This window comes from Notamacropus eugenii, chromosome 3, assembly GCF_028372415.1.
Source record: "Notamacropus eugenii isolate mMacEug1 chromosome 3, mMacEug1.pri_v2, whole genome shotgun sequence".
Classification (NCBI taxonomy): Eukaryota; Metazoa; Chordata; class Mammalia; order Diprotodontia; family Macropodidae; genus Notamacropus; species Notamacropus eugenii.
Window position 1 is genome coordinate 347,058,633 of NC_092874.1, and position 61,127 is coordinate 347,119,759.

Sequence of the window (61,127 nt, forward strand, 5' to 3'; positions counted from 1 at the left end):
TAGTTCTAAGACATAAACTGCTTACAAATAGCAGGAACCTGCATATCTCAATAGAGGTGTATATGTATATGTGTGTACGTACACATATGTGTATACTCTATGCATATATGCACCTATATATACATATATTAAAAATGCATATCTTATGTGTGTGTATTTTTATTTAATCACCAGTATCAAAATCTAATCATTCCCCAAGGGAAGATACAAGCTCATAAAAATAATTCCCTTTTTACGGATAGCAGTTAATAACCCACTTCTTAGAAAACTCCAAAGTCCTTTTTAACTAACATTAGCCCAGCCTAGGATGGGAATACCTTTATAGAAAAAAACTAATTTCAAAATATTTGCTACTTCATTTCCTAGCATAAAGAATTAGTGTACTTATTCACTCATCAATCAACACTATACTAAATTAGTCACAGTCTTACATATTTTAAATAAACTTTTGAAACAGCGGCTCTGTCACCAAGGCCTGATAGTTCAATTACATTATCCCCACAAAATTCCATGTTTAAGTAAAATACTGAATTTCTCTCGGCAATCTCTTTGGCTTGTTTTCTTCAGTATTACAATCCATAGTCTATAATAATATTTTATACCATCTTTGGTTTATCTTGACAGTCATCTGTAAAGCAGGATGCCCAGATGAACAAACATGCAATTCTAAAGCCAAATTTAAGTTTCAAGTAAGGCAAACACTATTTTTCAACCCACCAATGATTCAGTATCTCCGTGAAAATTTTTATATGGGGTCTATAGCATCAGCCTAGGATGAAGCAGTAATTATTTATCATTCTGGATCCCAGAAACATGAATTAATGAGAGCGAAACAGACATTGGAATATCTGGAAACAAGTACATCGATCTATTCAGGCAGCAGTAGACTTTTGAGTTATGCTCAATCAATGAAAACCTCTTCTCTTTAAAAGGCTAGAAGTCATCAGTTCTTGAATCATAGTGTGAAGGGAGAAGCAAAGAGGAGAAAAAACAGAAGAATCTCATAGTACTGTACGAACACGTATTTTTCCTTTGCGGTTCTGTAGATATTCTGAATCAAACAGCTGCTACAGTTTGTTTTTTCTTCACAAGCAGGGGAAAAATGCATATCAGGAGTTTGGGTATATTAATCACTTAATACTTCCCATGGTTTGAATCACTGGGCTGCGTATGACCCAAGATGTTTTCAAAAATTAAATATAGGAGGAGCTAGTCTACATTTTAAAATGTCTATTATATTATATATATATATATATATATATATATATGTGAGTATATGTATATATACAAATATACACACATTCATAAGCATCATGTTACTGCCCCTTTTTTTTCTACATTTCAATTTAAACCAACATCCCTTACTCATAGCTTCTTTGTACAATAGTAAATCACCTAGAATGAGCCCTTACCTGACCACATCTGTAGAACTGGAACAATCCCCTATTTGGATCATTCAAGTCATCATGGCTTTTCACAGCTGTTCAGATAACCACCAGGCGCACCTCTGTTCTAGCTATGGTGTAAGTTATGTAATAATTGCATTGTTAATATTCACAATTAGAATGCTCCATAAGAAGCTGTTGCTTTATTTCAAAAAATAAAACACAGAGTACATGTCTTCAATTTGCCTTTCTCTGTAGGTAATTCTCAAGTAAAATTAGCAATGTTCTGCCCTGGCATGGGCTATTACTGTAAAGTCTATTGCTACACTCACACATTTGAAACAGATATTTTGTTACAGTTTTTGCCAGAGCCCAAGTTCATCTACAAATATCCTCAAATATTTCTGAGGAGGTCTCAAGTACCTCCTGTACTTAACAAAAGAATGACGGCTGGCTATTGACATGCAAATACATTTGAATTCTAATAAATTAAATCATTTGTATCAACTGGGAATTGGTGGAAGCCCTTATATTTCTTCATTTCAATACTTAACTGGCATATAAATTAATAGTGAAGGAGACCTTTTGAAAAATAACTTTAAAAATCACTGCTTCCTCTAATTTATCTAAGTCTAAATCAATCTCAAAGCAACTGATGATAGAATTTTTAAAACATGAATTTAACAATAAGATCAGAAAATTATTTTGAATATACATAAGTCTCTACAACAAATTATTTTGTACACAAATAGTATATATTAAAAAAAACTATAAATTTTTTAGAAATATCCTAACAACATGAAGTTTGTGCTTCTGACAATTCCAAACAAACCAACAAGTATGTTTGCACATTGAGATATTAGTCAGCTCTTAATAAGGTGGGATCCAGTTTTCTGTGTTTTTAAGCAGTACGGTAGTTCTGGCTCTGATACAGCCATATCGAAATGCCTTCTATAGCCATTAGGAATAAAAAGAAACCATCAAACTCCTGAACCACAAAGTTCTAACCTAGCCTGGGATTTTTACAACATAATACACGGAAAGAGGAATGCATGGATGAGGAAAGTTCATGGTATTTTGGTGCACATCCAGTTAGGCCTTCAGGGCTTTTCTGAGGTCATCAAAAAAGGTGACCAGGGTGCTAGCCATGGCTGTATCTACTGCAGACTGAGGAAGCCTCCCTCGAACATCTGTCTGAATATAACCTGTCAAAAGACTTTGATCAAGACTATCTTTAAGTGGAACACAAAACCAACCACAGGGATGATTATATCCACGGACAAAATCTGGTCTCACTTCTTCGTAGTCGACACTTACACCTACAAAACAATTTAAAAATAACATTATTAAGAACAATAATCTGCATCTATTCACTACATTCATCAAAGGATATAAAAATTTCCTAAGATGCGTTCTTATCTTTCATATTGGGAAAATTAATCACCAATAGTGGTATATCAATCAATGAACATTTATCAAGCACCTAATATATTCCAGGCACTGTGCTAAGTACTGGGTTACAAAACAAAGCAAAGGACAGCACCGGTTCTCACAGAGCTTAATGGTGAGACAACATGCAAACAAATATGTGTGTGTGTGTGTGTGTATGTATGTACGCATGTATATGTATATATGTATGTATGTATGTATGTCTATGTGTGTATATGCATACACAGAGAGAGAGAGAGCGAGAGAGCGCAAGAGCAAGCTATGTACAGAATAAATAGGAAATAACTAACAAAGCGATGGTATTAGAATTAAGAGGGGCTGGAGAAGGCTTAAAAAGATGGGATTTTAGTTGGGACATAAAGGAAGTCAGGGAGGTCAGTAGTCTTAATATAAGTGGCAAAACGCAAAAGAAATTATCTGTTAATCCTAGGGAGCTATGATCTTTGGGCCAGTCCCTGACTGCCCACAGAAGCCAGATGCACAGGAGTTACTTCTGGTTACTCCTAAAATCCAAAACCTATGATGGCTAAGATACTCAAGATGATGCTTATCTGCAAACACCAACTTTTGTAAACATAGCAGCTAATACTTTATCTGCAGAAGAAACTCTCTAGAAAGCAAAGAATTTCACTTGGGACAGTTTCCCAAGATCAAAAGAGTTAAGTATTGTTTGGAAGCACAAAAAAGAACCAGATAGCTACATATACTACATATACTATCACAAATTTTCCTATTACAACCCAAAATCCAGTAGTTTTCTCAAACTCAAGGAACCTTTCTTTCTTTAAGAGAGTTATGAAATTCAGATATGCAAAAAAGCCACTTTGCGACAATGACTGCAGTTCAACAGACACTCACATTATCTTATTTGCTAAAGTTCAAAATCAATTATGTCAATAACTAAAACAGATAAAAATACAGAGAACACAGAAAAGAATATTCATTTAACAGAGAACTAATTACTAATCGAAAGCAAATATAAAAGCAATAGAGGTCTAAGATTATTACCACATGACAAAAGTCCATCTTCATATTGTGTTGTATAGGAAAAATCGACAAACTCTCTCGGTGCAATGAGGTTCCACAGCTGCCCGGCAGTGGTGTAACGCACCACACAGTAATTCTATAAGACAAAGAAAAGAAAGGAATTAAAATGACTGGCTATCAGAGGAAGAATCTGCACAGGTTCACAAATCAATCTTTTAGAAAAACCTTACACAAGCAACACTTTCCAAGCACAATTAACCAAGAGCTTATCCAAGTGATCCTAACTGACCTGTTCTGTGGCTCTGCTCTCATTACAGCATCAACTTATCTTGCCCCTAGCTACATGCCTTCCACAGAAGTGAGCTAGAAGCTAATACTGGAGGCTATCTGGGCCAAAGTCACCAGCTCAAATACTCTGCATGAAAATAGCAGTACAAAAAGGAGTTACATCTTTGTAAAACTTGATCATCCAGTTCTCTACCGGTTAAGGTGCTTTTTGCCTTTGGAACATCTGCATCCATGCATGGAGCCTGTAGATGAAGGCTATGTTTTTGGAATGTTCATGTTACAAGTGGAGGAGAATCTTAGCTTGAAGGGACCTTGATGGCCATTCTCTTTTTTTTTTTGATGAAAACTTATGGCCAGAGAAGCGAATTGACTTTCCTAAGGTCACAGAGGTGGAATTCAGGTTCAGGGACTCCAAAGTTCCAGTCTCTTCCCACCATAACACTATTTACAACAGAAGAGGTAATAGCGTCGTGTGTCCCACACCCCCTAGGTCACAAGGGTTTTGCTACCAGGGCAAGCAGACTCAAAATTCTGACTGGGTTTATTTTATTCACTTGAGTGACTTTGAGAGAATGCACAGGATTCTAAAATGAGACTTTACTAATGTCACTTATAACTCTTGGAGCACCATACATATAAACACATTCAATGCCTTCTTAGAGAAATGATTTACCTCTTCAGACTGCTCAACAATATCCATGGAAGTCATTAAGCTGTCCCAATCTAGGCGATAAGGCCCCGGACGTATGTAATCTATAATATTGTTAGTAACATCCTCCATAACACCTTGAGCTTTGTAGCTAGAGAAATAGATGGTAAATATTATTAGAGAAACATTTCTGTTATCATATATAAAGCAGAATTGATTCTGAACAAATAAAGGAAATTTGAAGGGTACAGACCATGAAAACATCACTTCCTAACTTTATTCTATGCATTTCCTTCATTTCCTCATTTTAGTAGCATACAGTTGTCCGAACTATATTACCTCAACATAAATGCCATGAAATCTCATTAAATCACAAAGTGCATAAAAGCTTACATACTGCTATCATTCTGGAGCTACGATACATATATATTGTTAGTGCACATGCATCCGCTAATATCTCACTGGTACTGAACATACTATTTCCCTTTGAATTTTAAAAAACTCTGGGCCAAGGATATCTCTAATAGCCTCTGTTTGGAGGTCTGTAGACAGCTGAAAAGGGATGTAAAACAAAATCCCTACAAATTAAGTAATTTTAAATCAACAAATTATTTATTAAACCCTACTGTAGACAAAAGTGCATGGTGGTGGGAGATGGGGTTCAAGGAAATATAAGATAATCCTTTCCTAAGAAAATTAAATCAAGTTTGAGAAATAAGAGATGTCACAAGGGATGTTAACAAAAGTTAAGTAACATTAAGTACAAAAACAGAAGGGATATAAAGCAATACATAATTAGTCACAAAGGGAAGTAGCAGTAACAATGATTATCTTAATGAAGCACTATAGTGTAGGAATATAAACTGTATAGGAGTCAAAAGATCTGGTTTCAATTTAACTTAGTTCAACATCAACAAACATCTCTCTCTCTCATATATACATATGTATACCTATATATGTAAATATATTTATACACATATGTGTATTCATACATACATACATTACTGAGATACACAAAGAGACACTGTGAATATGACAAAAAAAAGTTTTTGCCCTTAAATAGCTTATTCTACTTGGATGCAAATATGTAAACATAAAATACTTTGAGGAAAATGAAAGCATTAATGACAGAAGGGATCAATCAGGGAAGGTTTAACAGAGAGAAACCTGAATCCTAAATTAATCCTAACTTACATCCTGAAGTAATCCTAAAAAGAAGGTACATATTCTTCTAAAAGGCAGGAAAAAAGAGAGAGCACTCAGATAATGGGGACAGTTTGTAAAAATGCACCAAGATAGTCTGAGATAGACAATTAAATTCAGGGAGTAATTAGTTGGGCGGAATGAAGTATGTGAAAACGAAGAAGAAAAAGGAGAGACCATCCTGAAAAGGCAGGCAGACGCAAACAGGGGTGTGTGGGGGGGGAGAACCTTGAATCACTAGCAACGAGGAACAACAGGTTTTTAAGCACAGGAGTAACAACGTAAGATTCTGTCACAACCTATGACTCTTTCCTGGCTCTTTCATGAACCAGTTATGACTTTAAATAATTCACTTATTCTTTCTGGGACTAATTATCTGTTGGATGAGGAGATTTAACTAAATATTTCTAAGGTTGCTTCAAGTAAATTCACCAAAAATTTACCTCAGAATCACAGAAATTCAACATTGAAGGAAACCTCAGAGGTCAATCTGTTCTACAATATATGGGGCAATCTGTCATCAGTCCATTGCCTGAGGGAGAACTCGTTATCCCTGCAAAGCAGTGCATTTCATTTTTAGATAAATAATTGTTGTCAAGTTTTTCCTTGTAAGATCCCTACATTTGGAGAGTGGTGGAGGGTAAGACTGAGAGAGTAGAGGAGATTGCCAGTGGAAAAAATGAAAAAATAGAAAAGCTTAGGATAGAATCTTGGCAGACATCTATGTTTGAGAAGAAAAAGATGATGATAAGCCAGCAAAGACATCATAAGGAAAATTCATTAAGCAATCATCATGTAGTATATCAACAAAGTCTGGGAATTAAGGGTATCCTCGAAAGGGCAAGGTCATCAGGGTCCAATATGGCAAAGATCATGAAGTATGCCCCTCTCCAGAGGCAATTTCACTTTCTGAAATAAATGGTCCTAATGTGATCCTTTATGGATGAGCATTAGTAAAATATAAACATAATGTCATTTTTCACACGGAAAAGGAACAGAGAAAGCTATAAGGAAGGAAATCGAGAAGTCCAACCGCCTCTCTTTCTCCAAATATGTCATTCATTGTTTCAGGAGTTTTCTCAAAAGATGAAGAATAACTTTCCCACTTCATCCCATTACAAAAGCATTTTCCTCTCCACAATTCATCCAATTCTAGCATCCCTGACCTTGTCCATTTCACATATCGGTTGATCCTGGTGAGGTTTGGACATCATATTCCAGAGTGTAAGGGTGCATTCTAAGTGTTTTGAGATAGTAGAAGGAACCTCAAGTGTGCAAATTCTATTATAGAAGCTTGATTCAGTAGTATGAACTATTTTAATTTTTAAAAATAGCTCTAAACCAAAAAGCATTTCTTGTTCAATAAAGTCTGTGACCATAGGTGTAATGTGAAGCTTTAAAGAGAATTAAGAACTTTAGAAGATAAACTTACAGATATCCATTGAATTCATCTGACGGTTTTCGCCAAACTGTTACATTTTTCTGAAAAAATCAAAACAGGACATCGTAATACTTTAAATATCATCTGAGCTACTGAAATCAGTCATTTAATATTTTCTATCTCTTTATAGACACATCTGCTTTAAAATGTAAGGAAATTCCCAACTGGAAATGTAAAAAATGTCTTCACTGTGCTTTACCAAATGAGTCTGAAGTTAGACTTTTTTCTCTCCCTGATTAAAGTTCTTCAAATATCACCTAAATTACAGCATCCTAATCAAGGAATATCATACCATTAAGAGATACTAGGGAGGGGCGGAGCCAAGATGGCGGACTAGAAAGACACACTTACACAGGGTCCTCCCCACAGCCCATAAAATACCTGTAGAGAGGGACTCTCAACAAATTTTGGAGCAGCAGAAGTGGAGAACAACAGAGTGGAGGAGATTTCCTGCCGAGGGTGACCTGAAAGGCCCATGGAAACGTTGGTTGCGCTGGACGCTGAGCCGAGTGCGGAGCCCAACCCAGCCTTGGCTGAGCAGGGAGGCGGTGCCACAAGACTCTGGGAGGAGGACACCTCGGGGGCGGAATTTCCAGTTGCAGTGGCGGTCCTCAGATCCCTCAGCCCACAGGCACCAAAGGTCAGAGACGGGGTTTAATCAGCAGGCCAGGAAAGGAGAAGGGCTTTCCCATAGTTCCGGCAGCAGCCACAGAGGGTGCACAGCGGCCAGTAAGGGAAGCTCCATTGTTGGAGCTTAAAAACCCCTGGGGGCATTGAAAAGCTGAATCTTACCTCAGCCCTGGGTGGAGGCCCTGGGAGAGCTGGTCTTTGTCTCACACTGAATGGCGGCCCTGCCCATCCAGCTTATCTGAAAATCAGACCCAGTGCTGACTTTATCAGAACTGGAGGCCAAGTGGCTGTGGAGAGGTATCTGCTAAGATTCTGGGCACAAAAGCCTTCTCTGCATCCAGACCAGTACATGCTTGATTGTGCCACCTTGGAGGAACTGAGATCTCACAGATTCCCACAGTATAACCTACTCGTGACAAAGGACCCAAAAGTCAAGTAACTGATTGGGAAAATGCCCAAAAAAGGGAAAAAAAGTAAGACTATAGAAGGCTACTTTCTTGGTGAATACATATCTCCTCCCACCCTTTCTGATGAGGAAGAACAATGCTTACCATCAGGGAAAGACACAGAAGTCAAGGCTTCTGTATCCCAAACACCCAAAATATTCAGTGGGGTCAGGCCATGGAAGAGCTCAAAAAAGGATTTCAAAAATCAAGTTAGAGAGGTGGAGGAAAAACTGGGAAGAGAAATGAGAGAAATGCAGGTAAAGCATGAAAAGTAGGTCCACACCCTGCTAAAGGAGACCCAAAAAAATGCTGAAGAAAATTAATACCTTGAAAAATAGGCTAACTCAACTGGCAAAAGAGGTTCAAAAAGCCAAAGAGGAGAAGAATGCTTTAAAAAGCAGAATTAGCCAAATGGAAAAGGAGGTTCAAAAGCTCACTAAAGAAAATAGTTCTTTCAAAATTAGAATGGAACAGATGAAGACTAATGATTTTATGAGAAACCAAGAAATCACAAAACAAAACCAAAAGAATGACAAAATGGAAGATAATGTGAAATATCTCATTGGAAAAACAAATGACCTGGAAAATAGATCCAGGAGAGACAATTTAAAAATTATGGGACTAGCTGAAAGCCATGATCAAAAAAAGAGCCTAGACATCATCTTTCATGAAATTATCAAGGAAAACTGCCCTGAGATTCTAGAACCAGAGGGCAAAATAAGTATTCAAGGAATCCACAGATCACCACCTGAAAGAGATCCAAAAAGAGAAACTCCTAGGAACATTGTGGCCAAATTCCAGAGTTCCCTGGTCAAGGACAAAATATTGCAAGTAGGTAGAAAGAAACAATTCAAGTATTGTGGGAATACAATCAGGACAACACAAGATCTAGCAGCTTCTACATTAAGGGATTGAAGGGCGTGGAATAGGATATTCCAGAAGTCAAAGGAACTAGGACTAAAACCAAGAATCACCTACCCAGCAAAACTGAGTATAATACTTCAGGGGAAAAATTGGTCTTTCAATGAAATAGAGGACTTTCAAGCATTCTTGATGAAAAGACCAGAGCTGAAAAGAAAATTTGACTTTCAAACACAAGAATGAAGAGAAGCATGAAAAGGCAAACAGCAAAGAGAAGTCATAAGGGACTTACTAAAGTTGAACTGTTTACATTCCTACATGGAAAGACAATATTTGTAACTCTTGAAACTTTTCAGTATCTGGGTAGTGGGTGGGGTTACACACACACACACACACACACACACACACACACACAGCACAGAGTGAGCTGAATAAGATGGGATCATATCTTAAAAAATGAAATTAAGCAGTGAGAGAGAAATATATTGGGAGGAGAAAGGGAGAATTGGAATGGGGCAAATTATCTCTCATAAAAGAGGCAAGCAAAAGACTTTTCAGTGGAGAGAAAAAGAGGGGAGGTGAGAGAAAAACATGAAGCTTACTCTCATCATATTCGACTAAAGGAAGGAATAAAACGCACAATCATTTTGGTATGAAAACCTATCTTACAACACAGGAAAGTGGGGAAGAAGGGGATAGGAGGGGTGGGGGGAATGATGAAGGGGAGGGCAGTGGGAGGAGGGAGCAATTTGAGGTCAACACTCTTGGGGAGGGACAGGATCCAAAGAGAGAACAGAAGCAATGGAGGGCAGGATAGGATGGAGGGAAATATAGTTAGTCTTACACAACATGACTATTATGGAAGTCATTTGCAAAACTACAGAGATATGGCCTATATTGAATTGCTTGCTTCCCAAAAGGAATGGGTGGGGAGGGAGGGGTGAAGAGAAGTTGGAAGTCAAAGTTTTAAGAACAACTGTCGAGTATTTTTCTTACAACTAGAAAATAAGAAATACAGGTAAAGGGGTATAGAAAGTTATCAGGCCCTACAGGACAAAAGAGAAGATGGGGACAAGGGAAGGGAGGGATGTTAGAAGAGAGGGCAGATTGGTGATAGAGGCAATTAGAATGCTTGGTGTTTTGGGTAGGAGAGAAATGGGAAAAAAATTTGGAACCCAAAATTTTGTGAAAATGAATGTTAAAAGTTAAATAAATAAATTTAAAAAAAAAAAGAGATACTAGGCAACATGAAGCGTAGTGGCACCACTATTCTGCTTAATGTTATGATTTATACAAATTAGTGCAAAAATCACTAATGACATGTTCACCTGATACATCTAATTTTCATTATACATTTTTCATTGTATCATATTCATGCATTTAAACTACATTATTCTTATACTATGTATCATTTCAGATAAGTTTCCTTTAAAAAAAATTTTATTGATAGAATCTTATTTTTACACAACCTATGCCACTGATCCATCACTGTTTCTTAGCCACTACCAGGTTGTTTTCATGATTGACACTTTGTAATATAGTTTGAAATCTTGTAATACTTGGCTACCTTCCTTCACCTTTTATTCATTGATTCCCATTGATTCTTGAAGACCTTTAGCTCTTCCAGATTAACTTTATTATTTTTTTCTTAGATCTGTAAAATGATTCTTTGGTAGTTTGATTGGTATGGCACTAAGTAAATTAATTTAGGTAGAATTATCATTCTTATTATATTGGCTCAGATTAGCCATGAACAATTAATATTTCTCCCATTGTTTATATCTGTATTTTTTTCATGTGAAAAGTGTTTTGTAACTGTTCATATGGATATGTCTTGGGTGGTAGGCTCCTAAGTATTTTATAGTGTCAACATTTATTTTAAATGAAATTTTTCTTTCAGTCTTTTTCTGCTGGGTCTTATTGGTAATATTTAGAAAGCCTGATAATTTATGTGGGTTTGTTTTTATATCCTGCAATTTTGCTGAATTGTTTCAACTAGCTTTTTAGTTGATTCTCTAGAGTCTCCTAGTGTAATGTTAATGGAATGGGAAGATCTTTCCTGCCCATCAACAAGTCTTTAGAGCCAGGCCCATTTGACTGCCATGCTGGAGACTGAGTCACACAGAGCCTGAGTCATATGTAGTCTGAGTCACATGGCATGGTGGGACGAGCATGCCAAATGGGTGGAGCAGGAAGAATAGGGGAAGAAGTGGACAGAGAAGCTGGTGTGAGTGAGAAAGGGAGGAATTTTGCTTAGGGGAGCTTGTTTGTGGGGAGGTCTAATGGAGGGAAGACTTGGGGATGGATTTCTATATATATATATGTATATTCATATGTATATGTGCTCCATGGATTGATGATGTGTATAAACTTCTTTGTTACCATGATGGATCTGGTTTTCTGATATCTGAATAAATATTTTTGGTTTTGCCTTTGAGGAAGAGATTTATTTATATTTTGCGAATTTACCCTGGAAATACACATGCATATTCATAGTGGCTGCTATGGGTATTGCATCGGTGGTACATCTAGGTACACCATCATATCATCTGAAAAGAGTGCTTGCTTTGTTTCCTCACGGCCTATTCTTACTCCTCTGATTTTTTCTTATCTGTCATAGCTAGCATTTCTACTACAATACTGTTACCACCATAAAGGTGGTGGTAATGGATAATCTTGCTTCACCCTGGATCTTTATTGGAAAGGTTTCCAGCTTATTTCCATTGCAGAAAGAAGATTGTTCTGAGTTTTAGATAGATAACTATTTATCACTTTAAGAAAAGCTACATTTATTTCCATGCTTTCCAGTGTTCCTAATAGGAACGGATGTTGAATTTTGCCAAAAAGCTTTTTCTGCCATCAATGATATAGTCACATAATTTTTGGTGCTTTGGTTACTGACATGGTCAATTATGTTTATAATTGTTCTAATACTTAACTAGCCCTGCATTCAAGGTATAAATCAAACTTGGTCATTGTGTATGAGATGCATGACTTATCACTGTGGTTTCCTTGCTACTATTTTATTTAAAATTTTTGCATCAATATTTATTATCAAACAGTATATGGTTTTCTTTCTCTGTTTTTGCTCTCCATTTTAGGTATTTGTGCATTAAAAGGAATTTGGTAGGACTCTTTTACCTATTTTTTCAAAGAGTTTAAATAGAATTAGAATTGTTCTTTAAACATTTAGTAGAACTCATTTGTAAATCCATAAGGTCCTGACAATTTTCTCTCAAGGACCTCATTTATGACTTGTTCAGATTCTTTTACTAAGATAGGGTTATTTATCTATTTCATCTTCTGTTAACCTCAGCAACTTATATTTTTGTAAATATTCATCTATTTCCCTTAGATTGTCATTTTTATTGGCATATAATTGAGCAAAATAATAATTGCTTTAACTTCTTTTCCTTGATGATACATTCACCCTACCGATAATTTGGTTTCTTCTTTTTTTATAGTTCATCTATGTACTGGGTTCCCTACCACCACCATAAAACCAGCTCTAATTTTATTTATTCCATTTTTTAAAAATCTTTCAAATTTCTTAATGTCTCTTAAATGTTAGGGTTTCTATTTTGGTGCTTAATTGAGGATTTTTAATTTATTCTTTATCTAGTGTTTTTTTCATTGCATGCCCAATTCTTTGATCTGATCTTTCTCTCTTTTACTGACATAAAGTGTTAAGCGATATAAATATTCTCCTAAGTGCTGCTTTGCCTGCATCCTATAAATTTTGGTGTGTTGTCTCATTATTGTGATTCTCTTTAATGCAATTATTTGTTTCTATGATTTGTTCTTTGACCCACTCATTTTTCTGACCACTTCCTCCTTTAATCCACCTTCCATCTTATCACTTTCTCTCCCTGCTTTCTTTAATCTCCTTCCACTTCTACTTCCCTATTCTGAAAGAGATTTCTGTACCACACTGTGTGTGTGTATAAACATGTACATATATGGATATTATATATATTATATATATTTTTTTCCTTCTTTAAACCCTTTCACATGAGAATAAAGTTCAAGTATTGCCTCCCTCCCATTTTCTTCTCCATTCTTAAAACTCTCCCTTGCATGCTTCTTTATGTGAGATAATTTCTCCCTTTCTTTCTCTCTCTTCCCTTTCTTAAATACATCCCTCTTTCTCACCCCTTCTTTGATCATCTCAACATCTTGATTCATAACCAAATGCACTTTCTTGGTAGGCTCCATCTAATTGCCCTAATAATGATAAAGTTCTTACGAGTTATATGTATCATCTTCATATATAGGAATGTAAACAGTTTAACCTTTGACTAAATTTAATCATATGATTTCTCTTTCAGGTTTATTTTTTAATGTTTCTCTTGAGTCTCGTATTTAAACATCAAATTTTCTATTTATCTCTGGCTTTTTCATCAGGAATGCTTGAAAATCTATTTCATTAAATGTTCATTTCTTCCCTTGAAGGACAAGGGTAGGTTATACTTGGTTGTAATTCTAGCTCCTTTGCCTTTCAGAAAATCAAATTCCAAGCCCTCCACTCCTTTATCATGGTAGCTGCTAAATCTTTGGAGACCTGACTGTGACTCCAAGGTATTTGAAAGGTTCTTTTATGGCTTTTGGTATTTTCTCCTTGGAGAAAATATTTTCAGAAAGTATTTTGACCTGGAAGCTTGGGGATTTTACTATAATATTCCCGGGAATTTTGATTTGGAAATCTCTTTCATGAGAAGACCAGTGAATTTTTAAATTTCTATCTTGCCCTCTGGTTCTAAATATCAAGGCAATTTTCTTTTGTAACTTCTTGAAATAGGCTTATCATATACATATATGTATATATATATGTGTGTGTGTGTATATATACATATACACACACACATACACATACATATACACACATATATACATACACACACACACACACACACACACACACACACACACACACACATAGTGTTCATCCCTCATTTTCAAAGAGGACCATGACATCAGAGAAATAATGATATGATTTGCCCTTGACTTTGTTTTGAGTGAGGGTTGTGCAAGGTCACCAGCCCCACTTTCTTCTTCTGAGCCATCTGCAGCCAGTGACCAGACATTTATCAGGATGACTGGAGACAGCTCAGGATGCAGTGGGAGACCTTGCCCTCTTTTAGGCTAAGGCTTTTTCAGGTACTCACTTAAAGTGAGGTAATGCCCATTCAGTGAATAGACCTCTTTAAAAGTAGTCATGGAAATGGTACCTTTAATAGAAAAAAAAAATAAGTAGATAAAGCACTCTGGGAGGCGCAGGAGCCTAAGGGTTGTTGGTTCAAAGAGAAACTGTTACTACTGACATTCACGCTAAACCAGGAGGGTCCAAAAACAGCCATTGAGTGGAGGTTGGGCAAGGACTCATTGCTGTTCAGTCCATGGGCTTCAGAATGCATTGGGTCTAAGGTTTTAGGGGAGACAAGGAGAAGGGAGGAAGAGGAAAGGAAAGGAATACATACGTACATATATAATATATATATATATTCTTACACATACATATATATACCTCATAACTTTCATGTAGTCCAACAAATCTTAAATTATCTCTCCTTAATCTATTTTTAAGGTCAATTGTTTTTCTAATGAAATTTTTCACATTTTCTTCATTCTTTTGACTTTAATTATTTCTTGATGTCTAACAGAGTCAAGAGTTTCCACTTGACCAATTCTAATTTTTAAGGAATTATTTTCTTCATTGAATTTTTGTACTTCTTTTTCCATTTAGTTAATTCTGCTTTATAAGAAATTATTCTCATCTGTGAAGTTTTGTTCCTCTTTTACCAGCTGGGTGACTGTGCTTTTTAAGGAGTTCTTTTCTTCTGTGAGGTTCTGTACTTCTTTTACTAAACTATTTTCATAATGTTTGTGCATTACTTTCATTTCTTTTTAAAATTATTTTCGTTCTTAAAAAAAAAAATCTTTTTTTTAACTCTTCTAGGAATTCTTGTTCAGTTTATGTCCAATCTGTATATTACTTTAAAGCTTTGCTTGTAGATATTTTCAGATCATTGTGTTCAGAGTTTCTGTCCTAAAATTCCTTGTCACCATAGTAGCTTTTTATGGTCAGGTTCTTTTTTTGTCTGCTAATCTTTCCAGCCTATTTTTTGATTTTGAACTTTATGCTAGATTTGGACCTGTGGTAGGTGAGGTGGGGATGACTGTCCCAAGTTTTAGGCTGTTTTCCAGAGGAGGAAAGGGAGGTAGAAATCTTTACGTTTTCAATGCTTTCAAGGTGGTGTGATCAGGAGAGAGGTGTGATCACTACTCTCCTCCCCCATCTCTGCTCTGGTCCTTACCCAGATATGGGCCCTATTTCCTTACAATTGCAAATGCCAGCACTCTTCTCCATCCTCAAACTGCAACCAGGGCCCCTGCTCTCTCGTAACTCTCTCCACCCTTGAACTGTGACTCAAAATTGGATAATGGAGCATGGGCAGCCAAATAGTGCACCATCTTCACCCAGTGCTAACAGAGGGTTCTCCCATAATCTATGACAAGCTGTCCAATTCCCTTACTGTCTCTGGGAGGTGGGAGATCTTAAAAACTGCTGCTACTGCACCCATTTCCAAGGCTCCAGTGTTATTGATCAACTCCATTATGGGCCAACACCTACCCCAGTTTCATAGATCTTTCGTTCTGATCTCCTAGGTTGTCTTGGACTAGAAAACTGTTTCACCCTGACCTTTTGTTGGCTATGTCATTCCAGAATTTGATACATTATTTTAAAATTGTTTGGAGTGGAATGTTGGCAGAATTTGGCTGAAATGCTCTCTCTACTTCACCATCTTGGCTCCATCCATACAGTCCTCAAAATTCAGTTTCTTTATCTCAAGATGATAACCATTATGATACAGTCGTTATGTTAAGAATTTGATAAGATTATTTCTCAGTTCAAAACTTAGTTAATAAATGAGAATATTAACCAATATAGGATTAATAGTAACAGCCCTCCCTCTCATACTGATATTAAACTACTAGGAATACATTTTTCTTAGCTTAGTTTTACATCCACTCAAATCACTGTCTCTGGTGCATAATTTCTACCCTGGTAATGTCCCTCACAGTAAAATAAAAAGCCCATGTATAATTAGTTTCTAAGTTCCTTCCAAAAAAAAAAAAAAAAGGAAAAGATTGAATGCAGTGCATTGGACACAGTAATTGTTCAATACACATTTGCTGAATAAATAAATGTCAACCACAAAAAACAAAAGTACTCAAAGTCTCAGTTATGGTTTACTGCTCCTTCCCTTAGACCTCATCCTACCACATATACCTACACAATCTATTCTGTGAATCAGATAGGAGAAATTAAATAAGTTTGATAGCACTTCTTGGAGAAACTATTCATTATAATGGCTGATACTCTAAAGTTCCCTAAAAGACAATATTTGTAGGAGTAAAAGGTTATAACTTTACACTGCAAATTAAATCATGAGATAATTGTTATCCTTCAGCATAGTAAAAGGGTTCTAAAATGTTAATGTACTGAACATTATTTTGTGAAAATCTAGGCCTGATGAACAACAATCTAACTTATGTGAACCACAATATATGAATGGTCACACTTTACAATATAGTATGTACCAAAAGTTTTGGTACAGTTTTAAACTGTGGTAGTTTAAAATTAAGCTTCTAGGACACTAAGACTTCTGGGACATCATAAATTTCCACTGAAGAAAGAATTTAAAAATTATTACAGATAGCAAGTATAAAAAACTTACTGTTTTCTTAGCAATTCTCCACTTATCATCTTCAATTCTGTGGTACTGGCACAGTGTGTTTTTAATTTTAGTTGCTAGGAAAGTAGCATCAGTCAAGGCTTCCATTTCTTGTTCCTGTTTTAAAAACCAATTTAATAACAGTCACAAAATTCAGGTATTTACCAACACATCAAAGTAACTACTGAAACATATCTAGCAGAGATTAAAAGTAATTACAGAAATAAAGGTTAAATTACAACCTTGTTTTTCATTTCAAATAAGAATCTATGGAAAAGAATTGTAGGTCACTTAAAGAAAATGCACTTATACTTCCAACACACACACACACACACACACACACACACACACACACACACAGAGCTCCTATTTAAAGACTAATGCCTTGGTAAACATTTTTCAAGCAAAGTTCTATTGCCCATATTATTGAATATAGCTAGAAAGGCCACTCATCTTGGGGAGGTGATATACAGTTGGACAATTATTTAGCCCCAGAATTGAATAGGAAAGAGAGCATGCTAGATCATATCTGAAAAAACAAACAATGATCTAAATACTCTCATTGCCTTAAAAATATTTCTCTTTGAATGGAGAAATTTTTGACTAAACAAGAGACAGAAAACATTATGAAGTGCAAAATGGATAATTTTGATTACATTAAATTGAAAACTTTTTGCACAAACAAATCCAATGCAACCAAGATTAGGAGGGAAGCAGAAAACTGGGAAAGAACTTTTGCAACTAGTGTCTGTGATAAAGGCCTCACTTCTAAAATATAGAGAACTGAGTCAAATGTACAAGAATACAAGTCATTCCCCAATGGATAAATGGTCAAAGGATATGAAAACAGGCAGTTTTCAGAGGAAGAAATTAAAGTTATCTATAGTCACGTGAAAAAAATGCTCCAAATCACTATTGATTAGAGAGACGCAAATCAAAACAACTCTGAGGTACTACATCACACCTATCAGATTGGTTAATATGACAGAACAGGAAAATGATAAATGTTGGAGAAGATGTGGGAGAGTTGGAACACTAATTCATTGTGGATGGAGCTATGAGCTGATCAAACCATTCTGGGGAGCAATTTGGAACTATGTCCAAAGGGCTACAAAAATGTGCATACCCTTTGACCCAGCAATATCACTTCTAGGACTGTATCCCAAAGAGATCATCAAAATGGGAAAGGGTCCCACATGTACAAAAACATTTACAGCAGCACTCTTTGTAGTGGCCAAAAACAGGAAATCAAGGGGATACCCATCAACTGAGGAATGGCTGAATAAATTAAGGTATGTATAATGGAATGTAATGGAATACTATGTGCTATAAGGAATGATGAACAGGAAGACTTCAGGGAGGCCTGGAAAGACTTATATGAACTGATGTTGAGCGAAAGGAGCAGAAGCAGGAGAACTCTGTGCACAGCAACGACCACAGTGTGCGAGAGTTTTTTCTGGTAGACTTAGAACTTCACTGCAATGCAAGGACTTAAAAAAAATTCCAAATGATCTTCTAAGGCAAAATGCCTTCCACATCCAAAGAAAGAACTACAGAATTCAATCAGAATGTAACAGATCATTTTCCTTTAAGTTATGTTTTGCTTTGTTTCATGATTTCTCCCATTCATTTTAATTCTTCTATGCAATATGACTAAGGTGAAATGTATTCAATAGGAATGTATATGTAGAACCTATATAAAATTGTATGCCATCTTGGGGAGGGAGGGGGAAGGTAGGGGGAAAGAAAAAGGAGGGAGGAGAAAAAATCTAAGATACATGGAAGTGATTGTGGAACAATGAAAACTAATAAAATAACTTAATTTTTAAAAAAATTTCTCTTTAATGGTAATATTCTCCACATACTTAAGCTATAGCTGTGGAACATGGGCATGATGACCTCAAAAGAATCACAGCAGCAGGTGACCTAGTAAATTTTTGGCTGAGATGACTATCTGAATATAGGCAGGTAGATAAGTCTTCCTCCTCCAGCCTCCAACTCCATCAACTCCAGGAAACCAGGAAATCACATGAGACCAAATAAAAATCAAGAAAACTAATCAAGAAAGTAAATTTAATTATTCCACTGAAAAATTACATTAAAAGTCATCCAGAAACCTACAAGAAATAGAGAAGGGAGCCACTTGCAAAGCCAGTTACCAGCACAAGCAAATAAGCCACCCATTTCCTAATAGGATGAGATGAGTCAGAGGCGCATAGTCTACAATTCTTTGTGTCAAAGAGACACAAGAGAGACAGCAAGAGTGAAAAGTGAAAAGCCATCTCAGAAAGCCAAAAGAAGGTTGGAAACTCAATGGAGAATTTGGAAGGCACCAACATCCACTCTAGCCATGACAACCCAGGGGCTCCAAGCTCCACAGAGGGCTCTGAAGACTTAGCTCTCCAGATCTCAAAATTCCAGAGTGATTACCCTCAAGAAACAAGGTAAACACAGGAATCTAGATGCCATGTGTCACATCAATCAAGGCACTAAGGCCAGAGAGGTGAGAAAACTTTAAAAAGATAATGATCAGTATGAAAAATATTGTAGATTTAGAGACACTCCAAAATCAAGCCTAAGAGACAGTAACGCCATTACAAATACAAGCAGATGAAAAAAATATATATATATTTTTAACATGGACTAGATGAATACCTAGATGAAGCAAGAGAAAAAATAAGAGAAAAATTCTAGAGTAATAAAATGAAAGGAGATTAGCAGTAACCATATCCAAGTAGCAGAATCCCTGAAAATTAGAATAAAACAAAGAGAAATCACAGACTACATGAGACACCAAGAAATACTGGGAACAATATAAAAAAGACTGAAAAAATAATGGAAGATGTAAGCTACCTGATATAAAGAAAATTCACCTAGAAAATAGGTAAAGGAGACATAATTTAATAATCAGTCACTGAAAACTGATTTTTTCATTGAGAAATTGTTATTTTCAGTTTTCAATATTCATTTCCACAAAATTTTGAAATTCAAATTTTCTCTCCATCTCCCTCCTCTCCCCACACCAGGACAGTGTGTATTCTGACTCCCTTTTCCTCCAATTTGTCTTCCCTTTTATCATCCCCCCATCCCCTTCCCTTCTATTTTCCTGTAGGGCAAGATGATTTCTATACCCCACTGCCTATATATCTTATTTCCTAGCTGCATGTAAAAACAATTTTTAACATTCTTTTTTAAAGCTTTGAGTTCCACATTCTTTCCATTCCCCATTCCCCACCCACCCTCATTGAGAAGGCAAGCAATTCAATGTAAGTAATACATGTGTAGTCATGCAAAGCACTTCCATAACAGTCATGTCTGTTGTGAGAGACTAACTATATTTCCCTCTATCCTGTTCACCCCTTCGTTTATTCTGTTTTCTCCTTTGACCTGTCCCTTTACCAAAGTGTTTGCTTCTGACTACCCCTTCCCTCCATCTGGTGTCCCTTATCTCCGTTATCTGGTTCTCCCCCTTTATCCCCTTCCCCCTTCCTTTCCAGTAGGGAAAGATAAACTTTCATACCCAATTGAATGTTTATTTTTTCCCTCCTGAAGTCAAATCTGATGAAAGGAAGGCTCACATATTCCCTCTCACCTTCCCCTTCTTCCCCTCCATTGTAAAAGCTCTTTCCTGATTCTTTTATGTAAGATGATTTACTATGTTCCACCTCTCCCTTTCCCTTTCTCCTAGTATATTCTTCTCTTCTAATTTTCTTTTTTAGATATCATCCCTTCATATTCAGTTCACCCTGCTCTCTCTCTCTTTCTCTCCGTATACACACACACACACATGCACACACATATATACAAACATACACACATTCCAACTATCCTAATACTGAGAAAGGTCTCATAAGTTACAAATATATTTCCACGTAGGAAACATGAACTGTTCAACTTTAATAAGTCCCTTATGATTTCTCTTTCCTGTTTACCTTTTCATGCTTCTCTTGATTCTTGTATTTGAAAGTCAGCTTTTCTATTCACCTCTGGCCTTTTCAACAAGAATGCTTGAAAGTCCTCTATTTCACTGAACTTCCATACTTCCCCCTGAAGTATTGTACTCAGTTTTGCTGGGTAGGTGATTCTTGGTTTTAATCCTAGTTCCTTTGACTTCTGGAATATCATATTCCAAGCCCTTTGATCCCTTAGTGTAGAAGCTGCTAAATCCTGTGTTATCCTGATTGTATTTCCACAACATTTGAATTGTTTCTTTCTGGCTGCTTGCAGTATTTTCTCCTTGACCTGAGAACTCTGGAATTTGGCTACAATGTTCCTAGTAGTTTTCCTTTTGGAATCTCTTTCAGGAGGTGATCAGTGGATTCTTTCCATTTCTATTTTACCCTCTGGTTCTAGAATATCAGGGAAGTTTTCCTTGATAATTTCTTGAAAGATGATATCTCAGGTTCTTTTTCTGAACATGGCTTTCAGGTAGTCCAATAATTTTAAAATTCTCTCTCCTGGATCCATTTTCCAGGTCAGTTGTTTCCCCAATGAGATATTTTATATTGTCTTTTATTTCTTTCATTCTTTTGGTCTTGTTTTATAATTTCTTGACTTCTCATAAAGTCATTAGCTTCCATTTGCTCCATTCTAATTTTGAGGGAATTATTTTCTTCAGTGAACTTTTGGACCTCTTTTTCCTTTTAGCTCATTCTGTTTTTTAAGGCATTTTTCTCATTGGCCTTTTAGGACCTCTTTTGACATTTCAGTTAGTCTAATTTTAAAGGTGTTATTTTCTTCGACATTTCTTTTGGTTTCTCCTTTAGCAGGTGTTGACTTGTTTTTCATGATTTTCTTGCATCATTCTCATTTCTCTTCCTAATTTTTCCTCTACTTCTTTTACTTGATTTTCAAAATCCTTTTTGAGTTCTTCCATGACCTGAGACCAATTCATATTTTTCTTGGAGGCTTTCGATGCAGGAGCTTTGACTTTGTGTCTTCTGATTGTTCGTTTTGATCTTCCTTGTCACCAGTGATGTAAGAATATACCTCTTCACTGAGAAAGAATCTAGACTCTGTTTCTTCCTCCTCCCCAACACCTCCCCTACCCCAGTTTGCCCATTTTCCTAACCAATTACTTGACTTTTGAGCTCATTGTTAAGTGGAGGATTCCAGAAGCAGCCTCCATTTCAGCAGTGGCTGCTGCCTTTCTGGGGCTGGGTCCAGAGGCCAGGGCCATACCACACTCCCTTCTCAGCCAGGTGAGAGACCCTTCCCAATGACCTTCGAAGCTGTCTCTGGCTTCTGTAGGTTGAGAAGTCTGGAAACCAGAACAACTACCAGCAATTCAGTCCCTTGAGACCTGCTCCAGCTCTATCCATGCCAGCACTCCCAGCCTGCTGCAATAGACTCTTCTCATTGACCCTTCCAGACTGTCTTTGACTGGAAATTTGCTTCAGTGCATCATTCTGTGGCTTCTGCTGCTACAGAATTTGTTCAGTCATTTTTTACAGGTTTTTTGAGGGGTTTGGGAGAAGAGCTGTAGCAGGTCCCTGCTTCTACTCTGCCATCTTGACTCCACCCCCAAAAACTATGATTTAAAAAAAAAACTTGGACATTATATTTCAAGAAATCACAAATAAAAACTACCCAGATCTATTAAATCAGACAGCAAACTGATGATAGAAAGAAAATACCAATCAACTGCAAGAGTTCCAGGAATGTCCTAACACCTAGACCTTGCCTGTAAAATTAAAAATACACCAGGTCTCTAGTAAGGAATTCAAGTATCAAAGAACTATACTGAGGATCACACAAAACCTGAAGTATTCTAATATAAACAAGAGATCTTGCAATGCAATATTCCAAAAGGGAAAAGAAATAGATTTAGAACCAAGAATAATCTACTGTATAAAGCTGAGTATACCCCTAAAAGAGGAAAAATGGAACTTTAATGGAAAAGATTTTCAAGCAGTCCTGATTAAAAGACTAGAATTGAGTAAGAATTTTAAAATGTAAATACCAGGGTTGGAAAAAAAAAAAAACTAGAAAGGTAAAATACATTCCAGCAATTGGAAGGGGCTGTACCATGATACAATGCAAACATTTTTTAATTGATTTTTTTTTTTAAATTAGCAAGGATTTATTTTGTCTGCCTCCTTCCCCACGAAAATAAAAATGAATACATAAACACTGCAAATCAGCAGTCATCAGGCAAAACAAATTCCCATACTGGCCATGTCCAGAAGCATGTCTCATTCTGCATTAGTCCATAACCTCTGTCAGGAGATGAGTAGCATTTTTTCATCAGTCATCTGGAATCTACAGTTGATCATTACTTATATCAAGAGTTCTGAAGTCTTTCAAAATTGTTCTTTTCATACTATCACACAGATGTGATGTTATAGTATATAGTCTTTTTCTGGTTCCACTTATTTTATTCTGCAATGGTTCATACAAGTCTTGCCATATTTCTTTTAAATTTTTTTCATTTCTTACAGGACAACAGTATTCCATTACACTCATACACCATAATTTGTTCAGTCATTCTGCAACTGATGGATATCATTTTCATCTCTAATCCATTACAAAAAGAACTATTATAAACATTTTTATACATTTGGGTCTTTTTCTTCTTTCTTCGAGCTATCTGGATTATGGACCTACTAATATTATTTCAGGACCAAAGAATACGTACAGCTTTGTAACATTGTGGACATAGATTCAAATTGTTTTGAAGAAGTGCTGGATTATTTTATTAACAATGTGCTTCTTTCCCCCCAACCTTTCAAACATCTGCCACATTTTCCTTTTTGTCAATTTTTCCAATATGAGTGTGAGATAGAACCAAAGAGCTGCTTCAATTTTCATCTCTCATTAAGTTCTTATATCACTTGGAGCCTTACTTTAATATGGCTATTAATAGCCTAAATTTCTTTCCTTGAGAATTGCCTACTCATAACCTTTGGCCAGTCAACTGGGAATGAGCTCTTATAAATTTGAATAACTTCCTTATAGGTTTCAGAAATAACCTTTATCAGAAAAACTCTCCACAAAGATTTTTTTCTAGTTAATTTTCCCTTCTAAATAGGTGCATTGCATTTATTTGTAACACTTTTAAATTTTATGTAAACAATACTGTCTATTTTATTTTCTGTGATCCTTTTTATCCCCTGTATGGTCATGAACCTTATCTATGGATATGAGAAATAATTCCTTCATCTGTCTAAACTGATTATGACATGATGTTTTATATATATATATCTACATCAGTTTACTTTGATGTTATGATATACTGATCTAACACTAATTTGTATCAAATTACAGTCCAATTTTCCCAGCATCTTTTGTCAAAGAGTGAACATTACCCCAGGATCTATGGTCTCTGGGTTTACTGAAGAGTAGGCCAGTAGATCTATTTGCTTCTTTATGTTGTATACTTAATCTGTTCCATAAATTGACCTTTTTTTAAAACCAGCACCAAATTATTTGATGATTATTGCTTCATAAAGTTTAAAATCTGACACTACTAGATCTTCTTTCTTCCCACTTTTTTTCACGTACATGAACCTTCAGAGTGCTTGATCTATTCCTACAGATGAAGTGTTATTTTTCTAGTTCCATAAAGAATACACTGATTGGTATGGCACTGCATAAGTAAACTGAATTAGTAGTATTGTCAGTTTTATTATCCTGGTTTGTCCTACTCAGGAACAATTAGTGTATCTCCAATTATTTAGGTCTATCTTTATTTCTGCAGTGTTTAGTAACTGTATTTAGTACAGTGAGTAATTAGTATTCAGATAAAGGAGAAGAAACAAGTGTCCCTTCAGAACCTTAATGTCTTTAAACAGTTTTTGGAGAGTGAAATAAGAAAAACAGTGTGCCTGACATGGAGGTTGGATTTGTTCTTCTCAGGGTTTTACGAGAGCAAAGAGGGCTGAAAAAGAAATATGTATGTGTATACATATATATATGTATATATATATATATATATATATATATATATATATATATATATATATATACATATATATATATATGTAATGTTGAAAAGAGGAAGGGGTGAAATTTTCTATTTTGCATAATCTAAAGTGTGAGATTACACAAATGAGGAGGAGGCAAGCATGAACTGAATCTCATTTTTGTCTGAACAAAAAAATACACAAATAACCACAAAGAGTTTGATGTAGAAATACATCAAACTAAACAGGGGTAGGGTGGGAGAGGGAAAGTTGGCTAAAGGAAGGAAACAATCAGGAAGAGAATATTATATACAAAATAAACTTTCTGATCTTGAAGGTGAAAAAAGGGAAAAGGAAAAGGGAAAGAACTGGAAATAAAAATGTCTATCAATTGGAGAATAGTTGAACAAACTATTGTTAGTTGCATACAAATAAATGCAATAGAATATCAAGGTGTCATTAGAAATGATTAAAAAACAATTTGAGAAAATCTTGGGAAGTATGAATGGGTATTAAATGGAGTAAATAGAACCGAGAAAAACACTAAACTGAACTAAACTAAACTCTGAAAAGAAAATCAACAAGTAAAGTCTGTCCTAGGCAATGATCTATGAGGGATGTTACCAATCTCCTGACAAGAGAAGCCACAGACTAATATGCAGAAAGACACACATTTTTTGAAATGGCCACTGTGAGATTTGCTTTGTTTGAACATGGTTATTTGAAGGCAGGGAGTTTGCAGGGTCATATCAAAAAATGGGGTCGGGAGAGAAATGAGGACAGAATCAAACATTTCTTAAGACACACTAGAAAACATGGTAAAAACTAGATAAATGCACACTGAAGTCTAATAAACATATGCATGTATATATGTATACTTGTGCAAGGCTGTGTTTGAACCAACTCATCAGTATACAAGAGTTGATTATTGAATTTTCAGTGTGAGCCTTTACACCTCAGAAACCAGCAAACACTACAAATCAGAGCTTAATTAATTTATTGCTTTGTTGATTATCTAGACTTAAGAAAGTAATGAAGAAAATTAATAAGGCAGATTAAATTTAAGTGTGCTTCTCCCCACGGGGGAAGTCAGATGTTAAATGTTTATTAGCACTCCTCTGTAATATGTATATGTCTATATTATTGACAATACCTTGTATGAAAGTAGTATTAAAGACATGATCATCAAAGATATGTGTGTGTGTATGTGTATGTGTGTGTGTGCATGTATAAAAGGTGGGTTAAGAGTAAGGTAAAACAAATGGATGTTGCAAATGTTACAGTTTTGTTGTTTTCAGTCGCTTCAGTCATGTGGAACTCCTTGTGACCCCATTTGGGATTTTCTTGGCAAAGATACTGGAGTGGTTTGCCATCTTTTTCCACCTCATTTTACAGATAAGGAAACTGAGGGTTAAGGTACTTGCCCAAGGTCACACAGCTAGTGAGGATACATTTGAACTCAAGTCTTCCTGACTCCACTGTACCACCCCACTGCCCTAAATGTCACAATGGTACCCATGATATTAAAAAGAACCAGAAGTGGCCTCTAGTTGCACTTTATTCCCAAAAGATATATAGAAAGATTCAGATAATAAGACATATAGGATTTGAGCATCCATCTGGTCACCCAAGTGACATTCATGCCATCTTTGACCGCTCATTCACACCTCCTATCAGTTTCTAAATCTTGTCTTTTTGCTCCACAATCTCTCAGACACATACTTTTCTTTCTACATAGCCTCCCTGCTACTTCAGGTCTTCACCACCTAATGTTTCTTTTACTGGAATGTAAGCTGCATGAAGACATGGCAGGTCTGCTTTTTCTTTGCATTCCCCCAGCAGAGTTTCTGATATACCTAAGTACTTGTTGATTCTGCTGTCTCCAAAAGGAGGGAATTCCTACATAGATAATACTACAGGGCCATTTGAGTACTCAAGTAGAAAAAAGTTACAATGAAGGTAGAAAAGCAAGGACCCTCACATACACAGGAGGGTTCTTAGATCTGTTTTTCTAAAAGGAAAAGCAGCTTTCGAGGGGTCAGCAATCTACTAGAATCAAGCACATATATCATTCACATAGTTCAAGGGGAAAAGTCAGTGTAACGGGACGAGTTAGAGCTGACCCCTGTCCATCGCAGGATGCCACACTGAGAGCCTGCCTAGATAACCTGGGGGCTTGTCAGTAGGGGTGGAACTAGATGGAACTAGATGGATTTCAGGAGGAAGGGTCTTGTCTTTGTTGGCAACGTGGCAGTTCTTTGTTCAGCTCTGGATATCCAGTGGAGAAGACACCCATATAAGGAATAGTGTTAGGTGATAGGTTCAAGGTATAGGCTTAGGAATGTTCACGTAATTAAGGCTATAAAAGTGTGTGAGCTAGCTGGAATAAACGGAGTTTTCACCAACTTGCCTCCTGCCTCATTTCATTACTCACTAGATCAAGGTGTCTTGCTGGACAAGAGCCTTGGGTCGGGGTATAGGGATCCCCGTAATGGTCTAGGGGACCCCAACAAGTCAGCACCCTGAACTTCAGAGAAAATACAGAGAAATATAGATCAACAGACAAGGCATCCAGATGCCTGACTTAAGCAATACATACAACACAGATCAATAGACAAATAACTGTCTGACCATACATACATAGTTAACAGAGGCAAGCACCAACATCTGGGTTTTCAAAGCTGGGGGGGAGGGGGTTGGGCGCTGCTTAGCAGCTTCCCAGAGTCTCATCTGGCACACAAACCTTCCAAAAAAAATAAGCCCCGGAATCTGACCAAACTTTGGAGGTGCGGAATCCAGTGGGTGACAGACTTTGATGGATTCGGAGCCCAGGTTAGACTGGAAGGTCCACGGGAAGGATCTGTTCCACGGGGGTAAGCCCCCAGCGCACAGCACAGCGCGGTCAGCACAGCACAGCACGGTCAGCGCAGCGGGGCGGAAGGCACCTGAGAAGCCCGAGAGCGGCGGGAGGAACCAGCAGAGCAGGAGACCAGCCAAACTGAGCCGGTGAGAGCCACTGAGCTCCAGATATCAGCACAGCAGCCCTTGAAACCTTCAGCCTGAAGACTAAACTTCGGTAAGTCACCTACTTGAACTTCCAGGAGCCAGGATGGCAGAGTGATCAGTAAATGCTCTCTCCTCCCCCCTGATGACCGTGAAAGAACCATAAAATATTTCCCCAGAAAAATCCTGGATCAGCGGGAACAGCAGAAGGGGGCAAATAGTCTCATAACACCAGAGGCTAGGAAAATAGCAAAGGGGAATTCTTCCTACTGTGGCGGAGGCGATCCAGAAGGACAGAGGACCCAGGACACAGAAAATTCGCACTGAGACCCAGGCAAGCCTCAGTGCCGGGAGACGAGCCCCAGGAGGGGCAGGAACACGCATTAGCTTCTAGGCGTGCCCCAGCCCTCCAGGGGAAAAGGGAAGACAATAGGGAAGCTGGGATCACCATCCCCTGACCTTGCCTTTGCCTCAGGTCAGCTGAGGAGATCTCCTGAGACCAGACCACCCCTCCCACACACCTAACAAGCTAACCCCAGGGTTGATCGGGGAAACAAAAAACAAAAGCCTGCTTTTAGCCTAGACACATCAGCTCAATTTAAAGATCTGTACCTTCTGACTGAAAGAACCAGAAGCTACAACACTCAGTCAACATCATGAATCGGAAAAAGCAGATGAAAAGTGAAAAAACCATAGAATCTTTCTATGGGGATAAGGACCAAAACACAAACACCAAAGAGGTCAGAGCTGAGACTGTACTTCCATCTGAAACCTCAGATGGGACTATGAATTTCTCGCAAGCACAGCTAGCTTTCCTGGAACAGCTGAAGAAGGAAATGAAAGAAAAACTGGCCAATGATTTTAAAATTATAAAAAAAGAACTCACTGATGAGAACATCACTCTGAAAAGGAAAATTGAACAAATGGAAAAGGAAGTTCAAAAATTAACTGGAGAAAATAATTCCCTAAAAGGAAGAGTTAATCAAACGGAAAAGGAAACCCAAAACCTAATTGGGAAAATTGATCAAATGGAAAAGGAAACACAAAACCTAACTGGGAAAATTGGTCGAATGGAAAAAGAAGTACAAAAATTAAATGGAGAAAATAGCTCCTTAAAGGGAAAATTGGTCAGATGGAAAAGGAGATGCAAAAGTTAACTGAAGAAAACAATGCGATGAAGATTAGAATTGGGCAAGTAGAAACTAATGACTCAATGAGGCAACAAGAATCAGTCAAACAAAATCTAAAGAATGAAAAGATAGAAGAAAATGTAAAATATTTAATTGGAAAAACAACTGACCTGGAAAATAGATCCAGGAGAGAAAATTTAAGAATTATTGGCCTGCCAGAAACCCATGATGAAGAAAAGAGTCTGGACAATATCTTCCAGGAAATTGTCAAGGAAAACTGCCCAGAAGTACTTGACTCAGAGGGCAAAATAGTCATCGAAAGAATCCACCATTCCCCTACCGAAAGAGATCCCAAACTCAAAACCCCAAGAAATATCGTTGCCAAATTCCAGAGCTATCAAGTGAAGGAGAAAATACTACAAGCAGCCAGAAAGAAACAATTCAAATATCAAGGACATACAGTCAGGATCACACAGGGCCTTGCAGCTTCTACATTAAAAGATTGAAAGAATTGGAACCCAATATTCCGTAAGGCAAAGGAGTTGGGACTTCAACCAAGGATCAACTACCCAGCAAAGTTCAGCATAACATTTCAGGCAAGGAGAAAGTCATTCAACGAAATAAGGGATTTCCAGAGCTTCCTGACCAAAACACCAGAACTCAATAGACAATTTGATCTTCAAATGCAGGCCTCAAGAGAATCATAAAAAGGTAAACAGGGGGGAAAAACAAAAACAAAAACTTGTTACTCAATTAGGGCAAACTGTTTACCTCCCTATAAGGGAAGATGATACCTGTTAATCTTGAGAACTGTGCGGCTATTACGATAAAAGGGATATACATAGAGGGAACGGGTATAAAGTAAATGATGTCATGTCAAAAATATGATTTAAGTATGAGAAGGGATTGTAATAGGAGGTGTGAAAAGGAGGAAGCAGAAAATGGCAAATTACATCACAGGAAGAAGTACAAAACTATAGTAGAGAGAAGGAGGGGAGGGAGATGAGCATTGTTTGAGAGGTACTCTCATCTGGTTTGTTTAAAGGAGGGAACAATAATCTTAAGTAGATAATCCTAACTAGCTCTATAGGTAGTAGGAGGGGAAGGGGGAAGAAAGGGGAGGGAGGCTAAAAGGGAGGGAAGAAGCAATAAGAGTAAAGGGGAGTAAAAGGGAGGGGGGCTAAAAGAAGGAGGGGAAGGCTGCAGGAGGAGGGGGAGAAAAGTAAATACCATTGAGGAGGGGAAGGGAGACGGGAGAGCTAAAAGCACAAATGATGGGAAAGAGGATGGAGGTAAATACACAGATTATAATCATAACTGTGAATGTGAATGGATCAAAAAAATAAGCCCCAAGGTAAAACTTCACCTCAAGGTACTTAAACACTTTTCAGAGCCAGAGGGCATCACAACCGTTGAGAACCAGGGCTTTATTAAGAAAATGTGTGGGCCTTCCTACAAATTTTCCCAGGCCCATTAATGGGTGGGGAAGATCTTTAATCACATTATTCAATGAGACACTTGATTATACTAAAATAAAAACAGCAAAAGGTCCTACTTTGCTTGCTATTACATAAGGCTATTTAAAAATTAATTTGTGAATCAAAGCCTGAGAGCTGGAAGAGATCTGAAAGTCCTGTCCGTCCTATTCTTTCCAAAGTTAAGAAAAGAACACAAGATAAATAATATGCAAACATACATACTAGAATTCTAGAAATTAAATGTTTTATAAAAATTACAAAATTTTCAACGTAAACTAAAGTTTAATGACAATTTTAGGCCCTTTTTCCTCCTTCAAAATATTGATAACTATGACATTTAATCCTTATTGCTTAGGAGATAATTTCTAAAAACTCTTTTTCTCCAAGTCAAGCAATAAAATCAAAAGCTGAAGTGATGACAGGCAGACAATCTTGCGCAAATCAAGTAATGAGTTATCTAAAAAGACAGCTGGAATTTCAAGGCAATAAAGAAGCAAAGCATGATAAACAACGAAAGTTTTCACAAATTTGAGGAATTCACAAAAACACCTTGGTGAAAGGAAAAAGAACAACAAAGAATATGCCTGGATCCCGAAATGTTGAAAATTTTTTTTTACTATACTAAAGCACACCAAAACTCCCTATAAATAAAATGTCTTTCTCATCATCTATTTGTTGATTCTTTTAAATAAAGCCATTTCAGGGCTGATGAATTACATCAAATATTTTACTTGGTCTTATGTGTGTGTTCATACATACATGTATACATGTAATAATACATATAAATTGTATATGAATGTTTCATAGGAAAACTACATAGGAGGAGTCCTGGAAGAACTGTAATCTGGGGCAGCTAGGTGGTAAAATGGATTTGAGCCCCAGACCTGGAGTCAGGAAGACTCATCTTCCTGATGATGGGCAAGTCACTGAACCCTGTTTGCCTCAGTTTCCTCATCTGTAAAATGAGCCAAAGAAGGAAATGGCAAGTCACTCTAATATTTTTGCCAAGAAAATGGGGTCTCAAAGAGCAGGATAAGACTGGAACAACTGAACAACAGATGCTTGGGCTCTGCAAAACATATGTAAACAGGTACTCAATTACTGAATTCTTGAGTGAACTGTCTCATAAGAATTGAGCACAGAGGAAGATAAGTATGCCACTGTCTGAATCTGTAGGAATAAACAGTTGGGCATAACTGAATATATATATATATATATATATATACTGGACTACATTCCAAAACGAAGAATGAACATTTAACGCAGACTTCTTTTACATAACAATGAAGAGTTGACATTAATTAAAAGGAAATTATGAGACAGGTTCTAATGTAAGAGTTAATGGGACGATCAAAAGAGATGATATATGAGAAAGTCCTCCAACTTTACATATTAAAGTTAAAATTATCATACATGCTATTGTTGTCACACACTTTCCAACAGCATACATTATGCCCATCCTATAGCACCAGAGATCTAGAGCAGGAATCTGGTTCATCTAGGCAATCCTCTCATTTAAGAGAACAGAAAACTAAGAGTTAAGTGGATTGCCCAAGAGGATATTTATATCGTTTCTTCATTAATGTGGCTGTACTTCTGGTCACTTTAATAACTTTCCCGTCCTGTTCTTAGTAAATAGTAATTCTTTAAATTAAATCCCTATCGTATATACTTAATTTCTGGTTGATTTTCAACTGCTAACTCAGGCTACAGGTTACACATAAGTTGCTAAAATGCTTTCATACTGAGAATTTCTATATCAGGAGTTTCTCACACTGACCTCTCAGAAAACAGGTATAAGGAAAGAAAGAGGGGTAAGAGGAGAGAAAGATGGGAAAAGAAAGGGACAGTGGGAGGAGAGGGGAAAGGACAGTGAGAGGAGATGGGAAGAAAGATGAAACTCTAAGAGGTTTAGTGACTTCAAACGCCGTTTCTTCATACTACTTTCCAACAGGGGATCAAGTAAAGCCAACATTGAAAGGAAGTCTTAAAACTGTTCCTATAATGAAAGAAACTCATTAATGCATTCAGAACGCAATTTAATTTAAAAGTATTTCTTTCAAGGTCTTCTAATTGATAGCAATGGAGGCATATAAAACGTGGAACCTCTAGTAGTTGTGTTTGCCTCTGTGATGAAGGAAGTAGAGGAATCCCAAAGAAAGGTTCCCTGTAAGTCGAGAGATTCTCTAGCTATTGCTGTTTGCAAATAATACTGTAGTAACTGCATTATATCCTTGAACACTGGAACCTCTTGGATGAGGAAAGAAAGCAAATGTATATTAGGCGCCTGGCACTGTGACAGCACTTTACAAATATTATCTCATTTGAAATACATCATCGTTCCAGAGTTCAGCCACATCATTCACTTGGGAGAAAAAATATCAAGTAAATGGAAATGCCTATTTTCTATAGACTATGATAGAGATAAGCCTACATATATTTGGCATGGGCAGAGTGAAGGAAAAGGGGCAGCATCGTCTTTGCCTTTTAAATTAATCATCAAGGTTAAAAGTAAGGCTGATCAAAGATGAACTTAAAAAAGAAAGTTAACATTCAATCCTGTAAATCGTTCCACGGGTTTTCAGTCCAAGACATAGCTACGTAGTCAATTTCTTTAAAATTTTGCTAGAACCCCGCCCACAAACTGTATCATTACGTTGAAGCCAGGGTGCAACAACTTGGAGACTTTGTGCCCCTTCAGGACAGTTGCGGTTCAAAGATTAATAGAGATAGTCCAAGATGATCCTGCCCAGGGATGCCAGCCACAGTGCCCTTCGGCACCAACGCCCCAAGAATCCCAGCCTATAGAAGCCAAGCGACACTCCTGGAGGTTTCAACGGGCTCCCCCTCCCCCCGGAGCCCATAGCAGCCGGCCACAGACGCTACGTGGGCTGGCACTGACACCGTGCAGACGCACCTATGAGCCACCGATGAGCGCCCGCGGGATGTCAGCCAGTGCTGCCCTCTCCTCCAGAGGGTCTGCCCTCGACAACCCACCACGGCAGAGTCCCGCGGGGAAAGCAAGCGATGGGAGATGGGAGCCCGGAGCCCGGAGCCCGAGCCGGTCTCTCCTAAGCCTCTGACCGACTATCTCGTGCTTACCCCGGTAGGAAACGGGCCGGCCAGGACCCCTTCGGCGCGAGGACTTCCGGGAGACCCCTCGCTCCCCGAAGCTCGGGAGATGCGCGCTGAGTGCAGCAGCCAATGGCACGGGTTCGAGCAGCTGCACAGAGAGCAGCGCTCCCCTTCACGCTTCCCCTCCTCGAGTGCCGGAGGCTGCCGGGCTTCGGCTGAGAGGAGTAGGAGGCGGTGCTGGAAACGCCACGTCCCTGCTCTCATTGGTTGGTGTTGAAGAATGAGGGGCGCTGATTGGTCCGACACAGATGGAATGATGCCGCGTCGACTGAAATTGGTGGAGAAATTGACATAGGTTTCCTTTGGAAACTATGTTACTCACAGCTCGAGTAGGAGGTGATTACGTGTCTTCTGGTCCGTAACTGTGTTCTGATTGGGGCGGACAGCAACAGCCTTTCACCCTCCCCTAGTCATTAACATAGCTCGTAAAAGGGCCTCGGGGTGGACGCAGGGGTGTGCTAGTAAAGGTTCAACAACCAGCCCTCCAGAAGAAAGAAAAATTACTACGCACGCATTTTAAAGGTTAATCAGCATCATTAACGTTTTCCTCCATCGCTTTAAGTCCAACTTTCTAGGTGTAAATATTCACAATGAAAAGTTAATTTGTTCTGCCTCAAGTTGACTGCAGTACACCTGTGAGCCAAGGATTGATGAAATGTTAGAGGGGAAGGGCCCCCTGGGAGGACTTGGTGTGGAAAAAAATGTAGAAAGCACAATAGATGTAGAAACGTAACAACTCTTTTAGGCTACATACTTTATATTTTTTCTTATCACCAAATAAGTGGCTTCCTATTTATTGCCTTCAGGCGATATTCCAATGAAAAATGCAATATCCATACCTTTTAGATGAGAGGTGTCAAACTCTCACCTACAAGGTAAAACTCCCCAGTGTGGCCAAATCATATCAAAAGGTAATTGGGAAATGTTTAACAAAGTAAATTAAAACGCACTGCAACAGAGATGATGTTAATTTGTAATTTTCTAAATCAATATGGAGCCTCAAGGCTCTGTTTCTACTTGAATTTGACACCCTTAAGAAGTACGTATGGCTTTCAGAGTTCTCATTAACAAGCATGATTCCAGAAAATGAATCATGAAATGTGTTACCTAACTCCTGAGATGTGTTGTTCTCAAGATGCAGAATGAGACACCTTTTTGGGACATAGCCACTATGGAAATTTGTTTTGCTTGACTAACGGCTTTTGTTTTTATTTTTTCTCAAGGAGATAGAAGTAGGAGGGAGAGAATATAAATTTTTGTTACTTGAGAAAAACTTTTTTTTTTAAAGAAATGCCAGTTATCTTATTTAGGAAATCGTACAATTGTACAATAATTCTAGCAAAGCCCACCTTCTTAATATTCTGCTGCTGCTGTGTGGTTATGAATCTTGGACTCACATCTCTGGAAAGCCAAAATTGTAGGTAATACAAAGGAATTGACAGACTTCAGTTGATACAGCATGTTTGCTACTGGTGATAATTTGTCTCCACTACGTGTTATTCAGAAAATGTCAGAAAAGTAAGTGAGTGGTTAAGGAGGAAATCAAGAAATGAAGCGTTGCACTAGGGGCCACAAAATAAAAAAAAAATTTATTTAACCTTTTTGTGTCATGAATCCTTTGTTAGTCTGGAAACGGCTATGTGGTTTAAATACATATAATAAAATACATATACTTACAAAGGAAACCTATTATTTTGAAAATCATTTATCAATTGTTTTAAACAAGTTCATGGGCCCCAAGGCTAACAACCACTGATTTAGAAGAAGACTTCTAGCACACTGGGTAGGTATTCCAGAAAACTTACAGGTGAGAATTACACAAAATAAAAATAACAACTATCACTTACATAGCCTTTTAAGGTTTGCAAATATTATATATGTAATATATATGTATATGTATATATATAATTTGTATTGCTGAAAATAGCTAAGTCATTCACAGTTCTTCACTGTGCAATATTGCTGTTGCTGTGTGCAGTGTTCTCCTGGCTTCTTCTCATTTCACTTTGCATCAGTTCATGTAAGTCTTTCCAGGTTTTTCTGAAATCATACTGATTGTCATTTGTTACAGCTCAATAATAGTCCATCACAATCATATACCACAACTTGTTCAGCCTTTCCCCAATTGATAGGAATCTCCTCAATTTCCAATTCCTAGGCACCACCAAAAGAGTTGCTATAAAGACTTTTGAAAAAATAGGTCCTTCTCCTCCCCTACCCCCTCTCCTTTTCTGATGTCTTTGGGATACAGACCTAGCAGAGGTTTTGCTGGATCAAAAGGTATGCAGTTTTCATAGCCCTTTGTATGTTGCCTTTATATTCATGAGATTATAGGTCCGGTAATGTATCAAACTCACATATTCAAGATTCTGTATTTAATCTCTAGTCTAACTACTAAAGACTGCTTGATTCTTTAAAATAGTGTTTTGGTGTAACTCCAATGGATTTTAGCTGGGAAATCTATAGTAAGGAAGTAGGAATAAAAGAAGTGGGTAGGGGGGTTGGGGGAGGGAAGAAGACAATTCATTTTCTCCTGATTCATGAGTTACTGATATTTAAAGAATTTAGTGACTATGGCATCTACAGTTGGAATAAGTAAGTAATGAACTGATCACAGCAGACCTCATCTTGTAGAGCCCAACTCTGAGATGAATTATTTCAATGGGCTGTTTCATATTACATATAGAAATATTTTTACTAGAAACATAGTACAAATGATATTAGGTGGGGATGATAAAAAAAATAGTTCGATGTTGATATTAGGAAGGAAAAAAGGAAGATGAAGTTAGAACAAAGGTAATGTGTTGTCAGAGAAAGTACATCCTCTCCCTTATGTCTCCCTCTCCCCTTCCTTTGGGGTTTACTGGTTAAATGTCCTTCCTTCCTTCCTCCCTTTTCTTCCTTCCTTCTTCTCTTTTCTTTCTTCCTTTCTCCTTTTTCTTCCTTACTTCCTTCCTCCCTTCTTTCCTTTCCCAAAACCTTAAACCCAGTGCACTCTGAAGCCCATAGGTTGGACAACAATAGGTCCCTGCCCAAGCTCCACTTAATGACTAACTTAGAGTGATTATCAATAGTAACTGTTTCTCTTTGCCTCTCAGCTTGATTTAGTTCTTTTTTTTCTTTAGCTCATTAAAAGGGCCACTCAATAGGCGTTACCACCCTGGTGAGTACGTCAAAAGGCCTAGCCTAAAAAAGGCCAAGGTCTCCCATTGCACCCTGGCCGGTCTCCAGTCATCCTGATAAATATCTGGTCACTGGACCCAGATGACTCAGGAGGAGAAAGTGAGGCAGGTGACCTGCACAGCCCTCCCTCACTCAAAAACAAAGTCCAGTGCAAGTCATGTCATCATTTCTCTGATGTCATGGTCCTCTTCGTAAACAAAGGAATGAACACAACAACAGCTGAGGAGTGAAGAATTCCAGTGAAACTGCAGTATTGTTGAGGACCCCAGAGATTCCCTACATATACTACAGCAAAGCTATGAAAAGGACAGTACACTGACTAATGATCCAGATGTTCAAAGAGAAAAAAGGAACCAACTTCTTCCAATCCAATATTACATAAAAACACAGATAGAAGCATTTGGGCATTGGGAAAAGGATACCACTAAGGGAAAAATACAGAGAGAAATATAAAGCAAAAACTCTAATATTGGGGGGGCTTCAGTGTACATAGATTTAGATAAAGCTAGCAAAAAAGATAATAAGAGAGAAGTTAAGGATATGAATACAACTTCAGAAAAATTAGAGATTATGGTGCTGGCATAGAAGAAATTATATATTTCTCAGCTACTTATGACACTTTTACAAAAATTGACCATATATTGAGTTATGGAAAACTCATAAATAAATGACTAACTAGCTAAATTAATGACTAAGGAAAAGAAATAACATTTACTGGTCACAATGCAGTAAAGCTGTCTTTTATAAACAAAGATTAAGAATTAATTGAAACTGAAATAACTTAATCTTAAAGGTTTGGGAGATCAAAAAGCAAATTATAGAAACAATAAAAAGGTTATTAAAATGACAATGATGAGAAAACAAATCAAAACTTATAGTACACAACTACAGCAGTTCTTAAGAGAAAATTCATTTTTGCAAATATTTTTGTTTGCAAAAAAAGAGCAAATGAACGCCTGCCACTTAAAAAAAAACAGAAAAACAAAAACATCAAAAACTTCCAACTATACATAAAATTACAAATTCTGAAAATCAAAGATGACATAAACAAAATAAAAAAACAAAATAAAATGTTAATTAAACATGGCACCTAGTTTCTTGAGAGAAAAAAGTTGATGGAATAGACAAACTATTACCTGGTTTTTATTTTTAAAAGAAAATTGAATTGATGATGTTAAAGAATTCACAAAAAATGAAAAGGAAATTTTAAAAAAATCAAAATAGAATGCCAGCAAAACTAATAAATGTAGCAAGTCAACATTTACAAATATGTTAAATGACCAGTTTAAAAGAAGAAATAAAGAATATTAAACCAATCTCAGGAAAAGAAATTGAAAAGTGTCAGGATCCTCATGGTCCTTGCCAGAAGCAGAAGTAGGAAGTTGAGACCAGAGAACACCACTGCTTTTCTTAGAGAGAAGGGGATCAAGTCTTAGCTCTAGACCTTGGGATCCCCCTCCCCCCAATAATGACAATGTGACCAAAAGTTAGCCTGAATCCAGTCATATCTCCTAGATTAATAATATTTAAAGTAGCAGATAAAATTCTAGCCTGATACCCCCTCTCTGAGGAGAACAGAGTGGTAACCTCTGGCCCCAACTTCCTGTTTCCCCTTCTGGCAGGAATGAAAGTCTCCCTTGGAGAAGGAATGAAGCTGTAATTATATCTATCTGCTACCTTAAATATCACTAGTCTGGGAGATGTGATTTTCAGGTTCAAGACAACTTCTGATTGCTATTTCATTATTGAGGGGAACAGGATCCAAAGCCAGACTTGACCCCTTTCTCACCACCCCTATCTTTTCACTTGTCTCTTTTTGCTATTAGGACACACTTTGTTTCCAGAGTTAAGCCCCAGCAAGTAAACTGTGCCCTGAGCTTGGCATAACAACCACCCTTTGCTCTCACCCCCAGGTAAACTTAGTCACAGCAAAATCCCAAATTGTTTCATATCAGCATCAGGTGGTCCCAAAACTTGGACAAGCACTTGTAGTACCTGTTTTCCAGTCATGAAGTACTGCTATGAATCAAACTTGTCTCACTGATGCTGTTACCTGCCACTATCAAGGCTACAGCTCACTGTGTAGCCATTGGCATAAGTATTGAGATTTGTCCACCCTAAAACAGGTCTTCTACTAGTGGGGCTTCTGGCACTTATATATCTAGTTTCCTTCCTCCAACAGAATAAAGAAAACTCTTTGCTTATAAACCCTGTTAGCTCTTTGACTTTATTTTGTTTTGTTTTATTTTTAGAGTTAACGGTGGTTTTGATGATCTGTGTGACCTTTCTGGATTTTTTTTGAGTTAACAGAAGTTTCAGAGGTGCTGTGGCTATTTGGTCATTGGTCAGGGTTCACAATAGACACTGGCCAGGATAGTGGAGTAGAAGGAAGATAGTAGGAGGATGCAGCCTATCTCTCCCAACTAGTACTTCAACAAAAATTTTAGATGAGCATCCAACTGAAGGTAATCTCAGTCCCAAAGATGTATGTATGAGACTCTCTCGTCACTGGTGAAGACAAATGGCCTACATAAGGGACAGGGCACAGTTAGCATGAGTTGGGAGAGAGGAGAGCTTTTCAGTCACCTTTCAGTTTTCTTTGAGTTTCTGAGGCTCTTCAGACTTCAGGTACTTGTGGCATCTATAAATAATAAAAAAGATGGAAGATGCCAACCTCATTTCATGTGGGAAGAAGCGAAAATGAGAAGAGCTATCAGTCTCTATATGTCCCTATTCCCAGCTTTCTACTCTAGAAACCTAGGGGAACTTCCTCTTGGATGAAATCAAGGACTCTTTTTTTTGTTTGATCTAATTTATTTACCTTGCTCCCAAAGGCAGGTTTCCTTCACTCTCCATTGGCTGATATATATTCTCCTGTGTGTGCTTTCTCTGACTTCGATTTTTCTATAAATGTTGATAAATGGGTTTCTTGGCTTAAGTCATTGTGGAATTGGTATTTGATGAGAATGGGGTCAAGCCTTGCTTTGGGTCCTGTTTCCCTCAATAATGAAACAGAAATCAGAAGTTGTCTTGAACCAGAAAATCACATCTCCCAGACTAGTGATATTTAAGGTAGCAGACAGATATAATTACAGCTTCATTCCTTCTTCAAGGGAGATTTTCATTCCTGCCAGGAGGGGAAGCAAGAAGTTGGGGCCAGAGGTTACCACTCTGCTGTCCTCAGAGAGGGCGTACCAGGCTAGAATTTTATCTGCTACCTTAAATATTATTAATCTAGGATATATGATTGGGTTTAGACTAATTTCTTATCACATTGTCATTATAGGGGGAAAGGGGATCCCAAGGTCTAGAGCTAAGACTTGATCTTGCTCTCTCTGAGAAAAGCAGAGTGGTGTTTTCTGGTCCCAACTTTCTGCCTCCCCTCTTGGCAAAAATGAAAGCATCCCTTGGAGAAAGGGGAGAAGAAGCTTAAGGATGTCTATTCTGCCTCCCTTCAAGCCACACAATGACATTCCCATGCTACTTGTAAGAGACAACCCTCACCACATATGTAGTGTTCAGAAATCTAAGAATAAACCATCTTTCCAGCAAAAGATCACACATTTGATCCATAGGCTAGTGACTAGGGCAGGAACTGTGGAACAGACATGTGTCAGATCACAGAGTCCAGACCTCTGGAGCACAACTGATCCCAGAGAGAGGATTGGGGTTGGTCAGCTGATCACCCTCAGCTTCTGGGGACAGGAATCCCAGTGCTGCTATACTAACCCTGGAGAGGGAAATTTGGATTCAACTCCTGGGCAAAGAACAGGGTCCTTTGCACAATTTTGCTGATGCTGGGGCAGTGAAGTAGTTGATCTAAAACTAAGTTTCTGAGTGTATAGACTGTGAACTGTCTCTTTAACCTAGGAGAGGGATTCTCAGAGTCAGACCCAGGGAGAAAAATGGGGCTGCACCTCTGTCTGATGTCAGGCAGCAGAACACACATACGCAGGATAATCTTGTCAGAAGTGTGCAGAACCTAATTCCCCAATCTGGGAAATAAAGTTGAAAGAAAAGGGAAGAAAAAATAAAGAACTATGATAGGAGGTGGAGCCAAGGTGGCACGTGGTAAGAAGCTCCCCCTTCACAAAAGTCCTTCAAACAGATGTAGAAAATGCACCAGACAACATACTGATGGGAAAATCCAGGAAAACTCACAATGAGCCATTTGTCCAGCCTAGCTCAGAGACAGAATCTAAAGACACCAGAGATGGAGTTCGGTGTGCTCATTCTGTGTGGCATACTCCAGCAGCCAGGGAAAGGTTATGAACTGGAACAAGAGGAAATCCTAGATTCATATGGGGCACCCCCAGATTCATACAGGGTCCCTGAGACTGAAATAGGTGTGAGCATTGTCACCCACTGAGTCTGGTTCACAGTTTCAGAGTGGACAAAGAAGGAGACCTGCTCAAGGAGTGACATTCCTGGGCAGGGAGCCCCATGCCAGTAAACTGAAAATGGAGGAAATTCAGAAGCCAGTAACAGCCACGTGGCTCAGACCTCCATACCAGAGCACAATCCCATTTCCAGCATCTAGCCCAGCCTGCAGAGGAATAACCAGGGCAGGAATCTCAGAGCAGCAGAGCTTTCCAGCTGGCTAACTGGAGTCAAATACAGCGGCAGTCTACTCTTGGAGAGACTCAAACCCAAGTCAGGAACTCAGACTTTGCCCTGAATCAAACCACTTTAGGAGCACTGAAAGCTTGCATATCCACCAGTCTAAATTGTCTCTGAGATTCTGGAATATCAAAACACTTAGTAATCCCAGGAAAGCAACAGAGACCAGCACAGACCTTCCCTTCATAAGTACACAGAGCCAAGACTTAACATCAAGTCTGAAGTCAGGAAGAAGAGTAAACCAAAAAGACACTTGTCATAAAGAGTTATCATGACAGGGAAGCTTAAGACACAAACTCAAAACAGGATGACCTCAAAACATCTACAAGCAAATCCTCAGAGAAAAACACACTTGACTTTTTCTAAGAGTGGGCCAGGTGTCAACTATAACTTCTTGAAGAGATGAAGAGTTTTTTAAATTTGAAAAATGTTTTTATAAATGAAATAAGAACATTTGAGGAAAAACTTGTGAAACAATTTTCCAGCCCAAGATAACTTAGGAGATCAGCTGGAAAGGTCTGTCTCCCTGGGGTGGTGATTTGGGTCGCTAGAGTGAAGTACAGGCAGCACAGGCCATGCCAATGGGTCAGCTGCATTGGTAGCAGTAGAGCTCTCAGCGCACTGACAGTGGAGGTGTCAAACAACTGGTCAGAAGTAGATTGCAGGGGACCCCTTTGCCAGGACTGGATTTAGGACCCAGGTCCCAGACTCAGGGCCAAAAAGATCATTGTACTTGCGGCGATGATGAGGTTATGAGGCCTGGACCCCTGAAAGAAAAAGATTATATCTTGAGACCTGGACCCCTAAAAGCCACAGGAGTTTCTCGCACTGGCATTTCATTTCAGGCTTCTGGTCTATCCCAGTCTACCTAGATACTCAATAATCCTCTCTTTTTCTGTGACTCTGACCACTTTACTCCTTTCCTTGCCTACATCTGGCCCATCCCAGGCTATTTATCACTCCTTAATCCTATCTAATTCTTCTCACAGTCTTTTCTTGTATGTCAGGACCAACTTTACCCCCATTAAAGTGTGCAGATTCTTAGAATCTTGCCAGATCCTACTGAAGTCATGACACTGCAGATTTACTAGGAATCTTGCCCATCTAACAGGTGTTATAATAAAACCTTGCAACTCTGACTGATAGAAGGCTTGAGTGGTCAAATCCTTTGGAGGGAGACCCCCTGTACCCTTACATTTCGGGGTTCCCAGCACCTCAAACTGCAACAGCCACAGCCAAGCGGGAGTCAATGGTTCCAAGAAGGATAAGAGTACCAGTGATCACTCCTGGGGAACAGGGATCCCGGTCTCATTCTAAGACAGAGAAGACAATTACAGCTGCAGGAGAGTGGGGACCTGGTCACAGATACAACGCCAGGAGAAATGTTAGATCTAGTGGCTCTAGGGGAAGGAGGCTTCTTCCTGGGTTCCTCCTTAATTTTGGAAGAAGACCAGTGACACTTACAGGGGTGATGTCTTGACTTCATGTCTTGATTTAAATGAGGCAAAGTGGTAAAAAGTCCTCAGCTACGCTCTCAGAAAGTTGTCATTGAATTTCAGTGGCAAGACAAGTCCGGAGAACTAGAAATGGCCCAGGATATAGTAGATGACCTCGGTGTCTTAGATGTCTGACCAAGCTCGAAATGCTACACAGTGCCTGCTTCAGCTTCCTCATGGCTGTTGGAACAAATTTTTCTCATCTGCCTTTCCATAGGTTGGGGGAAAGGGACAGTCTTCACATGTATTTTTTTTTATTGATGAGGAGTATTTCTGTAATCATTTTTCAGAAAACAAAACCCTTAAATATCACTTATAGGTCCTTTTGAGACCTGAGATTTCATGACTTTGGAAGCAGGATTATAAGTAGAATGGTGCAGCAAGCCATCCTGGCAGAGAAATCTGAGAAACCAGGGGTGCCCAGGGGAGTTTTGGAATTAGAGGAATTTAGCTAAGCTATCATCAACCTGAATTCAAGAGAAAAACAGCCAATATGGGAAAACTGAGGTCTTTAACTGGGGAAAGTAAGTTGCAACTCAGGAGGCCACAGAGCAAGTACCTGGGGTAGGTGAAGAGTGGGCTGGGAATGGGGTTTATTTATATAGGGTACTAAGGCAGAGGGAATGGCCAAGCTGTAGGTGGGAGATTTACAAAATAATCAGAGGCTGCAAATGATAAGGACTTGTTAGCTCCAGGCAATTCATTGACTGGGGAAACAGAGACAAGGTCATCTTCAATCAACTCCTCAACTGTGTTTATTATTTCCCCCTCTGGGTCAAGAGGAACTCTGTCATTTCTTTGATAACCAAAAGAAAAACCTAGGGATTCAGTGTTTTGCTGGACCATGTTGGGTTGAGGGCTTTGTCCAGAAGACTGAGAATAACCAGGCCTTTAACATTTGTTTAGTATCCTTTCTTTATCTTTTCTTAGAGCCTGAGCTCATCCTAGTGGACACATTCATGATTAGAAATCAAGGAAATAAATTATGTTCTGGAATTCTACATAGTGAATATGCAATCTTGAAGTATGTTAACTTACAGAATGAATCTCTAAAAAGCATTTCTGTCTGTTGCCAACTTTGAAGGGGAATTTGCTCATGGGAACAGACAGTATGCAAAGAATAACAAGAGGGCTAAACTCTGTAGCTGGTACTAGGACATGGGCTGCAAGAGACTTAAAAATAATGGAAGCAGGGACAAGGTACACAGGATACTTAGACCATGTCCAGTGTCTTGGGAAAATGGCCTACCCCTGCTGTCCTTCTGCTTCTTTTTCCAGGTCAGACAGAGTTTGATTTAACAGTAGTGAGCTGGACTGTCCCTTTGGGAGTTGGAGCCCTCTTTAAGAGAGACAGATATATCCAACTGCTAACTCCTTTCAATTTAGATGCAAAAAAATTGGTCAGAAGGACCTGGCAGGGTCTCTTCCACCTGGGCTGCAGGGAATCTTTGCACAGGTACTTTTTCCAACAGACCCAGTTTCTGGATCCTAACTGTAAAGTAGACTGATGCAGGATTGAGTCCCTAGAAAATGACAGAGAAACCAAATGGTGAAGGTATCAAAGGGTTTGAGAGAGTTCTCTGTAGTGGGGTGGAAGGGAAGCCTGGATGGTGAGGAAGTCTCCAGGGGGCAAAAGGGGAAGCCTTAGATGTCATGATTTCAAAGGGTGAAAGAGAAAACACACCAAAGGGGTCACCCTAAGGTTCAGAAGTACTAGGGGAAGGGCTTTGGGCTACAGTAGACCCAAATCATCCACAAATTTGGCAAGCTGAGTCTTAATAATCCCAGTGATATTCTCTACCAGATACAAGTGATGGGGTTCAGACTCTGGGAACCTCCTTGAACTCCCCTGAAATATTCCCACTTGATCTAGCCTTTCATAAATCTGTTGCTTTAACCTAGCCTGGCCTTTCATTGTCTGTTAGCTCTGGATGGCTCCACCTGCTTCCCACCCAAGCCCTCCTTATCTCCTGATTGCCTCCAGCTATTTTGAACCCTTGATCCTGGATTGTCTGGACTACCAGTCACTTCCATCAAAAGCCTCCCTGGACTTGATCTATATTCCAGGCTGACTTCCCTGATCAAGACCATCCCTGGGACCCACTGCTTGCCAACACCTGGATTCTTCCCTCAGTCTTTTTCTGTACTTAAGTACCATCAAATCCAGCTCAGACTCAGTCTAGCTGAGATCCTATCTAGCCCACTTGTTAATACAAGCATTACAAACAGTTAGACTCCTTAAAAGTCAACCCAGCATGGTGGATCTTCAATAAACTTTATTTTTCTTTAACTCTAAGAAGGCTTGTTTCTAATTCATTAGAACAAGACCCAGCATGTTGATATTTTGGGTTCCCTAGCACCCCAAACCTCAACACAAGGATTGGGTGTGGTAAGCTCAGCATACATGCTGAAATACCAGCCAAGCAGCCAACCACTGGAAGACAACTGAACCAGTGAAATGGGTTCCTCTGTCACTATGGATTTCTTTAGGAATTCCTCAGGTGGGGAAGAATCTTTCTAATAAACCCTTGGTTACTGCCCTTACAGTGGCTTGCCTGCAGGGAAAAACCTCCATCCACCATGAAAAAACAAATAGATCATGATTAGTACAAACTTATAAACAGATGAGGGCAGGAGCTGAATAAAATTAAATTGCCAGACTTGACAGGGGGCCTCTGGAAGAGAGAATTTCCTAGAGGGAGGCCGCAGGAGCTTGCTAACATTATATTTGGGGCAGATTTCACACTGAAGGTAAGTATCATGTTCAGTTTGTTTCATCTTTCCCCAGTTTGTCAGGGCTCCAGTGACTGTGAGAAGTAGGAGAGGCTCTTGATGTAGCCTTGAGGTAGGACAGTCCAGGTATACCATAGGCCCTCCCAGGTAAAAACAAAAAGCAGCTGTCTATTCAATTTAAGGGGTACACTTGGACTGTCCTACCTCAAGGCTGCATTAAGAGCCTCGCCTACTTCTCACAGTCACTGGCAACACACAAATCTATTACAGTGAAAACAATGGAATCATGGGAGATAAGACTCGGGAGGATATAGGGATTAGGGACCCCAAGTGTTCTAGGGTTCATACAAGAGCTGAGGTCTTAGATGAGATGTCACCCACACAAGCTTACATATAAGAAAGATCAAAGAGTTACAAGGGCTGATGTGAGAAACTAGGAGGCCAGAAAATAAACAGTCATTCATGAAGGGCCTGAACCCCTCAGTCACCTCTTTAGAGAGGGGATACTGTGCGACCCTCTAAACAGAGGGATCCAACTGAACATGGATTGGAGGTGCACTAAGAAGCCTTCTAATATCTGAAGTTCTAGTTGCCCAGAGGGAAGGTGGAATCCCTTCAAGCGGTAGAAAGGACATGAGCATGTTGGGAAGAGAGAGAAAGAGCTGAATGTCATTTTGGCAGGCAACTCAATTGCGGCCCTCTATATCTAGAGAAAGTCACAGTCTAGCAGGTGGAGATAAGCAACTGACAAAAGAAGGAAGGAATGGGTTCTAGACAAATCTCCAAGAATAAAGGAGAGGGGGGAAAAACAGAAAGGATACACATGGATAGTGATGCCTTCCTAGAACTCTGAGGGTGGGGGTCAGGAGAAACAGTGGGGTTTAAAACAGACATCATGATGTCAGTATCTATGAAGAATCCTTTCAATGAGATGAGAGGCCACCACAATGTAACTGACCCCCACTGTAGACATGGACAGTATCAGAAAAATCCCCTTTATGACCTCAGAGCCCCATTAATCTGAGGCAAACCATTTGGTCTTTTTTTCTAGGGTCTTCCACAAGAAAAAGAGGGAGGCAGTACTTTCAGTAACTTATGCTATAACTGGTGGCAATCTCTCTGCCAGTGGCCTGATTTTTTGTGATAGAAAGATGAGACAAGCTGCACATGATGCTTTATCTTCAGCGTGAAATCTGCCCCGAATACAATGTCACCAATGCCATCCTGAGGGCTTGGTATCCAGAGGAGGGAGGTCTAAAAACAGAGGAAGTGGAGATCCACTGCCTTATCTGTTATAACAGCAGGTTCAGGATCTGATTCTTTTTCTTATTTTTTCTTTGATGTCTTGATCTTTTTCTTCTGCTAGAGTTTGTTGGTACTTACTAGCTAAATAAACCAGATCAGAAGTAGGAGTCAAATTTCAGTCTAATTTTCCTCTCTTGATAAGGTCCACAAGGGGCTTGTTCGGTCCAGCCACATAGAAAGAGGTAAAGGTATCTAGACTATCAGGAGAGAAAACAGAGTCAGCTTGAAAGGTACAGAAGAATCTGTTATAAAAATCAAAAACTGACTGTCCTCTGTTTTGGGTGCAGGACTGAATTTTCTACAATCAACAGGCTTAGGGAAAACCTTAGGAATTGCTTCTAAATAAGGCCTCCCTAATTTTTTGGGTTTCCCAGAGGTGTGCATCAGACCCCATTTTCTCATTTACTATATAACTTATATGCTCATGGGAATTGTCACAAAAAACTGTATCAAACCAGTGGATAGCATCTCCAGGGCCTAAGGGGATCTGTGGGAGCTGGAAAAAAATCAGAGAGTCCAGGTTGGTAGGTGGAGAGCATACACATAGGATCTGCTTTGTGAATTATCAGTCATTCATGTTTATTCAGGGTTACTCTAGAGAAGTTGAAATATTTGGAAATTGATTTCCAGTCCTCCATTTAAGGGCAAGGAGGTAGGTGGTACCTTTGAAGCATTAGTGAACAAAAATGATGCTCATACAGCAGCAGAGATTTGATTTCACCTGTGCTACAGAAGAATGTTTCCTGTATTGCCTCCTAAATGTCCGTGAAAGTCAAGCTTCCCCAGCTCAAAAAGTAAAGTGACTTCAGAGAGATTACCTCACGTTAGAGCCATTTCACCAATATGTTATATGATTGGGTCCTCTGAAAGGCACAGAGAAGCCTCCCCTGGAGATAGATTGTAATTTGTGCATAATTGTTACAGATAGAAAAATTCATCCTGATCCAGGAACATTTTTAGGGAAGATCTCTACTCTCTCTCAGGAATATTCTATAGAAGACTAGGTCAGAAATGAAACAGGACAGACAAGTCTCCGCCAGTAACAAAATGACTACCTAATGGAAAGTCCTACTTTTGAGAACTTGCAGGGATATATAAACTTAATCTACTCTCTGGCCTTGGACGAAAAGTGGCACTAATTGAGTTTGGAAAAAACAAAAATAAAAATAAACATTAGTTTTGCCATCCTATTTTGTGTCATGGGTGGACCACTATTTATCTAGATTAATAGCAAGAAGGCTGGTACTCCCTGATGACTTGGACATGACTAAAGAGCTACAGAACTATGAAGCTGGCCTGACCTAAAAGATTGGCATAGTACCAAAATAACCATACTTATGTCAAACTAAGAGATTGTGTGAAAACCTTTGAGTATATAGATGATAAGTCAAGAAATTTTTCCTTCAACTCCAACCACTTCAGAGATACTTACCTGTATTATGGTATCCATAATGCCAGAGGTCTAAGCAGGAGAACAGTTCTTTGGGTGCTGACTGCTAAAGCTAGTAAACCAGCTCTCTCACTACTTATCCAGAACAACCCTGATAGTGAAGTTCAGAGAGAGTCAGGAATAGACCTGGGAGGAGACTAAAGGTAGGCCAGCCTGGACCCTTCCACAAAATGGAAGCTTCAAGGGGAATTCACCAGTGGGAAAAGGGGAGCCTTGAAGAGGGGTGTCCCCTGGTGAGTGGGTAAAAGGGATAATAGGCTGTTACAGACTGAGGAGGCCTCAGGTACTGAGGGTAGTTCCACAATGAACCAGCAAATAGAAAGAAAGTCATATGTTGATGGTAACTGACCACTTCACAAGGTATGCAGGTATACCCAGCAAGGAATCAGAAAGCTTCTAGAGTGGCTAAAATATAGTGGGAAAAGTATTTTTCAGTATATAGACTTATTGTCAGGTTCCATTGGACCAAGGCTGAAATATTGCTTTAAAAAGTGTTAGCTTTGACTGGCATCACTAAGTCTAAAACCTCCCACCCCCAAAGGGACCTATAATCTGAACATTTTGACCACAAGGTGAGGAACTTCAAGTATACTGAGACCAGAAAAATAAATCCCAATAGAGTCAATATGTCTTTTCTGGAACATGCTTAAAACTCTATGAGGAATGTCATTGGCTTTACTCACTACTTATTGATATTCAGGGATGAACCACTCCTATCTGTTGATTTATGTTTTGAAGTTTTTGAAGATGGAGAGACTGTGGAATCACACAATCAGTGCATCTCTCAGCTGAAAGAGAAAGTAAAGGAAGATTGTTTACCATGTAGCTACAACTTTAGCTCATAAGAATGCTGAAATAAGTAAATAATGGTATGATGCCTGAATCTGTTGTCAAGACCTTCAACAAGGTGAATTCTGCTGAGAAATCCTGGTGGTCATGGCACATGCAAGTAGATGGATGGAAAGCCAGTCAGTGATGAAAAAAAATGTTATCCACCTCCAGAGAGAGAGAGAGAGAGAGAGAGAGAGAGAGAGAGAGAGAGAGAAAGAGAAAGAGAGAGATCTGATAAACTGATTTAAAAAGATCTGATAAAAAAAGTATAATTTTCTCACTTTCTTTAAAAAGAAAGAATGCTACTCAGTGCTTAGTAGTGGAGAGAATGGAAAACTTATTTGTTTAGAAAATAGTCTCAGAGGAGACTTCCAGGGGCAGAACCAAGATAGCAGAGTAGAAGAAGCAGTCAGCCAACCTCTCCCAATATCTCCCTCCAAACAACTTTAAAATAATGCCTCAAAACAAAATCTGGAGTGGCAGAGTCAATAAAAGATCATGGTGAGACAGTCTTCCAGTGCAAAACAACCTAGGAGGTGGAAAGAGAGATTTGTGACTTGGAAGTGGAGGCCAACCCAGAGCCTACCTGGATGCAACACCAGTGGGGGACTAGGTAGTAATAACAGAAGTATCAGCAGTTTCAGTGCTCTAAGCAAGAGATGATAAGGTGAACTGGCAGATGGTCAGAAAGGGATTAAAGGGAACCCCTGTGTTAGCATTGGATGCAGGCCTTGAATGTATTTGGCAACTCCATTATCAACACCCACTTCTGGGTCATAGCTTGAAAGTAGAAAAGAGCACTTTCAGTTACAAGGGATCAGGGACCCAAAGGAACAGGGTCCTTGAAAGAAACCAGGAATCTGGGGAACAGTATAGACTGCAGTCCCCAAAGACAAAATAGCTGTCAGCAAAGCCTTAAAGGCAAAAAAAAATTGAATACAAGCCCAACAAAAATTTCTACAAGAGCTAAAAAAAAATGATTTTCAGAATCAAATAAGAGTGTCAGAGGAAAAATTGGGAAAGAAAATGAGAGCAAGGGAAGAAAATTATAAAAAGATAATTAACAAGTTTTTACATGTAATTGGGGAAAATTAAAATCTTATAAAAACATAAAGAAGGGGAAGACAACAGCTTGGTTAAAAAAAAAGGCACAAACGTACTGAAAAGATAATACCTTAAAAATAGAATTGGGCAAATGGAAAAAAGAGAATTATATAAAACTTCTCTGATGGAAAAACAGAATTGGCCAAATAGAAAAAGAGATACAAAAGTTTGCTGAAGGAAACACTTGCTTAAAAATTAGAAACAAGCAAGAGGAAGTTAAGGATTCCATGTTATATCAAGAAACAATAAAACAAAATCAAAAGAATGAAAGAAAAGAAAATGTAAAAATATCTAATTGGAAAATAACTAACCTGGAAAATTAAAGAATTACTAGAAATTACCTGAGAACCACAATCAAAGAAAGAGCCTTGACATCATATTTCAAAAAATTATCAAAGAAAAGTACCCTAATATTCTAGAATCAAAGGGTAAAATTGAAATTGAAAAAATCCACCAATTACCTCTTTAAAGAGATTCCAAAATTAAAACTCCCAAGAATGTTATAGCCAAACACCAGAGCTCCAAGCCAAGGGCAAAATACTGCAAGCAGTCAGAAAGAAACAATTCAGATATTGTGGAGTCACAGTCAGGATCCACAAGATTTAGTAGCTTCTATAATAAAGGATCAGAAGGTTTGGAATATGATATTCCAGAGGGCAAAGGAGTTAGAATTACAACAAAGAAGCATCTACCCAAGAAACCTGAGTATAATCTTCCAGGGGAAAAAATTGTATATTTAATAGAATAAAGGACCTTTCAAGCATTCATGATGGAAAGACCAGAGCTAAATATGAAAATCTGACTTTTTGTTGTTTCAAGAAACACACTTGAAACAGAGAGACATGCAAAATTAAAATAAGGGACTGGAACAGAATCTCTTATGCTTCAACTGAAGAAAAAAAGGCAGGGGTAACAAACATGATCTTAGACAAAGCAAAAGCAAAAATATACCTACTTAAAAGAGATAAGCAGAGAAACTACATATTGCTAAAAAGTACCATAGACAATTAGGTAAAAACAGTACTAAGTATATATGCACCATATGGCATAGCATTGAAATCCTGAAAGGAAAAGTTAAATAAATTTAGGAAGAAATAGACTGTAAAACTATGCGAGATAATAAGATCGGGGTGAAGCAAAGATGTTCATTATTACCACTCTTAATATTAAATTAAAAATGCTGGTTACAGTAATAAAAGAAGAAAAAGAAACTGGAAAAATAAAAGTAGACAATGAGGAAACAAAACAATCACTCTTGATTGCTGATGATATGATGTTCTACTTAGTGAGTCCTAGAGAATCAACTAAAAAACATTTTGAAACAACAACTTTAGTAGAGTTGCATGATTTAAAATAAACTCATATCATCAGCATTTCTACATATTACCAATAAAACCCAATAAGGAAAGATAGAAAGAGAAATTTCATTTAAAATTACTGCAGACAATAAAAATTGCCAGGGACTGTTTGAACACAATTACAACAATACTCTTGAAACAAATAATGACAAATCTCAACAACTGGAAAAATATTAATTACTCATGGGTTGTCTGAGCCAATATAATAAAAATAACAATTCTATCTAAATTAATGTGCTTATTAAGTTCCATACCAATTAAACTATCAAAAAGTTACTTTATAGATCTAGAAAAAAATAACAGAATTCCTCTGGAAGAATAAAAGGTCAAGAATACCAAGTGATTCAAAGATATCATGGGAAATAAAATGAATTACATGCAATTAAAACATTTCTATATAAACAATACCAAAGCACTAAAATTAGAAGGAAAATAGGAAATTGGGGGGATGATGGAATGTTACAAATTTCTAGTTCTATGATAAATTATAGACATAGTTCTATGTACTATGTGTTCCTGGGCAAATTAACCAATATGAGGCTCAATTTTTTCAACTGTAAAATGAGGGTAGCTTCAAGGTCCTTTCTAACTCTAAAATTCATAATCTTGCTCTACTTTACTAATTTATTACCAATGCTCCTTTCTTTTCATTGTCTTGGGTTTTATAGGAAAACAACCAAATTATTTGTAAATCAATTAATTTACACTCATTTCTTTTCTTTCTTTTTTTAATGTCTAGGATACAGAGCAAATACTCTATAAGCATTTGCTAAGAGAATGAATGGTATAGAAAAAAATAGCTGTTCAGAAAAATAGGTCAGTAAAGTTAGGGACATTAATTTATAATGACTTTCTATAAATTACATTCCTATTTTGAAGTTCATAACTGTGAGTGATGTTTTAAAATTATTTTTTATAGTATAATTATATTCTAGGAGTACCTTTTTCTCCAAATTTTTTACATTAAAGTTTAAAAACAAGTAATAAATAAAAGCAAATGTGCTCATGAAACAGATTTTGGTTTTTGATAGATCCAGGTATAGGTTTAAAATGAGACTGAATACTAAAATTCTCAATCCCATTCATTACTAGTTCTGAGAACTTAATTTTAAAAACTGGAAGATCTAACGTGAAAAGATTTTATTAATGGAAAAATTCAGTTATGCTTAATTTTTTTTTTTAAAAAAAACGATACTTTATACATGAGTAGTGTTGAATAAATATTTCTACATCTCAGAAATATTACAGGCCCATACTGAGAATCTTTATGGGGCAGGATTCCTCTTCTTCTGGGGAAGAAACAGAACAATTTGAGATTAGGTGTGCTACAGAATATCTAAAAAGCTAGAATTATCTAGCTAGATACTAGATACCAGATAAAATTTGCAATTTATTGGAAAGTATAAGAGACCATTTGAATCTATGAGGTTTCTGAGGGCATAAAAACCTGAAATCCATATTGAGAGTTCTTACAAAAGTAAGAATGTTACTATCACAGAGGAATCAACATCTAAATTTATTATGTGGACAGCCTTCTCTTAGTAGTGTTAGAAAAAAGATGATGTACTATGTGAGAAACAGTAGAATGACCAGATAGAGGACTATAAGGATGGTCTAAATTTGGAGTTCTTAATGTACTTTTTTCTTCTTCTTCTTCTTTTTTTTACATGTGTAATATACCTCTTTGGCAGTCTGGTGAAGCTTATCGACAACTTTCAGAATAATGTTTTCAATTAACAAGATAAAATACAAAGGAAACCAATTATGTTGAGATAGGGATGTAATTTTCTTTCCTAGACACGTACATGGACCCACTGAAATCTGTTCGCAGAGTCCTTGGGGGTGGGATGTGGCATATCTAGCTAAAATCACATAACAAATGCCATATCAGAGAAGAAATATTTGACTTTCGAAGTTGTTGGGCATGAGGGAGATTTGGTTCCTTTATGTCTCCTGCAACAATTTGAAGAAATCGCTGAAAGTAACAGCTAGATAGCAGAACTAGCAAGGTATTAATATGTTAATGCAATGCAAAGATGTGTCTAGACTGTGGTATCTCTTTAAGAAAAATAAGTTTTTTGATTGAATTAGTTGGGAAGATGGAAATTGACTGGGTCAAGATTGACCATTCCCACTCCCACTACCACCACAACCCCCATAGCCATTACAGATCTAAGCCCCTCAGGGTCAGAGTTCAGTTTGAGAGTTTAAGTCATTCAAGGCAGGGAACAACTTTATAAAGTATGATCCAGAGATTTCTGGTTATATCATGCTGCCAGACACCACTATGTTGTCAGAGCAACCTCGAGTGTGTCATCAGGAGGATGAGAAACCATGTAACTTCACAATTTTCTTACCAGCTAGATACCACTTCCTTATCTAAAGTCACCAAAGCTTATGAACAACTAAATATGAAACATGAGCCTCTCAGCTGGAGACTCCACTCCCTGTCATTCAAACAGTGGTCTCTCTCTTCCCCAGTCCCAGTTTCAGAGAATTACCAACACCTCCTCTGGAGATATTTGACTTGAATGAAACTTTCTCTTCAGAGAAACCATGGCTTGCTCAAATCACGAAAAAGTATACTGAAGAGAACGTGGAATTCTATGTCAGGAGGTGTGGTGACATTCTTGGAGTGACTATGAAAGGAACAAGACTCTAAACATGCTCTGGAGAACATGTTCTTCAAAGAGAAAGAGTTTAAGAAACTGAATCAGGAGCATGATGTTGACACAAGTGAAGCTACATTTTATAGCAATTATTAAGTACAGGATCTCTTACAAAGTCCAGAAGAAGGGGAGATACTAGAACAATTAACCTGCTGTCTGGTCTCTCACTGTAAACTCTTTTGAACTGTTTTTCCACATTTTTGTCAAAACTGCCTCTCCACTACGAGCCATGCACTTTTATAATAGGCATGAAGTTAAAGACTCTACATATCCTCTGTAATGACAAAGCAGGTGTATTATGGGGATTGGGAACTGTCAAGAACATTGTGTAGGATAAATGTCTCATATTCTTTTTTTTATCAGAGCTATACTTTTGTAATATGAGAAACATTCTTACATTAAAATGTTCTCTTTCAATCCCTCCAAAATAAAATAAAATTTCTGAAAAAGAAACTTTTAAATTGAAGCAGGGGCTCAAGAACCCAGCTTTCTTCACACGAAGCAGAGAGGACTCAAAAAAAAAAATTCAGACAACGAGGGTAGAAAACCAATATTTTTGTCTAGAATTGAGGAGGATTGCAGTTCAAACAAGGGAGAAGGGCAGCTGTAAGGTAAAAGTTCAACTGTAGATTCCTTTAGGACAAAGAGATAAACCACAGAGTTTAGAAACCCATTAGAAACGAGCCTGTACCATCAATCAAATTATATACATTTATGGAAAATGAATAGGTTGGTCATAAAGGTACGAGAACCATCCAGCATATAAATCGATTCAGCTTTAGACATCTGAACCAAGTGCTACTTCTCTTCCTGAATGTACTGAGCATTATAATATTGCTAGTAAAGTGAGTGCTCATGTAGACAACATAATGTTGCTTTGTGCTTTCTGCTGTGTATATACAACCTTACGGATTTATTATTATTTAACTATGTTTTAATTAGTATTGCTACCTGTTGCATTTTTCTCCTGCATGTACTGTTGTAATATGTAATTTATATTATTATCTCATCCTCTGATTTTACAGTTGAGGAAATGAAGCTTCACTGGAGTTACGTGACTTTCCCAAGTTCACACAAATATCTTCAGAGGTGAAATTTAGACCCAGGTCCTCTGATTCTAAAACCAGAGGTCTTTCCATTTTACCACATTGCATCCCAAAGAAGGCATTCCCTCCCTGTATCCTTAGGAGAGAATAGAATTTTGGGAAGTTCTAGTTCAACTTCCTTATGTGAGGAAACAGAATTTAGTTTATTCTACAAAGCTGTAATTATCACGGCTAGAGATAGACAAAGCACAGGGTTAGAAGACTAAGAAAGCTTCTTTCTTGAGAGAGTGGACTTTTGAGAGGTACAGGCAAAAAGGACTAAGAAAACTTTAGCTCTGAGAGATTGAGATTTACATCATTTGCTTTTTTCACTCTCATTGTCTTATAAGTGAACAGTAGAGTTTTCCAAAAGCTCTATGACCTATGAGAGATTTAACTGCAAACATGAAGACTAGTTAATATCTCATCTGCAAAATTTTACTTTTGGATGAATATGTAAAGATTTAAGTATTATCTCATTTGATCCTCACAACAGCAAATAGGGTGTCATTATTATCTACATTTGAGAGTTGAGGAAACTCAGGTAAACAGACTTTATTATATTATTTTTCCTATTACATGTAAAAACAAATTTTAACATTCATTTAAAAGACTTTTTTTGTGTTCCAAATTCTCTCTTTCCCTTCCCTTCCTTCTAATTGAGAAGGCAAGCAATTTGATATAGGTTGTACATATGTAGTCATGCAAAATGTATTTCCATATTAGTTATGTTGTGAAAGAAAATAGATTAAAAAAACAAGAAAATTAAAGTTTAAAAAAGTATGCTTCTCTCTGTATTCAAACTCCATCAGTTCTTCTACTGGAGATGAATAGAATTTTTCATCACAGATTCTTTGGAATTGTCTTGGATTATTGTGTTGCTGAGAATAGCTGTCATTCACAGTTGATCATTGTACAATATTGCTGTTACTGTGTACACTGTTCTGGTTCTGCTTACTTCACTTTGTATCGGTTCATGTAAGTCTTCACAAGTTTTTCTGAACCCATCCCTCTTCATCATTTCTCACAGCACAATGGTATCCCATCACAATCATATACCACACCTTGTATATTCACCCCCCAATTCTTTGCCACTACAAAAAAGAATTTTTTTTTTCATTGTTTTGATTTTGTTTTAGTGTTTCTTGGTGTCTTATGGAGCCATTAGCTTCCATTTGTCCAATTTTACATTTTAAGGGGTTATTTTCTTCAGAATTTTTGTACATCCTTTTTCCATTTGGCTAATTCTTCTCCAGTCGATTTTTGTCATTGTTTTATCATTTGGCCTATTCTGTTTTTTAAGATGTTATTTTCTTCAGTATTTTTTGTGTGCCTCTATTACCAAGCTGTTGACTCTTCTTATGGTTTTCTTTCATCACTCTCATTTCTTTTCCCCAATTTTTCCTCTCCCTCTATTATTTAAATTTTTAAGTCTTTTTTGAGTTCTTCCAGGAATTTTTTGGAGGGCAGAGAATCAATTTACATTTTTCTTTTTTTTCAATTTATGTTTTTCTTTGAGGCTTTGCATGTAGCTTCTTTGATTTTGTTGGCTTCCCTGTCACTATAGTAACTTTCAATGGTCAGGGGTTTTTCTGGTGGGGGTGGATTAAGAGGGATTTGTTCATTTTCCTGACCTATTCCTTGACTTTTAACTTTATATTAAAGTTGGATTTTGTTCCAAGGGCAAAAAGGGGCATTGTCCCAAGCTTCAGTTTTTTTGTGCTGCTGTTTTCAGAGTTAGTTTTGAGGGTCTGTAAGTTTTCAGTTCTTCCAAGGTGTCATGATCTAAGGAGAGATGTGGTCACCGCTGTGTTGGCTTGTGCTCTGAGGTCCAGTTCTAGTGCTCCTCCTCACCCTAGGACTGCAACTCAGAACAATGGGCAATGCAGCTGAGTACCCAGTGCCATTCTACACCAGTGCCCGATGTCAGTCCCCTGTAATCTCCTTCTAACTAGTTGTTTCAATCCCATACTTCTGTGGACTGAGAGCCCTGGAAGCCTTTGCTATTAATTCAGTCACCCCCAGGACCTATTTGCTTCTTTGGAAAGCCAGGACTGACCTGTGCTGGTCCAAACCCCATTCTCATTTTTTCAGGTGAATCTATACCTTGACTCCACCATCTAAAAACAGAATTTTTTTTTTTTTAGTGACTTGCCTAAGGGCACAAAGTTGGTGTCTGAGGTCATAGTTGAACTCAAGACTTCCTGACTATAAGCCCTGCCCTCTATCCACTATGCCACCAGCTCCTTCATAAAGGCATAAAGTTTTCTTCAACCAAATAACTCCATATGCCCAGCCCCTGATACATGTATCTATTTTCAATTTATTTGTGTACATGTTGTTCCCCTCTGCAACCACCAATAGAATACATGTTCCTTTATGGCAAGGGACTATTTTATTTTTTGCTTTTTCATCCCCAGGGCCTGTCACTGTGCCTGACACATAGTAGGCACTTTAAAAATATTTGTTAAAATAAATTGGAATCTTTAGGGAAAGTCAGAGAACTGCTTAGTTAGCTCCAGCTAAGTATTCATAAAAGTTTAGAAAAAGAAAGCTATTTCTTATGATACTGAGATAAACTATATTTTTGGTATAAAGAATGAGATCATTTAGCAGTTAAAAAATTTAGGGTTAGAAACCTGCCCTCTAGGATTTCAAGGGGTTTGTTCAGAAGCAAGTTAACCCCAAAGGAAGCAAGAATTCAGTCTTTTAGCAGCTTCCCACAGTGATAGAAGCTCACATCTAGGAGAAAGAGGGAGTGGCAGGGGCAGACATGCAGCCGGAATCTGGTCAGTAATAACCACCACCCAGGTACAAAATGACAGATTTCAGTCAGAGGTAAAATGTGTAGCAAAAGGGAACAGAATCTTGCTAGCATTTGAGATGGGCACCAGGACAATCCTGAAGAAGCTTTAGAAACTTGATTAAGCTCACATTACTGATTGAGCTCAGATGCCACCTTTTATATGAAGATTCCCCTGATGTCCTCAGCTGCTGATTTCCTCCTCCAAAAATTAACTCATATTCATTTTGTTTACGTTCTATACATACTCATCTCTATATATTTTTCCTCCATTAGGACATAATCCCCTTGTGGACTGTTTCACTTTTGTATTTCTATCTCCAAAGCCTAGCACAGAGCCTAAAACATAGTAGAAGCTTAATAAACGCTTATTAATTGCTTGTTGTTTGATTGTATTAAGAAATGCTAGAACACACAGCATTTTTTTTTGCTAGAATTAATTTAAGCATATGATTAAATTAAATATAAAGAACATTTATTTAGAACTGTGGTAGGCAATTAAGGTGGTTTCTATGATTCCTGTCAAAGTTTATTACTGGGACTGAAATAGCTTCATGGAAGAATTAAATGAATCAGTCAATGCTGAAATCAATAAGCCCTTTTAATGGGTTAAGTTTAAAGGAAGGCCATATAATCAAACTGGAAACACTCAAGGGATCAGGAAACAGGTGAAGATACTAGGGCAGCCCACTAATGTGGTCTTTATGCTGGAACAAGTATTAACTCCTCCAAGCTAAGGCAGCCCATCAACTCCCTAACACTCCCAGAGTAACACAACCAACATTGAACTTGGAAGTAAGTAGGGAAGGGGTACAACCAAAGATTGCCCTGGAGTGGTGCAATGATTGACTGCTTTTACAAACCTCAAAAAAGCTTTTATCAGCTCTAGAACTGGGAATCCCAAATTAAGTAAGTCCTTTTCTTTTTTTGTTCATGAATTTCAGAGAGTGGCTCCAAGTGTCTTCACTCAATCTTTTGTACCCTCCTTTCACCTATAGCCTATTACTCCATTTTGACTCTGGCTTCAGGAGCTCCCCCTGGTCTATGAGCTGTAGCTGCCACTGCCCTTTAAGTTGAAAAGGCATGTGATTTGGTTTTGTGGGGCCTACTCATAGTTCAGTGCCCCCATGAGGTTGAGGCTCTTTTGTTGAGACATCACTCAAGCTTTTACTGATCGATGACTTACTAGATATGAAGTGAGCTCATTGGGCAAGAAGAATGTGACTTTAGAGTGTCACCCTATTTTCAACCCCCCACCCCACTTCCCTGCCTGATCTTATTTCATAAGAACCCTCTATGATTGCTCCTCCATGGTTGATACAGCCAAGAAACCCACAACTTATCTGATGCCCCTTTGTCCTGATCTTGTCCTCATTGCTCGGTCTTGTCCTATATACTGACAGTTCCTCTTTTGTGAGAAATGGTGTCCACTATACAGGCACTGGTGTAGTTATAGACTATGACACTGTTTAGGTGGCCTCTTTGCCATCTGATCTCAGTGCCTAAACTGCTGCATTAACTGTACTTACTCAGGCTTGTCATCTGGCTGACTCCTATTATACCTTTGGAGTTTGTCATGCTATTGGGAATGCTGTGGTTACAGAGCAGTTTCTTGACTTTTAGTAAAGTTATAGCAAATTCCAAACACATTAGAGATCTTTTATCTACCCTATGGCTGCCTGCTGCTCTAGCTATTGTCCATCATCCAGTCCATGCTTATGGAACTGACCCTGTCTTGAGGAGAAGCAATTATGTGGCTGCTGCTGCTTCTGCTGCTGCCACCCTGGATGATCCTATTTCATTTTATCACTTCTGATGCTGCTGACAAGATTGACTTCCTTATATCTAACAATGACTCCAAGGTTGCTAAGTGGAAACAACATTTTCAAGCTAAGCAGAGGTCCTGAGGAGCAGTGTCATTTGTGGTTGCAAGAAAGCAGTGACCACACCTCTCTCCAGATCACGCCACTTTTGGAAGCACTGAAAACTTGCAAACCTCCAGAACTAGTTCTGAAAAAGCTTGAAGTTTGGGACAGTCCTCCCCCCACCCTTCACCACCACTCTGGGGTCTGGGTGACTGCTGAAGGCAAACCACTCTTCTCTCAGAGTTTCTATCACCAGGCATAACTTTCTATTCGTAAGGGGGGCCAATCTGGCACACAAGGAATTGTTGATACAAACAGCACATGGATTGCCCTTGTGTTACTTCTATGGCAGCATGTATTGGTATGGTTCCTTCATCCCATTTGTCACACACTTAATCAATGTATTCCAAGCAATGGCTTTTGGCAGCTACCCTTTAGCTTATACCTGTGTTGAACATTTACAAACTGATTTTATTAAGATGCCAAAATCAGCATCTACAAAATTTGTCTCATTATTGTGCATCAGCTGGCTCACTTCCTGGTGCAGGAACTACTGCTACTGCTAGTTTTGTGGCTGAAATGGTGCTCAAAGAAATTGTTCCGTGGTTTGGCCCTCCAGTTCACATTAACTCAGATGGGGATCTCATTTCACTGACATGGTCCTCACCTGAATGTATTCTTTTCTTGGAGTAACTCTTATATTTCTGCTTATCATCCCCAGAATTCTGGCCAAGTTGAATGTATAAACAAAAAACTTAGAACTAAAACTGACAATCTATGTTCTGAAACATCCCTTAAATGGCTGGACTTTCCCTCCCTTGCATCGTTCCATCTTAGAAGCAGATCCGGAGCAGAGGAGGAGAATGACATGTTTCTCCTTTGTCTAATCAGTTAAAAAAT

At 38.1% G+C, this 61,127-nt stretch overlaps 1 protein-coding gene and 1 pseudogene across 2 annotated transcripts; one reads left to right on the forward strand and one right to left on the reverse strand.

Moving 5' to 3' along the window:
* Positions 1-1,553: 1,553 nt before the first annotated feature.
* Positions 1,554-33,824, reverse strand: STARD4 (StAR related lipid transfer domain containing 4). Of its 2 annotated transcripts, none has more exons than XM_072597184.1 (6): positions 33,693-33,824; positions 17,079-17,192; positions 7,394-7,443; positions 4,783-4,909; positions 3,843-3,957; positions 1,554-2,704 (listed from the first exon to the last, which is right to left on the reverse strand). In XM_072597184.1, exons 2-6 carry the CDS (start codon positions 17,181-17,183, stop codon positions 2,478-2,480), a joined length of 624 nt encoding a protein of 207 aa, XP_072453285.1. In that variant the 5' UTR covers positions 17,184-17,192; positions 33,693-33,824; the 3' UTR covers positions 1,554-2,477. The 2 variants fall into 2 exon arrangements, with proteins under 2 accessions (XP_072453285.1, XP_072453286.1); XM_072597185.1 differs by lacking the exon at positions 33,693-33,824 and adding an exon at positions 33,508-33,633.
* A 7,246-nt stretch (positions 33,825-41,070) lies between these two features.
* LOC140532169 (intraflagellar transport protein 52 homolog pseudogene) lies at positions 41,071-54,570 on the forward strand (annotated as a pseudogene).
* The last annotated feature ends 6,557 nt before the right edge of the window (positions 54,571-61,127 follow it).

Coding starts and splice junctions, on each gene's coding strand:
- STARD4 (XM_072597184.1), bottom strand. CDS start 17,183: ATGGAAGCCTTGACTGATGCTACTTTCCTAGCAACTAAAATTAAAAAC. Junction 4,910..7,393: donor GATGAATTCAATGGATATCT/GTAAGTTTATCT, acceptor CTATTTCTCTAG/CTACAAAGCTCAAGGTGTTA. Junction 3,958..4,782: donor TTGTTGAGCAGTCTGAAGAG/GTAAATCATTTC, acceptor TTTGTCTTATAG/AATTACTGTGTGGTGCGTTA.